Source organism: Nicotiana tabacum, chromosome 20 (assembly GCF_000715075.1).
Source record: "Nicotiana tabacum cultivar K326 chromosome 20, ASM71507v2, whole genome shotgun sequence".
Classification (NCBI taxonomy): domain Eukaryota; kingdom Viridiplantae; phylum Streptophyta; class Magnoliopsida; order Solanales; family Solanaceae; genus Nicotiana; species Nicotiana tabacum.
In genome coordinates, this window is record NC_134099.1 from 12513142 (window position 1) to 12585230 (window position 72089).

The 72089-nt window shown below is 39.9% G+C and overlaps 1 non-coding gene across 1 annotated transcript; it reads right to left on the minus strand.

Annotated features, from left to right (window-relative positions):
• Nucleotides 1–37276: 37276 nt before the first annotated feature.
• Nucleotides 37277–37383, minus strand: LOC142175009 (small nucleolar RNA R71). Its single transcript, XR_012704206.1, has one exon. It is a non-coding gene; the product is annotated as a small nucleolar RNA R71 (small nucleolar RNA).
• Nucleotides 37384–72089: the final 34706 nt, after the last annotated feature.

Consider the following 72089-nt stretch of genomic DNA (forward strand, 5'->3'; position numbering starts at 1 on the left):
GGAAGAAGGAGGAGTTAGCCTCCATGTGATATTTGAAATGTTGCAAGCCCAACAGGTCGCCATCGTTCAATTTCAAAATCATAATAGAACCCCCAACACAGCCGAACCAGTAAACACTCGGCATACAGAACCAACGAGGCCCGATAAAAATGGCTCGGGGACTGATCCCACTATTATGAAAATGCTCGAGAAGCTCTCCAAAAGGATAGAGACCGGAGAAAATAAGATTGAAGAAAATGACAAAAAGGTGGAAACATACAACTCGAGGATCGACCAGATACCGGGAGCACCTCCGATTTTAAAAGGACTAGACTCGAAGAAGTTCGTGCAAAAACCATTCCCTAGAGTGCGGCTGCAAAGCCCATCTTGAATAAGTTTTGGATACCAAATATCCCAAAATACAATGGAACCACTGATCCCAACGATCACATTACCACATATACTTGTGGCATAAAAGGGAATGATTTGGAAGACGATGAGATTGAATCAATTTTGCTAAAAAATTTAGGGAAAACTCTGTATAAAGATGCCATGATTTGGTACCATAACCTACCCCCGAACTCTATCGATTTGTTTTCCATGTTGGTAGATTCATTTGTGAAGGCACATGCTGGTGCCATAAAAGTTGCAACAAATAAGTCTAATGTATTCAAAATAAAGCAAAGGGAGAACGAGATGCTGAGGGAATTTGTATCCCATTTTTAATCAGAATGAATGGAGTTACCACCAGTCTCCGATGATTGGGTCGTACAAGCTTTCACTCAGGGGCTAAATGAATGAAGTTCGATATCTTCAAAGCAGTTGAAGCAGAACTTGGTCGTGTATCCCGCTATGACTTGGGCGGATGTACATAACAGGTACCAATCAAAAATTAGGGTCGAGGATGACCAGGTGGGTGCCCCCTGGGCTCAGTTTCTCTAAGTAGGTTACTAGCAAGGGAGTCAGGAAATGCAGACATGGGATCAAGATTCAACAAAGAACGGTATCTACCATATGATCGAAGGAACAAAGGCCTGAGTCACAACACCTCTCGGAGCGATCAAAGAAGTGACCGGGGACAAGGTTCATGAGGGCTCATAAGCATGAGTGGGTTCGATAAGCATGCCAACCCCGCCGAGGTCCCCCGATTATCAAATACAACTTTAACATAGATGCATCCAGGATCATCTCAGCTATTGGAAGAATCAAAGATGCTAAGTGGCACAGGAAAATACAGACTGACCCCTCCCAAAGGAACCTGTACTTGATGTGTAAGTATCATGGCACGCATGGTCATAGAACGAAGGATTGTAGGCACCTAAGGGAGGAAGTGGCTAGGTTATTCAATGAGGGCCACCTTCGAGAATTCCTGAGTGATTGGGATAAGAATCACTTTAGGGAAAGAGATGCAGGCGGAAAGAATGAACCGAAGAACCTCAATATTTCATTCACATGATCATCAGTGGAGTCGACGTCCCACAAGGACCTGTATTCAAACTTACCAAGGTATCCATCATAAGAGAGAAACAGACTCGGGATTACATGCCCGAGGACACCCTCACATTCAGCGAGGAAGACATCGAGGCTTTATCTCAACCTCACAACGATGCATTGGTAATTTCTATCCTTTTAAATAAAGTTCAAATTAAACGTGTTCTTGTGGATCCAGGCAGTTTGGAAAATATAATTAGGTCAAGGGTCTTGGAGCAGCTTGGACTGCTCGATCAAATCATACCGGCATCTCGGGTCTTGAATGGCTTTAACATGGCAAGCGAAACAATGAAGGGAGAAATCATCCTCCTAATCAACATGGCCGGAACCATACAAGACACCAAAATTTCATGTCATCGAAGGTGACATGAGGTATAATTCTTTGCTTGGAAGGCTGTGGATCCATAGTATGAGGGCGGTGCCATCGACCCTCCATCAGATGATGAAGTTCCCAACAAAGGATGGCGTGAAAACAGCATATGGAGAGCAGCATGCAGCTAAGGAGATGGTACTAGTGCACAACTTGGCACCAGTATTGACATCATCCACATTGGAAAAATCAAAGGACGAACATGTAGCCAAATAGCAATCACAGCTCGTGCCTTCAATTGAGTCCGAGGGACAAGTTCCCGATGAACAGGTGCTGAGGGTGAAGAAGAAGATGTTCTCACCTCTCGAGCCTTCATTGCTCCCGAAGAATTGGATGCGATGAAATCCATAGTCAAGGAACTCAAGCAGTCCATATTGATCGAGCATCTTCCAGAACAAACGGTATACCTGGGGATGAGGTTAATCCTCGAACTCACGAAAAAACTCATTCAATTTCTTATCAATAACATTGATTGTTTTGCCTGGTCTCATTTAGACTTGACAAGAATCCCACCGGAGATAACTACCCATCAACTAAGGGTCGATCCCAGATTTAAACCGGTGAACCAAAATAGGAGACCTTAGTTCGAGGTAAAGCATGCATTCATCAAAAAAGAGGTATCCAAACTTCTCAAAATAGGATCCATTAGAGAAGTAAAATATCCTGAATGGCTAGCTAATGTAGTGGTAGTCCTTAAAAGGGGGAATAAACTTAGAATGTGTGTAGACTAGAAGGATTTTAACAAAGCATGTCCTAAAGATTCTTTTCCATTGCCCAACATTGATCGATTGATCGATGCTACGGCTGGCCACGAGATCCTTACCTTTCTTGATGCCTACTCCGGGTACAATCAAATTCAAATGAACCCGGAGGACCGAGAAAAGACTTTGTTCATCATGAAGTATCGTACATATTGTTATGACGTAATGCCCTTCGGGCTAAAGAACGCAGGAGCCACCCATCAGCGCCTAGTTAATAAAATGTTCGAACACCAAATAGGCAAATATATGGAAGTTTATATTGATGACATGCTAGTCAAGTTCCTACACGCAGAGGACCATTTGACTCACTTGCAAGTGACGTTCAATATCCTAAGAAAGTAAAACATGAAGCTCAACCTTGAGAAGTGCGCTTTCGGAGTCCGATCGGGCAAGTTCTTAGGCTTCATAGTGTCGAATAGGGGGATAGAGATCAACCCCAATAAAATCAAAGCCAGCGAGAAGATTACCGTGGTGAACAATGTAAAAGACGTACAATGGCTGACTGGGAGGAAAGCTACCCTAGGTCGATTCATCTTGAGGTCATCAGATCGAAGCCATCATTTCTTTTCCCTACTCAAGAAGAAGAACAACTTAGTATGGACCACGGAATTCCAACAAGCCTCGAAAGAATTAAAATGGTACCTCTCAAGCCCACCCCTGCTCTATACTCCAAAAGAAGATAAAATGCTCTACTTGTATCTAGCCGTGTCCGAGGTGGAGGTAAGTGGCATGTTGGTTTGGGAAGAGCAAGGTACGCAACTCCCTATCTATTATGTGAGTCGGACTCTAAGAAATGCTGAAACCAAGTACCCCCATTTGGAAGAGTTAGCTCTTGCATTAATAAGCGCATCTAGAAAACTAAAACCTTATTTTGCAATGCCATCGTATATGTGTGTTGACCATGTACCCACTATGAAATGTCTTGCATAAACCTGAATTGTCGGGCAGGTTGGTCAAATGGGCCATCAAACTTGGTGTATATGATATCGAATATCAACCTCAAACGACTATCAAGTCCCAAATTTTGGCGGACTTCGTGGCCGATTTCGTGTCTACCCTCATGCCCAAGGTAGAAAAAGAACTCTTGTTAATAGGGGGTACGTCGTGAGGGGTATGGACCCTCTTCACAAATGGTGGCTCGAATGTGAAAGGGTCCGGACTCGGCATCGTTTTAAAACTGCCTACAGCAGTGTCATTGGGCAATCTATCAAAACTCTAAGTTAACTAACAATGAGGTCGAGTATGAGGCCATGATTGCATGTCTCGAACTGGCCAAGGGCCTTGGGGCAGAGGTAATCGAGGCAAAGTGTGACTCTCTTTTGGTAGTAAATCAAGTAAACAGGAGCTTCGAGGTTCGAGATGATTGAATACAGAGGTACTTGGACAAACTTCAAGTGACATTGCACTGCTTTAAGGAGTGGACGCTAGATCATGTACCTCGAGAGCTGAATAGCAAGGTTGATGCACTTGCAAACTTGGGGATATCGGTTCAAGATGATGATATCATCCCGGGGACTATCGTCCAACTATCGATGTCGGTGGTTGAAGAAGGCCATGCAGATATTAATTCAACAAGTTTAACGTGGGATTGAAGGAATAAGTACATCGACTACCTGAAGCATGGGAATCTCCCCGTGGACCTAAAGGAGTCGAGAACACTTCGAACCAAAGCCGCTCGATTCTCACTCGATAAAAATGGAATGTTGTACAGAAGAACCTTTGATAGACCACTGGCAGTGTGCTTCGGACCTGGGGATACTGATTACATACTACGAGAAATCCACAAGGGTACTTGTGGGAACCATTTCGGTGCGGACTCTCTAATTCGCAAGGTGATCAGAGCGGGGTACTATTGGGATACAATGGAAAAAGATGCTAAGGAGTTCGTTCTAAAGTGTGACAAATGCCAAAAATTTGCATCGATGATCCATCAACCCGATAAATAACTCCATTTGGTCCTATCCCCATGGTCATTCATGAAATGGGGGATGGACATCGCCAGCCCCTTACCAACAGTGCCAGGTAAACCAAGATTTATTTTATTTATGACTGACTATTTCTCAAAATGGGTAGAAGCACAGGCCTTCGAGAAAATAAGAGAAAATGAATTCATCGACTTCATATGGGACCACATTATATGTCGGTTCGGGATAGTCGCCGAGATAGCATGTGACAATCGAAAGATGTTCTTCGGCAGCAAGGTAACAAAATTCTTCGAGGACCATAAAATCAAAAGGATTCTATCAGCACCTTACCACCCAAGTGCAAATGGCCAGGCTGAGTCCACAAGCAAAACTATCATTCGAAACTTAAAGAAAAGGTTAGATGATGCTAAGAGAAAATGAAAAGAAGTGCTACCCGAGGTTCTATGGGCATATCGAATGACTTCAAAGTCGAGCACGGGGGAAGACCCTATTTTCTTTGGTATACATATCCAAAGCATTGATCCCAATCAAATTCGGAGAACCTAGCGTCAGGTTTCAGCATGCCATCGAGGACTCAAATCACGAAGCTATGAACACTTCTCTCAAACTACTTGATGAAGAACGTGAGGCTGCATTGATTCGAATGGCCATGCAAAAAAAAGGATTGAAAGGTATTACAACAGAAGGACGAACCTTCGATATTTTAGAGTCGTGGACTTGGTCCTAAGGAAAGTCACCCTCAACACTCGAGACCCAAATGAAGGGAAGTAGGTCCTAATTAGGAAGGACCGTACTGTGACCTTAGATTAGTAGGGAAAGGATCCTACAAACTTAGCACAATGAAAGGCGAGCAACTTCCAAACAATTGGAATGTATCGATGCTTAAGCGATATTACTGCTGAGATGTCACCTTCTCCCCTTTTCCATTTGCATTTTAAACTAACTCCTTGAAGATGTTCGATTGGAGATATCAAGGCATCTATCAGCTCGAAGGCCTTGGGTTTGAAAGCATGAGTTGCATTCTTTTCCCTTTGATCGGGTTTTATCCCAAATGGCTTTTACCGGTAAGGTTTTTAATGAGGCAACACTTATATATTGCCTTAGGAACATTCAACAAAGTATACAAGGCTTCTTTTCAATCAACCTCAAATATTGGGGGGCATCACCCTCGGAGGATGCATTTTCGAAGAAAGCATTTCATGCTAAGGAGGGCCTCAAATAGGGAATGTTATAATGAGTCGAACGGTCAAAAGAACTGTGTCCACATAGAATAGTCGAGGCCCCAATAGCAAAATGTGTCTACATTATTTGAAGAAGCATTTTATTATATCTAAACACTTTGTGCCTCAAAGTAGTCCACTATTTTCACACTTAACGGCTCGAGGGCCAAAACCAAGAATGCACCCGAACACTCGGGGACTGTTATCAAATATCGACATATCAAGTCATCGAATACTCAAACATATAAGACCTCAAAGAGGCACACTCGAACTTGTAAGACCTCAAAGAGGCACATTTGAGCTCACAAGACCTCGAAGAGGCATCCCCTCAATATTAAGGCCAAGGCCATCACACTCGGGGACTAAAGGCTACGGCCATATAAAAGCCTATAGTCATATGAAAAGGCTACGGTCGAAATAATGGGGCTCGGAGACTTCCGACTTCCACCATAAAGCTAAAGGCCTTCATATACTTCGAAAAAATTGATTAACTCAGGCTACCCTCGGCAAAAGCAAATTATAAGGGGCTTTGATAAAATCAGCCCTCGAATAATGTGAAGGCTTCGATAACATCAGCCTTCAAAAAACCCCCAAGAGGTGTTCGATTGATGTTGCATATCAAATTACAAATGAGGTTCCAATTAATTGAACCTTCAAAAAAATCGAACAAATATGAATACAAAAAATACATGCTAAGGCATACCAAACTTTTCACTAAGTCTTTAGCCAGAAAGAGGGAAAACTTTATAGCCATTTTAGAGGTCGAATTGGACCTACCTAAAGATCCTAAGGGCCAACCTAAAAGAGCCTAAGGGACAATCTAAAAGAGTGTAAGGGCCAACCTAAAAGACCTTAAGGGCCAATATTTAAAAAGCTTTAAGGCCTAAGCACACCATGCTCGGAGACCTTACCCCAGCTCGAACTCAAAAGTTTCGAGCTAAAACTTAGCTCAAAGATCGAACATTAAGTAGTGACCTATTACCGATCGTTGAACAAAATACAAAGATTTGAGGGTCTACTCTACCCCGAATTTGGATCACGCTTAGAGGTCAGAGCATCAAATATTTAAGAAACGCTGAAGAAAAATTGAAGGCAAACGACCAAGGAAACTTCTTTCTATATATATAAAAAGATATTACACGGGGTCCTACAAAGAAAAATATACAAAAAGATACAAGATATTCTACCTACTTCAGAGGGGCATTCCCCTTGGACCTGTCGTTTCCCCGGGACCAGCCTCTTCTGCGGGAGTAACTTCTTCGACAGCCCCCTCTTCTTTATCATCTTCGGCGTCATCGTCATCATTAGAGGAAAGGAAAAATTTGGCATTAGCCTCATCTACCTTAGCTTGCTTTATCTCCTCGGAAAGATCAAAGCCCTTAACATGAATCTCTTCGAGGGTCTCCGTTCGAGATCGGTGTCAGACATAATCATTGCCTTTTTTTCTCGATCAGAAGCCTCCCTCAACTCTATCTAAGCATCGGAAGCATCTTTCAAATAGATGGCCACCGTCCTGTTGGCCTTGGCCTGTATTACGATTGCTTCGGCCCTGACTTCCACTACTTCGGCCTTGGCTTTTGCAAGACCAGCCTCGAGCTTCACATTCTGCCAGCTTGAGCCGAGTTTTTCCCTTGAGCATTTTGAAGTTGGACCTCGAGGGTTGATACATTTTCTAATGCATCATTTTTAGCCACAACGAGGGCATCCATTTTCGCTTTCCATTCATTACACTTGGCTCGGATTTGATCGACCTCGCCCGAAGCTGCCCGATCATATCTAGCTTTTGTTGCATCTGAGACATTGGAGTATTAGCCTCCAAAGACGGTAGAGGTAGCCTGTATTTTTCTAGAACAGATGTTACTTGCTTTTCTATCTCACTCTCATATTCATGAGCTTTGGCCAGCTCTGATCGGAGATGTTTCCGTTCTTCCTCCTTTTTGTCAAGGAGAAGCCTAATTTTCTTCTCCTCACTCGAAGCCCTACACAATTTGGATTCACAATGGTGCAATTCGGTCTTCAATTTGTCAAAGATATCAAGTAATTATGAAGCTGAATAGCGTAGAGCTTCACGTGAGGAGAAAACACTTAGGCTTCTCCTTGACAAAAAGGAGGAAGAACTAAAACATCTCCGATCGGAGCTGGCCAAAGCTCGTGAATACGAGAGTGGGATAGAAAAGCAGGTAACCTCTATTTTGGAAAAATACGGGCTACCTCTCCCATCTTCGGAGGCTAATACTTCAATGTCTCATCTGTAGCAGAAGCTAGATATGATCGAGCATCTACGAGGTGAGGTCGATCAAATTCGAGCCGAGTGCAATGAATGGAAAGCGGAGATGGATACCCTCGTTGTGTCTAAAAATGATGCGTTGGCAAAGGTATAGGCCCTTGAGGTCCAACTTCGAAACGCTCAAGGGAGCAACTCGGTTCAAGCTGGCAGAATAGCTGAGCTTGAGGCTGGTCTTGCGAAGGCCAAGGTTGAAGTGGTGGAAATCAGGGCCGAAGCAAGCTTAATACAGGCCAAGGCCGACAAGACGGTGACCATCTATTTGAAAGATACTGCCGATGCTCAGATGGAGTTGAGGGAGGCTTCCGATCGAGAAAAAAGAAGTAATGATTATGTCCGACACTAATCTCGAAGGGAGACCCTCGAAGAGATTCATGCTAAGGGCTTTGATCTTTCCAAGGAGATAAAGTAAGCTAAGGTAGATGAGGCTGATGCAATTTTTTCCTTTCCTCCGATGACGGCGATGATGCCGAAGATGATGAAGAGGAGGGGGTTGCCGAAGAAGTTACCCCGGGGAAGAGGCTGGTCCTAGGGAAACGACAGGTCCGGGGGGAATGCCCCTCTAGAGTAGGTAGAATTTTTTCTATCTTTTTGTATCTTTTGCTTTGTAGGACCCCGTGTAATATCTTTTTGTATATATAAAAAGAAGTTTCCTTGGTCGTTTTCCTTCAATTTTTCTTCAGCGTTTGTTAATTTTTTTATGTTGTGACCTCTGAGCGTTGAGCCAAATTCGGGGTAGAGTAGACCCTTAAATCTTTGTATTTTGATCAATGATTGGTAATAGGTCACTACTTAATGTTCGACTTAGTGTGATTCTGCCTTAAAGCTCTTTAAATATTGGCCCTTAGGCTCTTTTAGGTTGGTCCTTAGGCTCTTTTAGGTTGGCCCTTAGGCTCTTTAGGTAGGGCCAATTCGGCCTCTAAAATCCCTCTTTCTGGCTAAAGACCTAGTGAAAAGTTTGGTACGCCTTAGCATGTATTTTTTGTATTCATATTCATTCCATTTTTTTGAAGGTTCGATTGATTGGAACCTCGTTTGTAATTTGATATGCAACGTCTATCGAATACCTCTTGAGGTTTTTTCGAAGGCTGATGTTATCGAAGCCTTCGCATTATTCGAGGGCTGATTTTATCGAAGCCCTTATAATTTGCATTTGCCGAGGGTAGCCTGAGTTAACCGGATTTTTGAAGTATATGAAGGCCTTTAAGTTTATGGCGGAAGTCAGACGTCTCCGAGCCGCATTATTTCGTCTGTAGCCTTTTCATATGACCGTATTCTTTTATATAGTCGTAGCCTTTAGTCCCTGAGTGTGATTGCCTTGGCCTTAATATCGAGGGGATGCCTCTTCAAGGTCTTGTGAGCCCGAATGTTCCTCTTTGATGTCTCAAAAGTTCGAGTGTGCCTCTTTAAGGTCTTACAAGTTCGAGTGTGCCTCTTTGAGGTCTTATAAGTTCGAGTGTTCAATGACTCGATATGTCGATATTTCGATAACAGTCCCCGAGTGTTCGGGTGCATTTGGGGTTTTGGCCCTCGAGCCATTAGATGTGAAAATAGTGGACTTCTTTGAGGCACAAAGTGTTTAGAAATAATAAAAATGCTTCTTCAAATAATGCATACATGTTTTGCTATTGGGGGCTCAAATATTCTATGTGGACACGGTTCTTTTGACCGTTTGGCCTATTACAACATTCCCTATTCGAGGCCCTCCTTGGCATGAATTGCTTTCTTCGAAGATGCGTCCTCCGAGGGTTATACCCCCATTATTCGAGGTTGATTGAAAAGAAGCCTTGAATACTTTGTTGAATGTTCCTTAGGTAGCATATAGGTGTTACCTCGTTAAAAACCTTGTCGATACAACCCATTTGGGATAAAGTCCGATCTATGGGAAAAGAGTACATCTCATGATTTCAAACCCAAGGCATTCGAGATGATAGATGCCTCAATATCTCCAATCGAACATCTACAAGGAGTTAGTTTTAAATACAAATGGAAAAAGGGGAGCAGGTCACACCTCAACAGTAATATCGCTTGAGAATTGATACATTCCAATTGTTTGGAAGTTGCTCGTCTTCCATTGTGCTAAGTTTGTAGGATCCTTTCCCTACTATTCCGAGGACACAATATGCTCCTTCCTAATTGGGACCTAACTTCCCTTCGTTTAGGTCTCAAGTGTTGAGGGTGACTTTCTTTAGAACCAAGTCCCCGACTTTGAAATATCGAAGGTTCGTCCTTCTGTTGTAATACCTTTTGATCCTTTGTTTCTGCGCGGCCATTCGAATCAATGCAGCCTCACATTTTTCATCTAGTAGTTTGAGAGAAGTGTTCATAGCTTCCTGATTTGAGTCCTCGATGGCATGCTAAAACTTGACGCTAGGTTCTCTGACTTTGACTGGGATCAATGCTTCGGATCTGTATACCAAAGAAAACAGGGTCTCCCCCGTGCTCGACTTTGAAGTTGTTCGATATGCCTATAGCACCTCGGGTAGCACTTCTCTCCATTTCCTCTTAGCATAATCTAACCTTTTCTTTAAGATTCGAATGATAGTTTTCTTTGTGGACTCAGCCTGGCCATTTGCACTTGGGTGGTAAGGTGCTGATAGAATCCTTTTGATTTTATGGACCTCGAGGAATTTTGTTACCTTGCTGCCGATGGACTGCTTTCCATTGTCATATTCTATCTCGGCGAGTATCCCAAATCGACATATGATATGGTCCCATATAAAGTCGATGACTTCGTTTTCTCTTATTTTCTCGAAGGCCTGTGCTTCTACCCATTTTGAGAAGTATTCAGTCATAAACAAAATTAATATAGCTTTACCTGGCGCCGTTGGTAGGGGGCCGACGATGTCTATCCCTCATTTCATGAATAGCCATGGGGATAGGACCGAATGGAGTTGTTTACCGGGTTGATAGATCATCGGTGCAAATTTTTGGCATTTGTCACACTTTCGAACGAACTCCTTGGTATCCTTTTCCATGGTATCCCAATAGTACCCCGCTCTGATCACCTTGCGAATCAGAGAGTCCACACCAGAATATTTCCGACAAGTACCCTCGTGGATTTTTCATAGTATGTAATTGGTATACTCGTGTCCCAAGCACACTGCCAGTGGTCCATCGAAGGTTCTTCTGTTCAACATTCCATTTTCCTGGAGTAAGAATCAACCTACTTTGGTTTGAAGTGTTCTCGACTCCTTTGGGTCCGCGGGGAGATTCTCGTTCTTCAGGTAATGGATGTACTTATTCCTCCATTCCCATGTTAAACTTGTTGAATTAATCTCTTCATGGCCTTCTTCGACCACCGACTTCGATAGTTGGACGATAGTCCCCGGATAATATCATATTCTTCAATCGATGACCCCAAGTTTGAAAGTGCATCGGCCTTGCTATTCTGCTCTCGAGGTACATGATCTAGCGTCCACTCCTTGAAGCGGTGCAATGTCACTTGAAGTTTGTCCAAGTACCTCTGCATTCAGTCGTATCGAACCTCGAAGCTCCCGTTTACTTGATTTACTACCAAAAGAGAGTCACATTTTGGCTCGATGACCTCTTCCCCAAAGCCCTTAGCTAGTTCGAGACCTGCAATCATGGCCTCATACTCGGCCTCATTGTTAGTCAACTTAGAAGTTATGATAGATTGCCTAATGACAGTGCCTGTAGGCAATTTTAAAACGATGTCGAGCCTCGACCATTTCACGTTCGAGGCACCGTTTGTGAAGAGGGTCCATACCCCTAACGATGTACCCATTTTTAACAAGAGTTCCTTTTCTACCTCGGGCACGAGGGAAAACGCAAAATTGTCCACGAAGTCCGCCAAAATTTGGGACTTGATAGCCGTTCGAGGCTGATATTCAATATCATATCCTCCAAGTTCGATGGCCCATTTGGCCAACCTACCCAATAATTCGAGTTTATGCAAGACATTTTGAAGTGGGTACGTGGTCAGTGCACATATACGATGGCATTGAACATAAGGTTTTAGTTTCCTAGATGTGCTTATTAATGCAAGAGCTAACTTTTCCAAATGGGGGTACCTGGTTTCAGCATCTCCAAGTGTCCGACTCATACAACAGATAGGGAATTGCGTACCTTGCTCTTCTCGAACAAACACGCCACTTATCGCCACCTCGGAAACGGCTAGATACAAGTAGAGTGTTTCATCTTCCTTTGGAGTATGGAGCAGGGGTAGGCTTAAGAGGTACCATTTTAATTCTTCCAAGGCTTGTTGGCATTCCGGGGTCCATACTAGGTTGTTCTTCTTCTTGAGTAGGGAAAAGAAATGATGCTTTGATCTGATCTCCTCGAGATGAATTAGCCTAGGGAAACTATCCTCCCTGTTAGCCATTGTACGACTTTTACATTGTTCACCACGGTATTCTCCTCGATGTCTTTGATTTTATCGGGGTTGATCTTTACCCCCCGTTCGACACCATGAAGCCCAAAAACTTGCCCGAGCCGACTCATAAAGTGCACTTCTCAAGGTTGAGATTCATGTTGTACTTTCTTAGGATATTGAATGTCACTTGCAAGTGAGTCAAATGGTCCTCTGCGCATAGGGACTTGACTAGTATGTCATCAATATAAACTTCCATAGATTGCCTATTTGGTGTTCGAACATTTTATTAACTAGGCACTGATAGGTGGCTCTTACATTCTTTAGCCCGAAGGGCATTACGTTGTAGCAATATGTACCAAACTTTGTGATGAACAAAGTCTTTTCCTAGTCTTCCGGGTTCATTTTAATTTGATTGTACCCGGAGTACGCATCGAGAAAGGTAAGGATCTTATGGCCAGAGTAGCATCGATCCATCGATCGATGTTGGGCAGTGGGAAAGAATCTTTAGGACATGTTTTGTTCAAATCCTTGTAGTCTACACACTTTCTAAGTTTATTCCCCTTTTTTGGGACTACCACTATGTTAGCTAGCCATTTGGATATTTTACTTCCCTAATAGATCCTATTTTGAGAAGTTTAGATACCTCTTTTTTGATGAATGCATGCTTTACCTCGGACTGAGGTCTCCTCTTTTGCTTCACCGGTTTAAATCTTGGATCGAGACTTAGTCGATGGGTAGTTTGCTCTGGTGAGATTCCTGTCATGTCTAAATGTGACCATGAAAAACAATCAATATTATTGATAAGAAGTTGAATGAGCTTTTTCCTGAGTTCAGCGGTTAACCCCGTCCCCAAGTATACCTTTAGTTCTGGAAGATGCTTGATCAATATGACCTGCTCAAGTTCCTCGACCTTGGACTTTGTCCCATGCGATTCTTCGGGAGAAATGAAGGCTCGAGGGGTGAGAAAATCTTCTTCTTCGCCCTCACCAGCCTGTTCGTCAGACACCTGTCCCTCGGGCTCAACCGAGGGCACAGGCTGTGATTGCTATTTGGCCACCTGTTTGTCCTTCGACTTTTCCGATATGGATGGTGTTGATACCGGTGCCAAGTCGTGTACTGCAAACATCTCCTTAGCTGTATGCTGCTCTTCATATGCTTTTTCACGCCATTCTTCATTGGGAACTTCATCATCTGATGGAGGGTCGATGGCATCGCCCTATACTGTGGATCCACGGCCTTCCAAGCAAAGCATTATACCTCATGTCACCTTCGATGACATGAAATTTGGTGTCTTTTATGGTTCCGGCCACGTTAACTGGGAGGATGATTTTTGCCTTCATTGTTTCGCTTGCCATGTTAAAGTCATTCAATACCCAAGATGCCGGTATGATTTGATCGAGCAGTCCGAGCTGCTCCACGACCCTTGGCTTGATTATATTTGCCGAACTACCTAGATCCACTAGAACACGTTTCACTTGAACTTTATTTAAAAAGATAAAAATTACCAGTGCATCATTGTGAGGTTGAGATAAAGTCTCGATGTCTTCCTTGCTGAATGTGAGGGTGTCCTTGGGCATGTAATCTCGAGTCCGTTTCTCCCTTGTGATGGATACTTTGGTACGTTTGAATACAGGTCCCTGTGGGATGTCGACTCCGCTGATGATCATATGAATGACATGTTGAGGTTCTTCAGGTTCATTCTTTCTGTCTGCATCTCTTTCCCTGAAGTGATTCTTATCCCGATCACACAGAAATTCTCGAAGGTGGACCTCATTGAATAACCTAGCCATTTCCTCCCTTAGTTGCCTGCAATCCTCCGTTCTATGACCATGCGTGCCATGATACTTGCACATCAAGTTCAGGTTCCTTTGGGAGGGATCGATCTGTATTGGCCTGGTCCACATAGCATCTTTGATTCTCCCAATAGCTGAGATGATTGTGGATGCATCTGTGCTGAAGTTGTATTATGATAATCGCGGGACATCGTCAGGGTCGGTGTGCTTATCGAACCCACTCTTGCTCATGAGCCCTCGCTAACCTTGTCCCCGGTCACTTATTCGATCGCTCCGAGAGGTATTGTGACTCAGGCTGTTATTCCTTCGATCATATGGTTGATACTGTTCTTTGTTTAATCTTGATCCCCTGTCTGTATTTCCTAACTCCCTTGCTAGTAACCTGCTTGGATAAACTGAGCCTGAGGGGGCTCCCAATACCCTTATTTTTGATTGGTACCTGTTATGTACATCCGCCCAAGTCACAGCGGGATACTTGACCAATCAACTGCTTCAAAGCTATCGAACTTCTTCATTTAGCCCCTGAGTGAAGGCTTGTACGGCCCAGTCATCGGAGACTGGTGGTAACTCCATTCGTTCTAGTTGAAAACGGGATACAGATTCCCTGAGCATCGCGTTCTCCCTTTGCTTTGTTTTGAATACATCAGACTTCCTTGTTGCAACTTTTATAGCACCGACATGTGCCTTCACAAATAAATATGCCAACATGGCAAACAAATAGATAGAGTTCGGGGGTAGGTTATGGTACCAAATCATGGCACCTTTAGACAGAGTTTCCCCAAACCTTTTTAGCAAAACTAATTCAATCTCATCATCATCCAAATCATTCCCTTTTATGCCCTAAGGGTATGTGGTAATGTGCTCGTTGGGATCAGTGGTTCCATTGTATTTTGGGATATCTGGCATCCAATTCAAAATGGGCTTTGGAGCTACACTCTAGGGGAATGGTTTTTTCACGAACTTTTTCGAGTCCAGTCCTTTTAAAATCGGAGGTGCTCCCGGCATCTGGTCAACCCTCGAGTTTTATGTTTCCACCTTTTTGTCATTTTCTTCAATCTTCTTTTCTCTAGTCTCTATCCTTTTGGCAAGCTCCTCGAGCATTTTCATAATAGCAGGGTCAGTCCCCGAGCCATTTTTATCGGCCTCGTTAGTTCTGTATGCCGAATGTTCACTGGTTCGGCTGTGTTGGGGTTTTTATTCTGACTCTGAAGTTGAGTGATGGCGACCTGCTGGGCTTGCAGCATTTCAAATATCACCAGGAGGCTGACTCCTCCTTCTTCCATTCCTTGTATTTCCTGGCCTCCGGCCTAGGCTTCTCTGTGTCACGGGGTCTGTGCCTGTGTCTGTGTTTAGGGCGTTGTGCAAACTGATATCAACTAGCTACACGTTTGGCACTCCCTCAGGGTTTATGGGTGGTACACCGACCCCTATACCGCTATTTTCTTCAAGTCCCTCACTATCATGAGCAGGTGTGTTTTGTGTGCTAGACATATCTTAGCCTAAAATCAAAGAATCTTTGACAAGAAAAAGTGTGAAGAATAGCGTGTGTTATCAGAAAACTAGCAGTAAAATAATCACTATTATCTTTAGCCCCACGGTGGGCGCCAAACTGTTTACCTCGATAAATGGGGGTAACAATTAAATGTAATTTGTGATTATAAAGATATGTGATTTATTCTAATACTAGTGAATATACAAGTAATATTAAGCATAAATAAGAAGAATTGATGAACCAAACCAATGTTGCTATAACAACTAGAACCTCAAGCTTGACTTTCCTGGGGGCCTCGAGGTCAGCTAAGAGCAATGAAGTATGAATAATAAAGTAAAAACAATAAGGCTGAAGAACACTTGTTTAGTAATAGACATGATGTGTTCGCCGGGGTTCGGCGCATGTACATACTAATTAACGAGTAAAAATCAAATACTAAACTTAGTTACCTAGACATGGTAGAAGAATATATCCTTATTACAGCGGAGAACATGCGATTATTTAGCGAATTAATCTATGGTTCATCTGAAACTAGTAGCTTTGATTAAGACATTGATACGACAATATAAGTACAAATAATAATTTTTGAATCCAGTATACTGGGAGTATAATACTTGCTTTATCAAACTTAGAAAAAGCAATATGTAGCGGAAGCCATGGCGGACACCAAGTAAGTGATAGAGCAGAATTTGCAGAACTTTGCTGCCTTTGGCCATTTGCTGCTCAAGTACAATGAACTGAACGAAGTCGCGAAAGATAACATAAGAAATACCACAAATGCATGGAAAATAGATTGCATTTCCTTAGAAATGAATACAAGGACACGATTTTGGCCTATATATTTGTAGGGAAGTAAAGGCAATAAAGTTGCTACCCCAGAAGTAACAGTCACAATCTTGGCTGCTGTTAGCTGATCTTCTTCAATTGATGTTAGCAGCATCAACTGACCTCTTTGCTTAAGGAGATTTTTGCCTTCCATCTCCCCTCTCTCTCTCTCTCTCAAATAAGATCAAGATCTCACATGCAAATATATGAATTATATGTCTTCAAATCTTCACATGCAAATATATGGGAAAAAATGAGGCTTATATATGTCTTTACATCGCTTTGTCATCTGATGATGTCAAGAAACATGATGTGAAACAAGATAATTTGACGTATGACCAAGCGGTATCCGCGTAATTAATAAGGAGAGGTTCTGAGCAATTGCATGGAAAATTAGAGGAAAGTCGTCCTAACAAGTAAGTAGGGTGTGTTTGGTACGATGAGAAATGTTTTCCTTTGTAAACAAGTTTATTTTTTGGTGCTTGGTTAGGTGATAGAAATTTTTTTTTTTAAAAAATATATAATTTAGGAAATACTATATAAGACGAAATGGGTAAGAACGAAGGAGGATGGAAGGTGTGGGTCTAGGGGCCGAGGTTGTAGTGCGAGGGTTGAAGGTGGTCGGGGGGACCCAAAGTGGGGTGTGGGGAGTGAGAGTAGGGTATGGAAGATTGAAAAAAAGTTTTAAAAAATATTTTTCCTATTTTTTGTATGAAAATCATTTTCCTCCAATTGAAAATAAAATAAAAAAAATATATTTCAAAATAATTAAATCAACCAAACATAATATTTTCTTTCGTACCACAAACACCCTTAAAGCTAGAAATTGTTGAGGAGTTTACAAGAAGAAAGAAAATACGTTCGCATTAATTGCGGAGGAAATTTGAGGAAACTAAGACCAACTATATGTGAACGTCTGGAAAATTGGAAAAGAAAGCGAAGGAAACGCCAAGAATTAATATCAGTAGTAGTGTAAATGGTACGGTTCAGCCGGTTAATTTTAAAAAATTATACCATATCAATTTTTTGATTATTTTACTGTATATAGCCAAAATTAAACTTTCTAAAGCCGTCCCTGTCATCTCGGTTTCTCTTCAAAAAAAAGTACGATTTGGTAATTTTCCGGTAATTTTTTTAAAGTGTCATTTAAGAATGCACTGTTATTGAAATGTCCCTATTCATTGGCTAAAATAGTAACAAGCTTTAATATAATGCATACAGTACACAATTCTTATAACCATATAAGATTGATATGGTTCTAGACTGCTCATAGCCATGAGAACTGGTGCAAAATTTACCATGCTATTTTACATAACTTATGATCAACAAAAATTAATTTTATCCGTAAAAACTGCACATTACGTAATCTAAAGTATGTATAAAAATGGTGCTCTAAAAAATGTGACAAATTCCATATAAGCCACAAAACTCAAAGTAAAACTTATATGAACAACAACTGCAAAGGTTTCTTTTTTAAAATTTAATAAAGTTTTTGCATAGTCATATCAACAAAAGTATCCTTGAAAAAAGTTGCACATGAGTATGTGATCAGGCTAATTTCCATGTGAAATGGAACTTACTTGACCATCAAAGTTTCTATGGTGTCATTCACCTTAAGAGACTTCATAATACCTACGACATATATAAATATAATAGAAAAAGTTGTCTGCACCATGAAACAAAGCATCTATTTGTTTCTTCTATAAAATACTTTAGCATTAGACTTATCAAGAAAACTATATAAATTAATGGACTAAAAACTAAGAAGTGATTTAGAAAGAATCAAGACAGTAAACACCTTTCACTGTGATTTTGAAAACATCGTCTTCCTTCTATGTCTGTAAATAGCAAGAAAATCAAGTTAAACTATATTAATTCATGAAGAAGGAATATTTTATGAAAAACTAACAAAATAATTGTTTTACCAATGAATCTTGGACCTAAATTATTCTTCAATATTAGTAGTGTTGGTTGCTGCAGAATTTAGACTTGGATTAATAAACATCAATATTTCACATAAAAATAAAAAATTTAAATTAATAAAAGATTCTATTACCTTACTCAATCTTCTCAATATTATCTAGTGATTCACGTAAATCAATAGGAGTAGACCGTAACCAATTTTGTGCACAGATAAGAGCTTTCACTGTTTTAGGAGTTAGAGAACTCCTAAATGAATCAATTACACGATCACCTGTGCTAAAGGCATGTTCACTAGATACAGTAGACACTGGAACAGCTAAAACATCCTTGGCAAACTTTGAGAGAATAGGGTATTTAGTTCTATTTCCTTTCCGCCAAGCCCGGAGATCAAATTCAGGTTTCTTTTCTATCAGCTCATCATTCAAGTATTTGCTTATCTCTGATGCATTCTCTGTTTTCTTTAATGATTCCATGCGTTTTGAGAATTGTGAATCAAGAAAGTCTAAACTTTTATCACATTCATCAATATCCATGCCATGAGAAATTTCTTTAGATGTTGCATCTCCAACTTTTTCTTGTTCATCTGTATATAATCTCTTATACTCATGATACAACTCATCCAAAGATTCGGCCACACTAGTAGTCCTCAATTTTGTTATGACATTATCATGGCCATACATCTCATCAAAACAAAATTCTACATAATCTAACTTATAACGTGGATCTAAAACAATAGCAACAAACAACAGGTAATTAGTCTTATTATTAAAAGACCAATATTTATCAAAGTTCTCCATCATTTTCAATGCCATGCTTCTGATGTCATCATCCTCATGAACAGAAAGAGACCCAATTGCAGAATGAATACAAGCAATTCACGAAAAAAATGTATTAGAAGTAGGATACAATGAACCAGAACACGTTAATGTCACACTATAAAAGAATTTTAGAAACTTCGCAAAGCATCTTGCAACTTGAAAATCTTCATGCCTAGGAGGACCAATGGTTTTTTGATCTCTTTTTTTTTCTTATTCACGTACTTCTTTTTCCCATTTTTCGCTTCTTCACAAGAATTACCAACATCATTGATCTTTAAAATTCCAATAGTTTTTTTATCCTTTTCCTTGTTATATTTTGCATCTTTCTTTTCATCTGCAATCCATTATAACCTCCATCAAAGTACTTTTTTGTGACGATCCGGTCAGTCGTCTCATAAGTAACTGCTCTGTTTTCCCTTATTTTAGTTTTTTACGCTTCATTATCCCTGTTTTATGTGATCGAGTTGATTAGTTTGAGTTCGGAGAGGATTTTGGTAAGAAATGAGACACTTACTCTCTTTTAAGAATGCTTAAGTTGGAAAAGTCAACCTGATGTTGACTTATGTGTTAAAGGGCTTGGATGTGAGTTCTGATGGTTCGGTTAGCTTCGAGAGGTGATTTGTGACTTAGGAGCACGATCGAAATGGGTTTTGGAGTTGTAAAAAAGATTTAGGCTTGAATTGGCGAAGTTGATAGTTTGACGATTTCCGGTTGATAGGCGATATTTTGATATAGAGGTCGGAAAGGAATTCTGAGAGTTGCAGTAGCTTCGTTGTGTCATTTGGGATGTGTGTACAAAATTTCAGGTCATTCGGGTGAGATTTGATAGACTTTTGATCGAACGCATAATTTAAGAGTTCTTGGAGTTCTTAGGCGTGAATCCCATGTTAAATAGGTGATTTGATGTTGTTGTGAGCATCTTGAGGTTTTGAACAAGTTTGAACGATGTCATGGGATATGTTGGTACAATTGGTTTGAAGTCCCAGGGATTCGGGCAAGTTCCTGGTAGGTTCTGGGATGTTTTAGGCCAAAACTCATAGCTGCAGCAGGTCCAGAAGGGTTGCAGGCCTCGGAACTCACCAGCGCGGTCTGCACAAAATGAAGTGCGTCTGCAGTGAGTGCTGTGCAGACCACACAAAATGGTGTGCAGCCGTGGTAGGTGTTGTGCGGACCGCACAAAATGGTGTGTGTCCGCGGTAAAGAACATTCCGCTGGTCCTACTTCGGAAGCTAATTTCTTTTGATCTACAAGGAATTGTGCGATGAATCAAAAACGAAAGTTGTAACCCTTCGTGTCTAGTTGTAGCCCTTAGTGTCTATTTGTAGCTAACGTTATGGCCAAAATATTAAAGTCTATCACTGCAGAGGAAAGCATGTGCTGCCGCGGTCGTTTTTGTGTGGACCGCACTGGTTTTGTGCGGACCGCGGTCAATTTTGTGCGGTCCACGAAGGTGGAATCTGTCGGGTAGTCTATAAATATGAGGTTTTGGGTTTTATTTGATATTTTGACATAGAAAGCTCGGGTTTTGGCGATTTTTTGAAGGTTTTTCAAGAAATACATCGGGGTAAATGATTCTAACTCAGATTTGGCTAGAGTTCATGAATCCATCATTGAATTCATCATCTAATTCGTGATTTGGGATGGAATTTGGGAAGAAAATTGTGGAATCTTTCAAAAATATAAAATGATAATTTTAAGGACCAAATGGTATCAGAATTGGATAATTTTTGTATGGTTAGACTCGTGAGAGTATAAGGATTCTAGTTTTGTGAATTTTTGTCAAATTCCGAGATGTGCGCCCGGGGGTCGGGTTTGACCAATTTATGAAATTTCGTGGTAATTCGATTATTTTCACTTGGGCTTTGTTCCCTTAACATATTGTGACGTATTCGTTCTGATTTTTGACAGATTCGGTGCACGTTGAGGCCAATTCGAGGGGCAAAGGCATCACGAACTGGAGAATTAGACGGTTCGAGGTGAGTAATGATTATAAATGATGTCCCGAGGGTTTGAAACCCCGGATTGCACATCGTAGTGCTATATTGAGGTAAGGCACACGCTTGATGACGAGCGTGGGGTCGTGTACTATTGGGGATTGTGACTTGGTCCGTCCCGACTGATGATTTTACTGTGTATTTGACTAAAACTTTTTTGTTATCATAATAGTTTGGGCTGATTTCCATATTTGGGCTTTGTGCCAACTATTTGAACCCTCTGGGAATTTTTATCACTATTTCCTCACTGTTTTGATTTATTACTTGAACTCAGTCCTGTGGTTTCCTACTGTTTTACAACTCAGCCATTTTTACTCAGTTTTGAGACTTAAATGATATTTCTAAATGATGTTTTGGGCTGAGAACTATTGTTTTACTAATGCCCGAGGGGCTTGTGATGATTTTCGGAGTGAGTGCAACCGAGGGCCAGATGTGAGGATACATTGAGTGATATGAGGTCGAGGGCCTACGCCACGAGGTGGCTTGAGTGATGTGAGTCTGAGAGCCGAGAGTTGATGCCACGAGATGGCTTGATATTGTGCTTGGGTCGTAAGGGGCCTCTCTGGAGTCTGCACACCCCCATTGAGCGTGGGTACCCATTGTGTTCTAAGAGTGAGCCCGAGGGGCTGATACTATTCGGAGAGAGAGCCCGAGGGGCTGATACTGTTTTGAGAGTGAGCCCGAGGGGCTGATATTGTTTTGAGAATGAGCCCGAGGGCTTGGTACTGTTCTGAGTCGTTGCCCGAGGGGCGGATTTCTATTTATTAATTACCTGCCATATTACTTGTTTTACTGCTTGAAAAAGGAAGTTTACTTGATATTTCACTGATTTACTGTTTTAAGTGATTTTACTGTTTCGGTATACATTGCTTTGTGTTTTCACGTATTTTTTTTGCTTTCAGCCATTATTTATATTGATTACTCACTGAGTTGGAGTACTCACTTTACTCTATGCACCCCTGTGTGCAGATTCAAGCACAGCAGGTCCCGCTCATCAGTGCTGATCCTTCTAGTCCAGGCGGTGTTTCAGGGACTACGAGGTAGTTGTTGGCGTCCACAGCCCCCGTGTCTCCCTTATCTTATTATTTTATGTTTTTCAAACAGTTGTACCAGATATTGTATTTAGTAGACTCGTATCAGGATCCCTAGTTGCTCATGACTTGTGACACCCCGGGTTAGGGTTGTGTCGGGTTGGATTTCCGCTTTGTTATCTCTATTTTCGCTAATTGTTCTATTAAATCATGTTTGAATCATTCTTATGCTATTTAACTGTTTAAAAGGACGAATTGGGTTAGACTGGCTGGCCTTGTCTTCACGAGAGGTGCCATCACAACCGGGTTCGGGGTTAGGGTCGTGATATTTTTATAACTTGGATCATCTAATTCCATCCTTAGAAAAGCTTTCTCAAATTTCTCAACATGTTCCAACATCTTATATGTAGAATTTCATCTCGTATCAAAATCAAGACAAACAAGATGTTTATAAGAAATCTTCTCTTTTTCTACACATTTCTTGAATAAACTATACTTAGCAGGAGAAGACCGTACATATCTAATTGCATTTCGAATTCAAATTATGGACTTATCTTGCTCAACTAAGCCTTCTTTCACAATTAAATTAACAATGTGGGCAGTACATCTAACATGCATGTATTTATTTTCTAAAATTGAATCTTTTCACTTTACACACTTCATCAAGTAATCAAGACAAGTATCGTTTGAGCTTGCATTATCTACTGTCACTGTGAAAAAACTTTCAATTCCCCAATTAATTAGACATTCCTCAATAGAACTGCCAATAATCCGTCCAGCATGGCTCTCAATGAGCTGAAAGTTTAAAATTCTCTTTTGGTACAACCAATCATTGTCAATCCACATATAATTAATATTTTGAATTGATGTCCAAGTGTCTGTGGTAAGGCACAAACGTTGCTTTTCAATTAAATTTTTCAATTCGACTTTCTCTTTTACGTATAGCTCCAAACAATCTCTTACAACTGTATTTCTCGAAGGGATTATAAATCTAGGTTCAAGTGCTTTATTGTATCTTTGAGAACCTTCCCCTTCTACAATCTTAAAGGGCAACTCATCAATAATAATCATCGCAGCCAATGCGTTTCTAACTTCTTCTATGTAAGTGGTTTTGATTTGCTAGTTTCTTTACCATCACCCTTTTCACCTTTGGTGGTGAAATCAGTTAGAGATTTTTTATTTTTCTCTCTTTTATAAGGATATAATTTGCACCGATCCATATGGCTCCACATGCCTGAAGTGCCATAACTCCCTGAAAAGATTTAACAGGTTCACTTTCTTCTATCTTAGTAAGGTGATGCCAAACCTCTGACCCTTAATCACTATTTTTCTTTTGAGGGGCTTTTCGGTTAGTTCTTTTTCATTTTTGAAGTGGTCGAGGAGGTATACCTGTCTTTGGTTCTGTTCTAATATCCTCTGTTCTTCCCTGATTATGTCCATTAGCTTGAAAATTTTGACTCTTGCCCATAGCATTTGATTGATCCATGGATATAACCTGTTAAAACAAATAAAAATGAAAATCATTAGTGATTAAAGAAAGACAAAAATATTTGATAATTCTCGAAGAATAGTTTAAATAAGAAAAATTTTAAAAATTGTTTACTTATGAAGAATGTATTAAATGAATACTGAAAATATGAATGTTAAACTTAATGTTTATGAATTATGTGATATCACATTCTTGCTTAGTTATTTGGCACAAACATCTCTCTAGGTATTATATGAACTTAGTGAACTGTCACAGCATACAAATACTATGATTCAATGTATTAATATTTGCTGGAAACAATATGATATATGCCTTTTCAAATTTGGCTTTATTTATCAATTGTAGTTCTTCTAAGTTGTAGTTTATCATCATATATAAATAAAACAAAGAGAATAGTTTACTATCATGTATGCTTCAAAAAAAAACTACGAGAATAGCTTCAATATCAAATTGGGAAAAGAAGAATAGAAAACATACCTAGTGTGTGGAACGTGGGGGTTGAGGTTATTTTGTTTCAATAGCAGCAGCCAATGGAGAAACTCAAATACTGAAAATATGAATGTTAAACTTAATGTTTATGAATTATGTGATATCACATTCTTGCTTAGTTATTTGGCACAAACATCTCTCTAGGTATTATATGAACCTAGTGAACTGTCATAGCATATAAATACTATGATTCAATGTAATAATATTTGCTGGAAACAAGATGTTATATGCCTTTTCAATTTTGGCTTTATTTATCAATTGTAGTTCTTCTAAGTTGTAGTTTACCATCATATATAAACAAAACTAAGAGAATAGTTTACTATCATGTATGCTTCCAAAAAGAAAACTACGAGAATATCTTCAATATCAAATTGGGAAAAGAAGAATAGAAAACATACCTTAGTGTGTGGAACGTGGGGGTTGAGGTTATTTTGTTTCAATAACAGCAGCCAATGGAGAAACTCAAATAATAGGGCAGCAATCAATGTATAAAATATATTTATTATTTCAATAGTAATAGGGTTAAAGGTAGATTTGACGTATGGGTATCTTAGTTAATTATTTTCATCAAAATCCACCCAAAGTCCAAGGCCCAAGGTAAATATTTAATTTCTTCAATTTTAGACTTAACATATAAATATACTTTATACATATAATAAAATAATGGTTCGGTTCGGTATTTTTTCGGTATTTTTTGTAAAATAAAAAAACCTACCCTAATATTCGGTACGGTTATAATTTTTTATTGAAACCTACGGTTTTACTTAAAAACACCTAATAATCGCTTCGGTTCGGTCGGTTTTTAGAATTATTTTGACACCCCTAAATATCAGCATAAGTCTTAGCTAGCCTTGGCTAGACTAATCATCACCTATTATGGAACTAGTATTGCTAAAAACAAAAACTCATTCATTTGAAAAAGTATTCAAAAGGGATGGAAATTATGCTCAAAGGTTATTACATGGTCACCCCACTATCATACCTATATGAACATATGGGAGGCCAATTAGATTCCTAATCTAGGAAATCTTAGAAATGTTGTGGAAGGTCCCCTCTCGATTATTGATTATTCCCTAAAAATAAAGGACACCTTTGATGGAAAAAATGGAACTTCAATGAGTTATAGCTAAATATCCCTAATGACATTAAAAGAAAACATCTCTAAAGTAAGAATTCGATTAAAGGGATCAACTAGTGATATTCCGACATGGTCACTAACTACAAAAGGTTTTTTCATGACCAAGTCTTGCTATAATATTATAGAACCCCCTCCGGACAATCAATTAGACTTCAAATGAATTTGGGATCTAAGTTGTCCTAATAGGATTAAATTCTTTTTGTGGCAATGTCTTCACAATAGGTTACCATGAATAAAATATCCTGGCATGAATTGGTTTTAAACATTGATCCCAAGTGCCTATTTACAAATGCAAAGAAGAAGAATCCATAACCCATATTTTCTTTAATTGTAAAACCATCAAACACTTTTGGAATAGTCTTGGGTGGCAAAACTTCTATAAAGCACAAGGTGAAACTGGCTTCTTCAATTAAAACCTTTGACTACCCACTAAAGAACAATTTTATAAATTGGAATTCTTTCTTTCCATTTACCATCTGGTACATATGGTTAAATAGGAATAACAACAACCAAAGCAATACTGACAATCCTATAAATGGTGATCAAATTATTCAAAGGGCAACATAAATTAATCTCCTCACTGAACAAAGCCTCAACCCTCCACAAAAAATCCCCATCGGTAAGATGGCACAACCCACTAAGAGAATGGTTTAAATTAAATATAGATGCTAGTTTTACTAATAACAACCAAAAATGTGGCATGAGAGGTGTATTTAGGAATGCCAATGGAAAATAGGTGATTGGCTTTGCAAAATCTACCTATGCTAGCGGATCATTACAAGAAGAAATTAAAGCTCTCCTAGAGGGACTCCAAACAATACACGAATGGGGAATGTTCCTTCTAGAAATAGAGATAGACTCCATGGAGGTAATTCACTCTACACAACAAACCAACAAATTATATGATGATATTGTTAAAGAATGCAGGTTGTTAATGTACCAACAAAAGTAAGCTACCCTCAAGCACGTATTCCGGCAAGGGAATAATGTAGCTCATCAATTGGCAAAGAAGACAAAAGCTCAAACAAAGGGGAAAAGACATTTTGTTCAACCGCCTTCTTATGTAGAATCGTTTGTGGAAAATAAACTATAAGAACATTATGTTTTTGTTAAATTTCTATCTTGTGATTGTCACGACCCGAAAACCATTAGTCGTGGTGGCACCTAACCCAATCCATTAGGTAAGGCTAATAACTATCAAATTTCCAATAATGTTAATTAAACAAATAGATTATCGGGTTCTATTACATTCATAAGGACTGGTAGTGCAAATCATGAGCTTCTAAGAATAGAGTTTACAAAGCTGATATGAAAAAAGTATATCATCTGTTTGACAGATACATAAACAGAGTTTAAAAATTCTAAGGCTACCATGAACAAGAGGCAGCTACAGCAAGGACGCAGGTACATCTTCCAATTCAGCTCCCAGGAACACAGCAACATCGACATCCGAAGTCTGCACGCAATGTGCAAGAAGTGTAGTATAAGTATAACCGATCCCATGTACTCAATAAGTAATAACCCTAAACTTAGGCTGAAAGCAGTGATGAGCTGGAACATAGGCCAGGTCCAACACAAATATCAACAAGCAATTCATATAACATAGAGCATATAAATAGGGAAATAATTTCAGAGATAAAAATGTTCAGCTTTTGCACAGTTTTCTGAAAACAGTTTCGGTTTTAAAAAATATCAATGAAAATCCAATCCTTTATCGAAATCATCGAAAATTCACGAGATAGTTTGAAAACTATAATTTTTCCTGAAAGATCCTTTCCACAATAGTTAAACATGTTTCATTTAATTTCCAAATAAAAAGTGTGCAATACCACTCTATTCCCACATATCAATGTATGTAAAAAAATCACGAATGATGTGATACAACACAACATGAGAAAAATGCGTCTCTATGCATGTATGCCATATATGCAAGCCAATGTCATGTATCTGATCGATGAATCATGTACTTACACTCTCAGAGAACTCAACCTCACTGTATCATACCTTACACTCATCATACTCAACCACTCGGTACTGTATAAGGTCCATACGGCCCAGGAAAAATCCATCCCGGAATATATATGCATCACTAACTTTAAGTCACCCAGTACCGAGAAAAACATTGCCAATCCAACCTCATGGAGAAGATCCATCCCCAGGTATCAAGGGAAGATCCATCCCTGAATATTATATCAATGCTCAACCACTCGGTTCTGTATATAGCCCATACGGCCCAAGAAAGATCCATCATGGAATATATATATATATATATATATATATATATATATATATATATCACTAATCACTATTCTCCAGTACCGAGAAAACAGGCCAATCCAGCCTCATGGAGAAGATCCATCTCCATACCAAGGAAAAATCCATCCCTGAATCTAATCAACCGCGCTCACTGGGAGAGTGTTACAAACTCCGAAGGGGCTCGTACAGCCCAAGCGCTATCATAATCCAATGAAGGCATATATCAATAAACCGCTGCGGCATGCAGCCCGATCCCGTAACTGTCATTCATAATCAGGCTCTAGGCCTCACTCAGTTATCACTCTCCAGTCTCACACACACGAGCTCACAATGCCATGAACTAGCCCAAAACAATGATATGATATGCTAAATAATAATAACTGAGACAGAGACATGATATCATATGCATGAACAAGACTGAGTACAGAATATAAATTAAGGAAATGAGATGACAGCAAGAAATGGCCCCTCGGGTCTCAATAGTATCAGTATAAAGCCTAAACAGGATATCTAGCATGATGCACAACTCAATTAACTTATCATATGGTGAAAACACAGATATCAACAAAGCAGGTCCACTGTACAGTGTCCTAGAACAACAGAGTCGCCATTCACAGGGTGCATGCCCACATGCCTGTCACCTCAACAAAGATCACATAGCACGTAATTCAGGGTTTCATACCCTTAACACTAAGTTTAAAAGAGTTACTTATTTGAAATAAGCCGATTCCGACACTGAACAAGCCAAATAATGCTCCAAGAATGCCATCACGTGATTTCTGACCTCTGAATGGCTCGAAACTAATCAAAACAACTCAAATACATCAAACAATGCTAAAGGAACTAATCCCAGTCAAAAAGGGTCGAATCTTTAATCAAAAACCCAAAATCGGCCAAAAAGCCCAGCCTAGGCCCGCACCTCGGAACCTGCCAAAACTTATAAAATCCGTCAACCCATTCAATTACGAGTACAACCATACTAGTTTCACTAAAATCCGACTCCGATTCGGTGTACAAAACTCAAAAATTCATATTTGAAACTTTAGGCAAAAAACCCCAATTCCTCTTTCAATTCACCAACCAATTGCTAAAAATAAAGATAGATTCATGAAATATAACCAAAACTGAGTGTAGAACACTTGCCCTAATCGTTGTGATGAAAATTGCTCCAAAAATCGCCTCAATCCGAGTCTCATATATCAAAATATGAAGAAATAACCAAAACCTCGATTTTTTATAGATTCTGCCCAGCCGATTCCGCATTTGCGATCAAATTGTCGCATCTGCGACCACTGCATCTGTGGTAAAACTCCGCTCCTGCGAAAACAACTTGCCTAGAAATCCCCCCCCCCCCACCTGCGGTCTTAAGCTGCTTTTGCGCCCGCGCTTCTACGCTCATGAACTGCATCTGCGGTTGCGTAGGTGCGTCCAAGCACCTGCACCTGTGACCCTCATGCCCAGCTTCATTTCTCGGTCCTACAATAACACTGCCAGTTTTGCGGCTCTGCACCTTCGCCCAACACTCCGCAGGTGCGGTCACACCAGAACCAAAAAATCTTCAGCTATGCAACATGGAGTGAAAATGATCTGAAACTTACCCGAGCCCCTCGGGACCCCGTCCGAACATACTAACAAGTCTCAAAACATAACACAAACATACTCGAGGCTCAAAACACACATAACAACATTGAAACGATGAATCACACCTCAATTCGAAATCATTGAACTTTGAAACTTCAACTTTCATAATCGATGTCGAAATCTATCAAATCACGTTCGATTGACCTCAAATTTTGCACACAAGTCACATTTGACATTACAGACCTGCTCTAACTTTCGGAATCCAAATTCGACCCAGATATCAAAAAGTCCACTCTCGATCAAACTTTCCAAAATCTAACTTTTGCCATTTCAAGCCAAATTCCACTACGGACCTCCAAATCACGATCCTCCTATGATACACATATATTAAGTTATTGTGTAATTATCATAGTTACTATATCATTCGTGTCGTAGTGTGTTTGTATTTTCTAACACTTGTCCAGAGGTATTTAAAGTGGCGGGTCGAGGATCTTACTGGGTTTTATTTACATAAAACTCACTCTTTACCTGCATGTCTATGTAGATACTATCGGTGAAGATAGAGTTAATAGCTGACGAGTTCGCTAGAATTGATTCGGTTATTGAGGTGAGCCGCTGCATTGTTCGTGAAGGCTGCCAAGAGAGTCTTTATCATTTATTTCTTGATGTCATTTGTAATTCTCTTAGATGCTCCATGGTCTAGTGTAAAATTTGGACTAGAGTTTTAATTTAATATTTTGAGATACTAGTTGTTCATAATTAATTATCAAAATATTTGGATACTCATAATTAATCAAATATTGCAAATTAATGGTTAAAGCAAGAAAGTATGGTTCGCCTGGCAGGTGGTGTTATTTGGGCGCCACTCACGTCTAGGAGGTAATTTGGGATGTGACATGTATAGCCGCTGTAAAAATAATAGCCGGAAAAATATATAGAATTTGTATATTTTTTTATAAATATACATTTTGTATGTTATATACAAAAGTTATAGTACTAATTTTATTCACTTTTTCGACTACCAAATATAAATAGTTTCTGGCGCGGCTAAAAGTAATAATACCCATATTTTCTATGATGCTATTAGAGCAATGAATAGGGGTGAATTAGTCATGACGTCCCAATAAGAAACCTCCATAATGATTTCATTAAAATTTGAAGCATCATTATAAAGATCAGATCATTAGCTATACAAACTTCCTGAGGTCCGATATTTGTTTTCAGATGAATATGATGATGTCACAAGGCTAAACCAACCAATCAATTAACGAAAACAAATCGTTAATTACCCCTGATGTGTATTGATTAAGATTAATTCCCATGAACATTATCAATGGGAAAACGATAGTTTAGTCGTTGAAGTGACAATACAATACTCAAGAAATTACAAGTCAAACTATAGCTAATCCGATCTCTCAATACACCCCATGTTAATTATGCGAAACATATGGTAAATAATAACTCCAACATTAATTAATTAATTAACCACTTTCAATCGGAGTGGATTAAGACCTTAATTCATGGTACGTAAGCAAAAGCATAACATGCGTGCAAGTTAAAGTGAATTATTACTATAGACGCACAAACCACCACTATATGTAATCAGATAAAGTCTACAATAATTAAACAATTAACGTGATAACAACTCTACTAGTAATAATATACTACATTATTGTGATGGAGTAATAAGCACTCTTATATACTTAATTAAAGACTCCGAATTCGAATCTTAAATATGAAATTTCATTTGTTAGAAAACGCTTTACATACCAACGTTGATATCAAACACGAGCCGAAAAACTAAAAAAAAAAAAAACCTTAAATACTGCTGTTGGCGAAAAGCTATAGTACAAAGGCAATAGTGACTATAAGGACATGATTAATTATTAAAAATTCAAACTACAAAATAATGACGAGCTTATCCAATCAGAGCTCGATGATATCATGGTAAAAAATTGGAAGGAAAAAAAAAACAGATTTAAAAAAAAAAAAAAACTATATTTTGGGTTTGTTTTAGTGCGATGAGAAAGTGGTGACAAAGCACACAATGTGGTCCAACTGATTGTACCAAAAACTTGTCAAGTTCTTGATAGGACCTTGAAGCCTTTTAAAACAAAGAAAATTAGAAAGGGATGATTCCACTATTAGCAAGCTTCTATTTTGGTTATTCTAATATTTAATTAACCACATTTAATCTTCAATTTATTAAAATATATACTTTTACTTTAAAGAAGTTTGTAAGATGAAACAAGAATCCTCTCATTGTTTTCTCATACATATTGTGAAATCATATGTGAATTCAAAATTTTAATTGGATAGATTCAACGTTCGACATTCTTATTTGTATTAAACTAGCAGTAGTTTTAATCATAAATTTGGATTTAATATTGGGGTTTGAATGAACTGGTTATCAAAAAATTGCATCCCCTACTATACGAATCTCAATACTAGATATCGTACAATTTGCATCAACCACAATGTTGTGTCCCAAATAATGCTGTATTTTGTCCCGGGCCCGGGCCTTAGTGGGCCTAACGGGCCGGGCCTCGCGGCCCCGGGCTTCGTGGTCCCGGGCTCTGGCGGTCCCGGTCTTCGTGGGCCTAATGGGTGGAACTGGCCCGTGACGGGCCTAAGCCCACATGGTCCTGTGCTTAACGGGCCGGGCTTGTGGGCTTCGCGGGCCTAGCGGGGTTTTTTTTTTTTTTAAGACAATTTCTTGTAGTATCATGGCTATATTAAAAATATATATGTAGTATATATGTATATCTAATTATTAAAGTGCTTGACGAAAAAGAAAATAACAAAACAATAGTAAAACACTAAATTGTCATGCATAAATATCACTTCTTGAAGTATATTATATTGTATCTTATGTATATATATTCTCTTATATATTTTCTTGTAGTATATATATTGTATCTTATGTATATATATTCGCATAATATATTTTCTTTTAGTATATATATTGTATATTATGTATATATATTCGCATAATATATTGTCTTGTAGTATATATATTGTATATTATGTATATATTTTCGCATAATATATTTTCTTGTAGTATATTATATTGTATCTTATGTATATATATTCTCTTATATATTTTCTTGTAGTATATATATTGTATATTATGTATATATTGTAGCTTATAAATAATTCTAAGTATAGACAAAGAAATATTGCGAAAAGAAGCTCATGGGTAGAAGCAATAAATTTTATTACCAAAAAATGACATATCTTTCTTAGTCATCCTTCCCCCAATGGAATGAGCACAACAAGGTACTAATACCACCATTAGAAGGAAAAAACTAAGGAAGATGTGCCAAAATACAAGTTACATATTATTCTATGTATTATCTCTAACAAATCTCATAAATCCTTCAAGGTTCGGAGGAGGTTGCGTTGGTGGTGGTGGAAAAGAAGCTTGTTCATCACCACTTCCGGGCGAAGCCGAATCCTCCGCAAGTTCCGCTATCATTTCTTCATAAGCTTCATCTATCGCCGGTTGTGCTTCTGCAATTCCAAAGTTTCTTCTTTCCGAGCGGATCCAATCTCTAAACAATACTGATTTTTCCAAGCTATCCCTCATAGACGCTCTATGATCACCTATTTGCAGTCTTGCTTGACTGAAAGCGATCTCTAATGCAACAGTTGAAGCTTGAATTGATAAAATATCCCGAGCCATCCTTGCAAGAACAGGAAAATGTTTTTCCCTTGCCTTCCACCATTCCAAAAGATCAAAAGAGCCGTCTGGATTCTCCTTTTCAAGTCCCTGAGATAAATAAACTTGAAGCTCATTTAGATGTGAAGTTTCATCATAATTTTCACCTTGAGACCCCCTGAACTCCGTCCAAGATTTAAGAGCTTTTAAGCACGCAACTCTTTTAGAGGATTGTGAGCTAGACGAAGTAGGGGTTGGAATAGTTGGCCTAGCATGCTCTAAGGCAAGTTGATAAGCATTATAAATTGTTTGAGCGTTAATCTTAATTGAAGCTTTTGCATCTGCAAGTGTCGCAATTTCCTCATTTGAAAGATCTAAAGCCTTATAAATATTTGAATACCAAAAATGAGGACCTCCCAATTTCATTGTAGGATTTAGCATTGCAGCAAGACCATAAATAGGAGGGATAGGAAAAAAATATTTTTTAAACTTTTGTTTCATTTCATTTATAGCAAGTTCATAAATATCCCCACCCTCACTAAATTCAACAAACAAATCAGATAGTGCTGCAATATAAACTAAACAGTTTGAAATAGTAGGATAATATTGCCCAGAAAATGCATTTGTTGCAATTTGAAAATGTTCTAAAAAATCTAAAAGAATTTTAACATTAGTCCAATCTTGAGTGGTAAGCATTTCATCATCATCTTCACCACCTACCCGAGAATTAAACGTTGCATTAATTGGGTTTCTATATTCATATGCTACTACTAAACTTTCGTACATACAATTCCATCTAGTCGGGCAAGGTTTAGGAACCTTTCTTTCTCTAAGGCCATATTCATCACATTTTTTAAAATACTCTCTAAGTCTACTTCTACGGTTTGAATAAAAAAGCCAATTAAGAGCCATTCTAACCTTTTCAATTTCTATGTTTAATATTTGCATACCATCACCGACAATTAAATGATAAATATGACAAATACATCTAACATGGAAAATATTAGTAAATGCAGGATTTAGTGTTGTTGTAAGCATGCCTATAGCACTGGTGTTACTAGAAGCATTATCCATTGAAATTGCCATTATTTTATCGCTAAAGCAAAAATATCTACAAATATCTGCAACAGTGTTAGCTATAAACTTACCTGTGTGACGCGAATTAATTATTCTATATGCAATTATGCGTTTTTGCATTATCCATTCCTCATCTATCCAATGACTTGTAACAGTTAGGTAATCACAATCATTACCACTTCTACCAATATCAGTAGTAATAGAAATCCGATTAGGTATATGAGTAAATAAATATCGCAAATATTGTTCATATTCATGTTTGAATTTATAAATATCACCCTTAACTGTTGCGCGAGGCCACCCTTTATAAGTAGGATTAAACACTCTTCTAATATAATGAACCCAATTAGGATTAGAAGCAAAAGTATAAGGTAAGCACATAACAGTAATCATCTTTGCTAATTCTTCACGATCTCTATTTGGATCGTAATATAAAATACCTCCAGTGACATTGTTAATTCCTGGTTGAACTAGATTTGAACCTGTACTAGGGTTAACCGCAGAATCTACACTTGTCCCCTCTAGCTGCGCTTTCATTTGAAAAAATCTAGCCTTATCTCTAGGGTGTGTTTTTATGTGCCTAGTCAAACTACCTGTGCCGCTACGGTCTCCTACATATTTATGCGACATTAATTTCCCACAAGTTTTACACTTAGCCTTATTTTTTTCTCTTACTTGAGTAAAAAATTCCAAACTAATGATGTTTCTAGGCGTTTAGCAGGTTCTCTATTAAAAGTAGGAGTTTCTACAGGTGGGTCGACCGGTGCATCACTTGGGTTATTAAGAGGACTAGTAGGTGTATCATCTAAATCCGGTGCTTGAGTTTCATCATCATCCTCATTTTCCTCATTATTTTCTAAGATGGTTTCATTAGGATAAAGAGCATTCATAATTTTATCATCTAATCTATCACCTGGTGCAACATTATGATAAAATTCACTATCGGTAAATTGAAAACAAGGGTGATCACTATCAAGAATTACGGAAGGAGGAGGACGTCTAGGTTGGCGACTACTTTCAACTTGCTTATCTTTTCTAGGTCGGGGAGCCGGGGGAAGGGTAGTTGGTTGGCCACTACTTTCACCGATTTTATCTTTTCCTTTACCAAACATTTTTTTCAAAGTAAATGCCATATTAATTATAATTATGCAAATTAAACCACACAAAAATATATTCTAAAAAATGTAAGAGTTGAAACGAGTTTACCGGATTGCCGAACAACTTATTGAAAATTGAAAATCGTTGAACACTTGAAAACTTCAATTCAACAACTTCACAATTTTTCACGAAATTTCAACAATAAATTAAGTAATTGTAGTAGAGAGATTGAGAGAGATTGAGAGATATTGATGAATTGGTGAATAAAAATGAAAGAATGAGGGGGTATTTATAGTTGAGAAATGGGGAAAAGTGTAATTATATAAAGTTTGGGGGCCAAATGACCATTTTTTAAACTTAAAAACGGTCATATTTTCAGCCCAAACGGCTAGATTTTAAATATGGCAGTTGGAGAATTTTAATTTGTTTTTTTTTAAAAAAATAGCCGTTGGGCCCGCCAGGCCCGCCAGGACCGGCCCAGGCCCGCCTGACGGTCCCGGGCTAAACGGTCAACCATGAAGACCAGCCCGTGACGGGCTCAGGAGGCCCACCAAGACCGGCCCACCCAGGACCGGCCCACCAGGCCCACCAGGCCCGTTAGGACCGCGGGCTCGGTCCGGTCCGGTTCAGGTCAGGCCCACCGAGCAGCCCTAGACCCAAACAATGTGCTTAGGAATAGTGAAAATATCATTAAAGAGGATATTCTAATATATGATACTTCTATGCAAATTCTGAGAGAGTAGAGTCATATCTGTGTTATTTTTTGTGTGAATTGCGGGAGTTCACCCCGCTTTTGTAGTGAAAATATGCTCATTACGTGTTTCTTATGTGTAGGAACAAACTTGCGCGCAAAAGGATCAAATGGGAGAAAAAATGGTGAAAAAAGAGCTGAAGAGAAAAATCTCGGACAGCGAAGCGAGGTTCACTTTGCCAGACCGGGACCGGAGCAGAAGAAACAAAAAAAGTCAGGATAGCGAAGCGAGGTGCACTTCGCCAGACCGGGACTGGAGCAGAAAAAATCAGCTTTTCCAATCCAAATTAGGAGAAGCCTAATTCGCCTCAACTAAACTCTAAACCATATAAATATGAGAGTTAGCCACTTTTTGAAAGGAGAGAAGACTTTGGAGAGGAAAGAACACGCTTGGAGCAAGGAGAAGGATTCAACTTCATGTTTTTTCCTCTTTCTTCCTATTTTCCATTGCTATGAATTCTAGTCTTGTATTTGTGCAAACAACTATAAGTAGCTAAATTCTCATCTGGAGTTTGATGGAACCTATTGAAGGATGATTTTTTCACTGCGTTTATAAATTTGCCATTTACTTTTCTCTATTTGTTCAACTATATTATTATTATTGTTGGTTGAAGCATCCTCAATTGACTGTACCTATTTAGTATGTACTGCTCGAGAGAGAGTATGCATTTAGGTAGTTGTTGAACAACACCACTCCTAACGTATTTGAGAGATAAATACGGAGGATTTAAAGGCGGTATTAGAGATAACAAAACCTTGGTGCGATCGTAATGAGTGGTGAATTAGTACCAGCTAGCATAGTTCGAGAGAATACGTCTAGTGTTTTGGTGCCGTTGCCGTAGAATTAATGGTATTATTAATTACAGCAAGAAGAATTGAAAGGATTCTTAGTTTGGTCAACTTTCTTGACTTTAGTTTCATTACATTGAAACTCTAACGTTTGTAGTGTTCTGTGTTACATGTGTATGCCTTGAAACTCCTCAAGAACTGGTGAATTGTACGAAGCATTACCGGACCCTGAGAAAGCTTTCAAGGCACTAAATCGAGCAAACAAGAAAGACAAATGATAACAGAACTCAACAGAATGAATCAAACAAGATTTGGGGGACGTCATAGACAATCAAAACAAGAGAAACAATGCGAATGACCCGAACAATCAGGGTGTGGCATCTCTTGTGCCAGAAGCAGCTTTGTATGATTGGGCATAACCCACCGCTGAAAATCTGGCAACTGCAATTGCAATCCCTCAGATACAAGCGGAATCATTTCAAATAACAAACAACATGCTACATTTGTTGCGAACAAGGGACTGTTCTCGGGGTCTTACATTGAATATCCACAGTAGCATCTAAAAAAATTCCTGTCAATTTGTGTCATGCAAAGGCAACTGAACGTGACACCGGATATAATAAGGTTGTTGTTGTTTTCATTCTCAGTGACGGGAGAATTAGTCAAGCACTTTTTGAACAAATTCTACCCACCAATAAGACTGCCAAGCAAGTTGATGAGATATTAAGCTTCAGACAGAAACCAGCTGAAACATTGCAAGAGACGTGGGAGAGATTCAAAAGTATACTATTTAAGTGTTCACACCATGGCATTCCGGATCAGATGTTGGGACAGAGGTTTTTACATAGGATTGGCAGACAACTTGAAAGCCAATGTTGATGCTTCAGTAGGTGGAGCATTTATGAATCAGTTTGATTATATTATCATGGGACTTTGTTGACTGTTATTTTAAATCAAATGTCCTATACCCTTAAGCTATTTTATATTCCTTGATAGTTTCCTCTGTTTGTTCTCCCTTCAGATTCCTCTAGTGTTCTATTGTGACCTTTATGCCTACCACACTAATCCTGTTTTAGTGAAATCTATTATCATATTCTTGAAGCTTGTTGTCTTATGATTTAACTAAGATGGATGTAAATGCTCTAGGCCTAATAATATATTACTCATTTGAAGCATGATAAAGTTTAATAAGATACTTTCTTTCTTCCCATAAATGTATAGTGATATGATATAGTCCTTGAGTTATTACTGTGAAAATCTTGTGGTTGTATTCACTGTTAAGCATATCTGTGAGTCTCGTTTATGTGACATAGTTTCATTAGGGTAACTAGGTTAATTGTCTAATAACTTCAACTATTATCTTTGTGTGTATTTCATTATTGTCAAGACATCTACCATGAATTAAGTTATGTCCATATTTATTGTTGGATTTAAATTTTTAATATGGAGTATCTCATGTCCGAGCATCATTCATAATTGATTGATTTAATTTAATGGAGTGAAATTCTATTCCAAATGAAGATCAAATTACTATGGGACCAATGTATTAGTTATGATGTCTGAGTCCACCCTCATCTCTTTGTGCACTTCTATAGTTTTGTTGATTGCTTGACTAAGTTAATGACTTATATGTAAGTATATATTGATATTAGTTAGACTTCTCTAAGGTTGTCTTTTACTGAGTTTAAGTCAAGGAAAATATTGAACTGCCCTTAAATTGTGATAATGCATTTGCCCATCTAAAATACTGAAGTTGAGTTTCTCCTCACACCTAGAGTCTAATTCTGAGTACATCTAGCATACCCCATTCTATCTGATGATATTTATATCTATTGGGCCTCACATAATGGCTCTAACAGTAACTTATCATGACTTAATCTTTGTTCAGCCTTTTTTATGTATGTTAGTGATCCTAAGTTATCCAATGATTCTGTTTGATTAACTACATGTATGCTTACCTTGTTTTGTTAAACTCCAATCCTAGTTGTGATGAGGATACCTGTAAGAGTTCTGAATGTGATCTCTATCCTTAACTTTCGTCAATACTCATTAGTGCTCTGATCAATTGATAGTTTGTGCTTTATAACTAAGATTAATAATCTGGTATCATTTTGAAGCTGCTTAGACTGAATCTGTGCCTACACTCTTTGAAAAGCATTAACCATAGTGATAAACCTGCAATGAGTTGTAATTGTTAACCTGTGTACATTTAAGGGCTAAGGCTTAGTCAACTTGTTGTTTAATGTGATTGGGTGCTATTGAGATGCATGCATGTATTCGTAAGTGATCACACACTAGAACATGTTCTTATGTCAGTAGGACGTTTGGTACTAGATGTACGATCCCTTAGCAGTAACATGATCATGTGTTTGAAACTTTTTAGGAACTGTCTAGCATGCTAATTACCTACTTAGTTCTAAATGTAGTTGTAATGACATAGATAAACTGTTTTATGCCTCTATGAAACTCAATTAAGGCGAGTATGTACTTCTATGTTATGGTGTTGTTATGGTGATTGGTTCGCATTGAAAGTGCCTCATTGGCACTTAAACCTCTAGGGAAGAATGGGTCATTAGTGGTCAGGGGTATTTGGGAGTAGAGTTTAACTCTCGGTTGGGCTCGAGACTCTTGGGAACTTTTAAGTATTGGGAGATTCAAAGAGGGCTTTGACCTGGAGTGGAACTCTAACTTAGCCCTTAATTCATTGATATTCATTACTCTCTTTGGGTTTAGTGTGTAATGAGAGCGAAAGGTTTTTAATGTTTATTCTTTACTATACATAGTCACCACATTAGTATGACCTCCCTAATGTTTAAATACTGTTAGTCACCTTATTTTATTTTTGCTCATAAGTTTCATGCATGGATGTGTATAGAGTATTGTTTTCTAATGACCTTCTTGTTTTTCTTCCGAACATGTACAATGGTTGGGCCTTTTGAGTTCTCAAGGAACTCGGGCCCAAGCCCAGCGTCACTGCATTTTGGGATGTCTGAAGTCAGCTGCAGCCCATTTTGATATCTATTGGGCCTACCTCTTTGAGGCCCAAAACCAGAGTCCTTCCTCTTCTTTTGCTCATTTACTATTTACTGCGTCACTGCCTTAACAACCTTATTACTTCACTACCTTTGTTGTGCCCTTGTTGTTTTTCTTATCTCTCGCTTGTATACAACAATTGCTATATTGGACCGAATGCTTTATTTTACCTTTTGAATCATGTAGACAACTTAGGCAAGCTCTAAAAGAACATAGGATTAAAAAAACATTAGGCTTAATAATAATTAGTTTTCATTCGTTAGTAACATATTGCTCATGCTATTAATCTCTTTCGCTAAAATTTTATGGAGATTTTGAAGCCCAAGAATAGCTTAGCAAGGAAGGCAGCCCCTTCTTTTCAAAAACCAGAAATGGAATCTAAAATCAGCCTTCTAAGCAACACGTTGTTTAACGCTTTCCTCAAAAAATTGAGATTTGAAAGCTAAGGTACATCTTAGACTTATTTTCTTACAACGCCCTTATTTTACTATAGTTACACAAATAGTCACTTCCTTTAAATACAAAGTATTTTATAACTTGGCCATTTCCCACATGTTTTCATAAATGCAAATATCATACACTTATTTCAAAACTCTTTCAATTATCTATGTGCCACCATTATTTTCCGAGGCTCCTCTATATAAATTTGTATCCTTTTAAAACTACGCATTTTCCTTGTAAATATCATGTTCTAATATATAGTAAGTCGTACTCATTTAACACTAGTTAAGCATAATACAAACAACTAATCCTTTAATACTAGTCTAAGTCCTATGGAGCTACATCAGGTAGATTTTAAGGGGTGCATAACACCTTCTCCTTAAAATAACAAGAAGAGTTTACAAAGCTGATATGAAGTAAATCTTCTGTTTGAAATGTACATAAATAGAGTTTTATAATCTAAAGCTACCATAAACAAGAGGCAGCTACAACAAACACACAGGTACACCTTTGAATCCAGCTCCCACAATGCACAGTAACATTAACATCTGAAATTTGCACGTAATGTGCAGGAAGTGTAGTATGAGTACAACCAATCACATATACTCAATAAGTAATAAACCTAACATTAGGTTGAAAGCAGTGACGAGCTGGAACATAAGTCGGGTCCAACACCAATAACCAATAGCAGTTCATAATAGTATAAAGCAAGTAAATAAAGAAGTAGCTCAGAGATAAAATGCTCAGCCTTTTCATAGTTTTTCGAAATAGTTCTGTTTTTCAAGTATATCAGTGAAAATCCAAATCCTTTACCAAAATCGTCAAAAATATGAGTAAGTTTAAAAACTATAACATTTTCCCAAAAACTTTTCATCAAGTAAATGTTTCATTTTCGGATACCATGAGGAAACTACATCTCTATGCCTACATGTCAAGATACAGGTAAAATCATGAATGTCGCCAAAATAGGGCAGCAAAAGGACATACATCTCTATGCATGTATCTCAAGTACACATGTCAAATGCAATGACTCTCAGTGATGAACGCATGTACTCACACTCTCATAGTACTCAATCTCACTGTCTCGCATTTCTCTCTTACCGTGCTCAATACTCAGCACTCTACAATACTCGTTGCGACGTGCAACCCGATCCACATATATATAGCCATAAAACTTGTTGCGTCATGCAACTCGATCCATATACATATATCCATAAGGCTCATTGCGGCGTGCAACCCGATCCATATATATATATATATATATATATATATATATATATATATATATATATATATATATAGTTGACTGCGCTCACTGTGGGTGTGCAGACTCCGGAAGGGCTCCTTTAGCCCAAGCGCTATATCGCTGCGGCACGCAGCCCGATCCCATAATATCACTCTCACTCAGGCCCTTAGCGTCACTCAGTCATCAATCTCTCTAGTCTCACTCACGGGCTCACAATGTCATGAAACTAGCCCGACAACAATGATATGATGTATCAATAAATAACAACTGAGATTGATATATGATATGAATGCATGAATATGACTGAGTATGAATATCAATAAAATCAGTAAGATGACAGCAAGAAACAACCACTATGGGTCCTAACAATATCAGCATAAAGCCTAAACATAATATCTAACATGATTGAAAGCTCAGTTACTTAATCGCATGGTGAAAACACAAATATCAACAAAATAGGGTCACTATTCAGTGCCCTGGAAACAATAGAGTCATAATTTATAGGGTGCATGCCCACACGCCCGTCACCTAGCATGTGCTTCACCTCAACATCAATCACATAACACATAATTCGGGGTTTATACCCTCGGTGCTAAGTTTAGAAGTGTTACTTATCTCAAACAAGCCCATTCAAAATACCGACAAGCTAAGCAATGCTCCAAGAATGCAATCTTACGCATAGCAGCCTCCGAACGGCTCAATTTATTACATTTATTGATTTTATTTATGGATCGGGTTGCACGCCACAACAGGTGAAATAAGGGAGGATTGATATGGTTAAATAAGGGAGGATTATGATATTGATTTTGATTATATTATGGGATCGGGCTGCGCGCCCCAACAGATATTACTTGTTATTATTGATATGGTAAAATAAGGGAGGATCGTGTTTGTCACACCTCCTTTTTGCGCGCCCGTCCCCGAAGGGTTAAATGCGCGGGTGGGAGTTTTTCCAATTTAAGTGACAATATTCGAAATGGGATTATTTATTTAATTCAGAGTCGCCACTTGGGAAAGGTTTGGCTTTTGGTGTCCCAAGTCACCGGTTTATCTTGAATCCCAAATCGAGGAAATTTTTGACTTTTCCAAATGAAGTCTGCGAACCAGAAATTCTAAGTAAGGAATTCTGTTGACCCGAGGGAAGGTGTTAGGCACCCTCGAATCCCGTGGTTCTGGCACGGTCGCTTAAATTGCTATAATGGCTAAATATCTGATTTAAATACATGTTGTGGCTTATGTGCTTTTATTAAGATTTAAACCGCTTTTATTATTATCATTTATTTTTATGGAATTGCAACGTCATGAAAATGCATCTCGAACCACGTCACAATCAATGCACCCGTAGTTGTTAACACATTTCGACTCCGTTGAGACTTGGATTTGGGCCACATCAATGTGCATCCGAATTTAGGAATATAATTTACTTAAACCGTGTCTAAAGAGTCTAACGCGTTATTATTTTGTAGAAAAGCCATGAAATTTATTAAATGGCCTATCTTGAGTTCTAAATAATTATCATGGTTATTTATGGAGGGCCCCGCAATTTTTGCATTTTTATTTGGCGAGGCTCATCTCTATTTTAGAAAGGATATCCTCAAATGGCTACATTTCTAATGCGTTTGTCTCTAAAACTAGAAGAAAAGGTACGTGCTAATTCAACTATAGGCTTTTGCCTAATTCGTATTCTTACCAATTTCTGATTGATTATTTACAAAATGGGGGGATGTCATAACTTATGAAACATACTTTAATTGGACAAAGAAATTACACTCGAGATTGACCCAACATTATACTTGTGTCCAAACATTTCTTGACTTGAAATTTACTAGACTGATTGGGGCTGAATTAAAGGAATTAACTACTAGGCATTGTCACTAATGGGATTTGAATATAATATTATGTACTGCCTAACGAGTTATGATAAAAGAAAACTAAAATGAACAAAAAAACATTTGTGTAAGGTAGAAATATTCTATTCTATGCATGTCGTTCAGTTGAACGGGAATCCAGTCAAAATCTATACTAATTCTCCATGCCCTCTTTGTATTGTATCGTTACATTTTGTACCAGCAAACAACTACAAACTAAGAAGCTAGAGGCTAAACTTGATTGAGTATTATCTAACTAATCTTCATTACTGAATCACACTAATCAATGTACACAATCTGAAGTCAGTATATCACAAGCATTACAAAACAGATATCTAAATCTTCTTCAGGAAACTCCTTTCATTTCATGCTTTTGAATTGTTACAGTTAACACCAAAGTTGGGTTTGAAATGTGTACCTGGAAACACTGAAAATGCAAAGGAGAAGAAGAAAAAGATGGGGAAATCAGCAGCAGCGAGAGACAAAATAGCAGCAGCACCAGGGCAAGATAGAAGCAGACAAAGCAATACAGCAAGAAACAAGCTCGAGTGCAGAAATGCAACTATGGCCAATAGAAAGCAGTAGCCAAATGACAGCAACACCCAGTGGAGTAGACTCAGGACTCCAGACAGACCAAGCCAGTAGTGAACCAAAAACACTCGACTAGTAGACACAACTGGAAATTCAAAGAATCAGAATTGATTTTGAACCAATTGAACAGCTGAACCCCGAACAATAATAGGAGGAAACAGTTTCTGATTGTTGATTATACAGCTTCTATCCCTTCACCTCTCTCTATCTGTGTTTTGTGTTTTTCTTTTTTTTCAGCTCCTAAGGTTCAATCTGTATCCCTCCCTTTCAGCTCTCCCTTTTCTGTATCTCCTCTTTTCTAATTCTCTCAATGACCCCCTCTTATAAGCCTAAACACCATCTCTTTTAACAACCTGTTTTTCAGAATATCCCAGTACCCCTCCCATGTGCCTTCCATTTTTAATTCCAACTTTAGCTAATTAAGTATTAAACCCCATCAACATTCCCTGGCAGACTTACTTTTAAAAGGTTTAACACTTTTTAAACTTAAAGCAAGGTATGGGCAGTAGAATATATCTGACAGCATATGCTGTCAAATTGTTTAAAACTTAAAAGCCTTCTTAATGCAGAAAAACAGGCTGTGCACAAGGCACATGAGGTGCACCAATGCACATGCTGTGCACGAGTGCACATGCCTTCCAAATCAGAATTTAAACACAAACAATCCTTTTTACATTAACTGATCAATTCAAACAATTATAAGTAAACAAAAACTGGTTCTTAATTGACTCAACAAATGCTTAGCCGAAGTAAATCGATTTGTTATTGTTCAGACAGTTGAAATTAATTGACGACACATGTCGACTCGACTATATTAGCATTAACATACACAATCGTAGCCAAAAATCAGACATTCAGAAGTATGGGACACATGACTCGACTTATACTGATTAAAACAGAATTGTACTTCGAGGAATCAGTTAGTCAGTACAAATTTGGAATACAACCAATACACATGCCTTATCAGAATAGGAGGGGAGGGATTCGGACAAACACAGAGGTTCAAACAAAGTGGACAAACAAAAGTTGATAAAATTAAAACAAATATGAACAGTCTTTTAAAACAAATCACACGGACTAAAAACAAATAAAGGGAAGAAAGCAGACTCACCTTAAACTTGAAGAGTTTAAAAAGTTTGAACCCGGATTTGGACAGACCTTTCTTAAGGCTGAACGGACCTTAATCGAAGTGTTTCTCAGATGAGAAACACTTCGATTAAGGTCCATTAGACCTTAATCTTTTTGGCTCGGACTGGCATGGGCCAGTGATGAAGGAACACAAAACTTTCAAAACTTAGATCTGGGATTCAGGCTTCCCTGATCAGATTCGGACCAAACCAAGTATGGTTTGGTCACGAGGAGGGTCTGGGGAGTGTCTGGTGTGAAGCTTGGGTTGGTTGGTGTAGATTAGGTTCCGACTCGAATCTTCAAATGAAGATTCGAGAAGGTGGGGTAGGATTCGAAGTGTGTGGTTGGTAGATTTAGGTTCAGGATGGCATGGGGGTTCTATGGTGTTCAGGTGGAGGTCACCGGCGTTCAGGCCGCCGGGTTTCTGGTGAAGGTGTGCAGGGGCGGCTAGGGTTTGAAGGGGATGGGTTTGGTGAAGACGAAGGTAGGGGTGTTGGCTAGGGGGGCAGGGTATGGTGAAAGGTTTATATAGTTAGTGGGTGGGTGAACATCGACCGTTAGATCAATCTAGATCTACGGTCTGGATCTGAAGGCTTAAATGGAACGGTGTCGTTTTGAGGGTTTGGGTTCGGTCCGGGTGAGACGGGTCGGGTTTATTGGTGGGTTATGGGGAATTGATCTTGGCCGTTGATCAATTTGAGATCAACGGCCCAGATCAACCTGTACCAAAACGACATCGTTTGGATTATCTGGGCATCAGGTGGTCTGGACCGGGCAGGCCTGGGTTTTGGGCTGTTCGTTTGGGCCAATTTTGTTAAAATTGGCCCAAGTCCGGAAGAATAAAGGGACCCTTTCTTTTTCTTTTTTTTTAATTATTTTTTATTTCTTTTCCTTATTTATTTAAAAACAAAACTAAACAAAAAATCAAAAATTAAATACACACTCAATACAATTATTCGCACACACACTAAAATATTTCAAAACAAGTAAAATCAAACAAAACAAAATCACGGACAAAGGTGCCTGTTTATGCCTTTCTATTTAAACCATGTTACGGTTCAAATTATGCATGACACGTACACATTTTTCAATTTTGTTTTAATAAAGTAAATAAATAAAATGGGCCAAAGTCACAAATAAATCAACAAAGTGCCGCACAGAAATCCAAAAATTGTACAGCAGGGCCAATTATTATTTTTTTATTTCTTTTTGGAGCGATTGTCGTGCGAAACAAAAATCACGTGCTCACAGCTGCCCCTCTTTGTTCGGAAACACGAAGAGTTTTCGTGCAAAGATAAAGTGAGCGTGTATGAGCGATTTTTGCCTATGGACTACTCCGTATGAAGCATGTTTTTGAAAGATTTGACCGAATCTTGCTTTAAAGATTTCCTACATATCCTGGGCTAAACAGGAATCAGGTCAATATAGTTCGGGAAGTTTTGGTAGCTGGGACTACCATGGGATTGCAATGCTTGCTGATACTGCTGCTGCTGTTGTCACTGCTACGTTACTGACCGCCTTATTACAACCAAACGAAAATTGGAAACTGAACTAGACTACTTATATGCACGTCAATTGCTAGTTACAAGATTCCTATCTATGATTCTTTTACGACTTGATCTTGGGTCTTAGCTGATTCTGCTTGTAGACTCCGATCTGAATCTTGATGCTTTCGAGTTGCGGCGACTTGTTTAACTTCTGGGATACTGAGTGAGACGCGATTGGCAAGGTTCAGGCCCTCAATTAAACGTTGGAGTCAATCCTCTTTGCATCTACTCCGATATCTCGGGACATCTTCTTTTTTTTTTCTTTTTTCTTCTTTGATTCCGAACTGGGATTCATCTCGTGGGTCATTTCGATCCATGTGGCTCGAGGTCAGACCTGCGGGAGAAAACAAACGAACGAAATTTTCTGCCCCAGTTTCACTAGGAAAATTTCGTTAATTATTCAATAGGAAGTTCATAAAATTGATGAAAGAGGATATGCATGCTCAGTTCAGGGTTGGAGCCCTAATACCGACTAGATGGGGAAAGGCTCAGTTTAGGGTTTAAAACCCTAATGCTGACTAAAAGGAAAAAGTTCAGTTTAGGGTTTTAAAACCCTAATGCTGACCAAAAGAAAAATTCAGTTTAGGGTTTAAAACCCTAATGCTGACTAACAGGAAAATTCAGTTTAGGGTTTAAAACCCTAATGCTGATTGCATGAAAAAGCTCAGTTTAGAGTTTAAAACTCTAATGCTGGCTAACAGGAAAAAGTTCAGTTTAGGGTTTAAAACCCTAATGCTGACTAAAAGGAAAATTCAGTTTAGGGTTTAAAACCCTAATGCTGATTGCATGAAAAAGCTCAGTTTAGAGTTTAAAACTCTAATGCTGGCTAAAAGGAAAAAGTTCAGTTTAGGGTTTAAAACCCTAATGCTGACTAAAAGGAAAATTCAGTTTAGGGTTTAAAACCCTAATGCTGATTGCATGAAAAAGCTCAGTTTAGAGTTTAAAACTCTAATGCTGGCTGAAAGGAAAAAGTTCAGTTTAGGGTTTAAAACCCTAATGCTGATTGCATGAAAAAAGCTCAGTTTAGAGTTTAAAACTCTAATGCTGGCTGAAAGGGAAAAGTTCAGTTTAGGGTTTAAAACCCTAATGCTGACTAAAAGGAAAATTCAGTTTAGGGTTTAAAACCCTAATGCTGATTGCATGAACAAGCTCAGTTTAGAGTTTAGAAACTCTAATGTTGGCTAAAAGGAAAAAGTTCAGTTTAGGGTTTAAAACCCTAATGCTGACTAAAAGGAAAATTCAGTTTAGGGTTTAAAACCCTAATGCTGATTGCATGAAAAAGCTCAGTTTAGAGTTTAAAACTCTAATGCTGGCTGAAAGGAAAAAGTTCAGTTTAGGGTTTAAAACCCTAATGCTGATTGCATGAAAAAGCTCAGTTTAGAGTTTAAAACTCTAATGCTGGCTGAAAGGGAAAAGTTCAGTTTAGGGTTTAAAACCCTAATGCTGACTAAAAGGAAAATTCAGTTTAGGGTTTAAAACCTTAATGCTGATTGCATGAAAAAGCTCAGTTTAGAGTTTAAAACTCTAATGCTGGCTGAAAGGGAAAAGTTCAGTTTAGGGTTTAAAACCCTAATGCTGACTAAAAGGAAAATTCAGTTTAGGGTTTAAAACCCTAATGCTGATTGCATGGAAAAGCTCAGTTTAGGGTTTAAAACCCTAATGCTGATTAGCATGAAAAAAAACTCAGTTTAGAGTTTAAAACTCTAATGTTGGCTGAAAGGGAAAAGTTCAGTTTAGGGTAAAACCCTAATGCTGTCTAAAAGGAAAATTCAGTTTAGGGTTTAAAACCCTAATGCTGATTGGCTGGGGATAAAGCTCGAGAATACTACACGATCTATTTTTAAGTTTTCTTGTTTTAATAGAAGATAAAAGGGAGTTTTGCGGGAACTTACCTTTTGAGTGAGTTCCTTATTGCCAAAATATTTCTTGTACCCGTGCACCTTCCTCTTTGGGCGACACCCTCTTCTTGCATGGTTGTCTTGGATCATTCCTGTTTCAACTTTTCAGACAAAGAAAAATTGTTAGTTCGGAAACGACGGTTGGTTCGGTGACCTTGATCGTTCCCAATTGCTTTGTCGCGTCTCTATTTCTGTTGCGAAGTCCCGCCATTGATTTGATTCGAATGGCGAAACCTTTAGACTGCTCAGGCTTGTATTTCCGGATTCTGTGATGATTGGCCTCGTGAGGCCTCTTTTTCTTTCGTCCCATTTTGATTGAAGGTTCTCAACGGGGGTTTCATTGGAGGTGTTCTGTGGGAACTTGTACAAATGGAAGCTATGTGGGGGGAATATTTACAAAGTGGATTCTTTGTGCAGATAAAATGGGGTATGTTGGGTTTTTGTTTCAAAACGGGTTTCCCAGGGTTTGTTGGGGTAAGCTTGTTGGAGAATATTTACACAAGGACTTGCTGGGGATGTGTGATGAAATTCCAACGGGGATTTTTCTTTTCTTTTTTTTTCTTTCTTCTTCTTTTTTTTTATATTGGGAAGACTTCGTGGGAGATTGTACAGAAGGAGAAACTCTGTGGGGTTTTGTACAGGGGGAGACTCTGTGGGGATTTGTCCGAAGGTGGACTTGCTGGGGAAGATTTCGAGAATTCTCTCTTTCCTCTTCACTCTGAAACACCATCAAACGTCATGATTCATCATGCTTGGGTGATCATACCAACCAGATGAGGCGCTTTCCTTCATGAGACGAGATTCCGTGCAAACAAACCTGCCACCTGTCCTTTCCGGTGTGTCCTGAACTCGGGGTTAAAATGCAAAAGAGATTCGAAAAGAAACAAATAAAGGGGAAAACAAAATCAGAAAAGGAATACCCTTTTCGGGACGAGAAAGACTTATCTGAGGAAGATAACGCTGGCTTTAAATGATATGACATGCTCTTTGGACTGGACGTCCGACCTTCCATGAACTTGCATTTTCCTGAACCAGAACAGATCTGTGATTCCAAAACCGGTGGAACTTTGCCGAGACCTTCTTGGGGTGGCGTTATTCCTTTTCGGCCAACAGCGCCCTTTGCGGGTTTTCGCTGGTTGACCTCTCTCATTTCTCTTCCTGTCATCGCTTGATAGCACTCTTTGCGAGTTTTTACTAAACAAGCTCTCTCATTTTGGTTTCTCTACTCCCGTCGCCTCGTGGTGCCCGAAGGTTTTCACCGCCGAAACTCTCTCATTTTATCTCTCTCAATTCAGAGTGTGCTGTTTCCATTTGTGACGCTTATTGGTTCCCCACCATATTCGGTAATTGATTTGAAGGCTTGTGCTTGGTAAAGAGAGGTAGATGATATTAACTTCTAAACTGCTCGACGTGCCCCGGTTTCAATTTTAGGGTGAATGGGATTTTATTGTTGGTGTGACTGAACCTCAGGGAGAGGCTGCCTACGTATCCTTTCGGAATCAAGTCAAACGTAGTTCAGGCCTCAATCAAATTTTGTTTTTTTTTTCTCTCTTTTTTTTTGTTTGTTTTTTTTTTGTTTTGTAAGCGGCTCAAAAGTTGGTAGAGAGAATTGGGTAGTGTTTGGGAGTAGTGGGGGATAAAACCTTCGCCATTCTCAAATGTGTCAGGATCGCTTGGAGTATGATCTAGACGTAGTATCTCTTGACTGCATCTGCATTCACTGCTGTGTCAGGATCATTTCCTTCGATATCACCTAAATACAGTGCTCCTCTCAGCAATATCTTCCTTACGATGTATGGGCCTTTCCAATTCGGAGCAAACTTCCCTTTTGCTTCCTCATGATGCGGCAGAATACGCCTCAGTACCAATTGTCCTACTTCAAAATTCCGGGGTCGGACTTTCTTGTTGTAAGCACGGGTCATCCTTCGTTGGTATAACTGTCCGTGACAAACTGCGGCCATCCGCTTTTCATCAATCAATGTCAATTGCTCTAACCGAGTCTTAACCCACTCGCTGTCCTCGATTTCTGCTTCGACAATGATTCGAAGTGAAAGAATCTCTACCTCTGCCGGTATTACGGCCTCGGTCCCATAAACCAAAAGATAAGGAGTTGCTCCTACTGACGTGCGTACCGTAGTGCGGTACCCCAATAATGCAAAAGGTAACTGCTCATGCCACTGTCGGGAACTTTGGATCGTTTTCCTCAGAATCTTCTTGATGTTTTTGTTTGCCGCTTCCACGGCACCATTGGCTTTTGGCCGATAAGGAGTGGAATTCCTGTGTGTTATCTTGAATTGCTCGCACACATCTCCCATCAAGTGACTGTTCAAGTTTGCTGCGTTATCTGTAATGATAGTCGCAGGAATACCGAAGCGACAGATAAGATTTGAGTGTACAAAATCTACCACAGCTTTCTTAGTGACCGACTTGAGAGTGACAGCCTCTACCCATTTCGTAAAGTAGTCTATGGAAACCAGTATAAACCTGTGTCCGTTCGAGGCCTTTGGTTCAATTGGTCCAATGACGTCCATGCCCCAGGCAACAAATGGCCACGGTGCGGACATGGGATGCAGTTCCGTGGGAGGTGCATGAATCAAATCACCGTGCACCTGACATTGATGACACTTCCGGACGAAGCTAAAGCAATCCTTTTTCCATGGTCATCCAATAATAACCTGCTCGAAGGATTTTCTTCGCTAAGACATACCCGTTCATGTGAGGTCCGCACACACCTGCGTGTACTTCGTGCATGATCTTTCTTGCCTCCTCGTTATCGACACATCTTAGGAGATTGAGGTCCGGGGTCCTCTTATATAACAATTCACCGCTCAAAAGAAACCACTTGCATGTCGCCTAATGGTCCTCTTTCGATCTCCAGTAGCGTGCTCGGGGTATTCTTGCGTCTTTAAGAGCCTCTTGATGTCGTGGTACCAAGGCTGCGTATTTGACCCCGCCTCGATTACACTGCAGTAACCGTGTCTTTCCTTGATTTGGATTTCCAAAGGATCGACGTGGGCATTGCCCGGGTAGGGTAGCATTGAAGCCAAAGTAGCAAGTGCATCTGCCAGTTCATTGTGACACCTCGGAATGTACCTGAATTCTACTGATGTAAAGCGCTTGCTGAGGTCCTCCACATGTTGTTGGTACGGGATAAGTTTGACATCCCGAGTTTCCCATTCGCCTTGAGCCTGCCGGATGATCAGGTCAGAATCTCCCATAATCAGTAAGTCTTCGACATCCTGATCGATTGCCATATGCATGCCCATAATGCAGGCTTCATATTCAGCTGTATTATTTGTGCTAAAGAAACGAAGTCTAGCTGTGGCGGGATAATGCTGACCGGAAGGCAAGATCAATATTGCCCCAATCCCTACACCTTTGGCGTTCACGGCTCCATCAAAGAACATCTTCCAAACATGTGCTTCCTCCGAGATCACTTCTACGGTCTTTACTTCTCCGTCTGGAAAGTAGGTATCCAATGGCTGGTATTCCTCATCAACCGGATTTTCGGCCAGATGATCTGCTAACACCTGGGCTTTCATCGCCGTGCGGGTGACATAAACTATGTCAAATTCCGTAAGCAAGATTTGCCATTTAGCCAGTCTCCCAGTAGGCATTGGTTTCTGAAATATATACTTCAAAGGATCCAACCTGCTTATGAGGAATGTAGTGTGGGCTTGGAGATAATGTCTCAGCTTTTGAGCAACCCATGTGAGAGCGCAGCATGTCCTTTCCAGCAGAGTGTATTTGGCCTCGTAGCCGGTGAATTTCTTGCTCAAGTAGTAGATTGCTTGTTCCTTCTTTCCGGTTACGTCGTGTTGCCCGAGGACGCAGCCGAAAGAGTTCTCTAAAACTGTCAGATACAAGAAAAGTGGCCTTCCCGATTCTGGAGGGACCAAGACCGGGGGATTCGAAAGGTATTATTTGACTTTATCAAAGGTTTCTTGACACTTAGTTGTCCACTTAATCGCCGCTTCTTTCCTTAACAACTTAAATATGGGCTCACACGTGCTTGTCAGCTGGGCAATAAACCGACTGATGTAGTTCAACCTGCCCAACAGACTCATCACGTCTTTCTTCGTTCTCGGGGGAGGTAGATCTCTGATAGATTTTATCTTAGTTGGATCTAGCTCGATCCCTCTCCTGCTTACGATGAAACCCAAAAGTTTGCCTGACGGAACTCCGAAAGCGCATTTGGCTGGATTTAGCTTCAAGTCATACTTCCTTAATCTCTCGAAAAACTTCCTCAAGTCTTGGATGTGATTATCCTGCGTCCTGGACTTGACTATCACATCATCCACGTACACCTCTATTTCCTGATGCATCATGTCATGGAAAATGGCAGTCATGGCCCTCATGTAAGTAGCCCCAGCATTCTTCAGACCAAATGGCATGACCCGGTAACAGTAGGTGCCCCAAGGCGTGGTGAAGGCAGTTTTCTCGGCGTCCTCTTCATCCATCAGTACCTGATGATACCCAGCATAACAATCTACGAAAGACTGTATCTCGTGTTTGGCGCAATTATCAACAAGGATGTGGATGTTAGGCAGCGGGAAATTATCTTTAGGACTTGCTCTGTTCAGATCTCGGTAATCTACACATACCCGAGTTTTCCCGTCCTTTTTCGGTACTGGAACCACATTCGCCAGCCATGTTGTATATTGGACTACCCGGATCACTCCCGTTTTCAGCTGCTTGGTGATCTCCTCTTTAATCTTGTCACTGACCTCAGTTTTGAATTTTCGTTGCTTTTGTTGAATTGGAGGACAATCAGGATGAATCGGCAATTTGTGAACCACTAGATCAACACCTAGTCTTGGCATGTCATCATATGACCAAGCAAACACGTCTTTGAATTCAAGAAGAAGTTGAATTATTGCCTCTCGCGTTTTCTTGTCCGTGTGAATGCTTATCTTGGTCTCCCGGGCTTCTTCCGGGGTTCCTAAGTTTACCGGTTCAGTGTCATTCAGATTTGGCTTAGGTTTATTCTCGAAATATTCCAACTCTCGGTTTATCTCCCTAAAAGCCTCTTCCGCATCATATTCTGGTTCTGGGTTCATTAATTCGCAGTTAAATAGCTCATTGTGATCTGGGCGCGAAGTCCGCAAGCATGTCATATTTAAAGCCGCATTATTAGGACTGAAAAGGAAGATAAAAGGAAAACTAATAAAAATCAGAACAACAGAAAGAAATAGGAAAGTAATGATGATTTTTTTTTGTATATTTTCTTTGGAAAATTGGAAGACAACAATGTTTACAACTAGGAATTCGAAACAACAATTAAAAAGAAGAAAACGTTCAAGTTATGTCCCGGAGATAACTTGTGATACAGGAAAGGTGGCAGGACAGGTCTACCCGGACTTCCGTCTAGTCGGGAATGGCGTGGCCTCCCAGTTTTGGAGTTTGGCGTTTGGCCCCATGTACATCATCTCAGCAGTGCTTGTGCCTTCGCCTGGTTGAACCATGTGGACCTCGTAAAGCATTTCCCTCATTGCCCCACATATTTCCTCGATTTCCTCAATCTGTGAAGACCTCATCATCTTCTTCTTCAGCGTACCTTGGCCTGATGAAAGTCGCATATAAATCCGGCAGTGGTTGAGGCAACTTCCAGCCCTCATTTCTCCTTTTCTTTGCCCATTTTTCGTCTGCTGGAGTAGGTTTGAAACCTAGTCCAAAAGGTTTCTTGATGACTGGTAAAGTAACGGGTTCTGTTATTCCCTGAAGGGTTCATCCAAGTCCCTTCCCTGGCCTAAATCCGTGTCGGATCATCTCTTTGGCCACCATAACCGAAGCATTAGACAAGAAAGGCTGGGGGCAGGGTATTCCCTCTTCGTGCTGCTCTGCCAGTACAACCTCGAAAGCTTGATAGACCGTATGTTCGCTCCCTTCTCTCGGTTCAAGATACGGGATGGATGGGTCCCGATAAATGGCATGTTCGTCTTCCCCATAGACCACGATCTCTTGGTTTTCGTACTCGAACTTCACCATCTGGTGAAGAGTGGAAGGCACGGCTCCTGCCGCATGGATCCAAGGTCTGCCAAGGAGAAAATTGTAGGACGTGTCCATGTCGATCACCTAGAAGGTTACTCGAAATTCGACTGGTCCTATGACCAACAATAGGTCTATTTCTCCCATGGTATATCTCTTGATGCCGTCGAAAGCTCTTACGCAGACATTGTTGGGTCGGATTCTTCCGGTCCCAATTTCCATTCTCTGTAGCGTGGAGAACGGGCAAATGTCAACGCCTGAACCTCCATCCAACATTACCCGCTTGACATAGTAGTCCTCGCATTTGACTGTTAAATGCAAAGCCTTGTTGTGTGCTGCTCCTTCCGGGGGTAGATCGTTCTTGCTGAAGGAGATTTGGTTGACGGTGAAGAATCTTTCTGTCATCCGCTCTAATTGCTCAACCGAGGTTTCAACTGGCACATATGCCTCATTCAGGGTCTTCAGTAAGATCTTTTGATGCTCGGCCGACCTTATCAATAATGATAGCATGGACACCTGCTCAGGGTGCTTGCGCAGCTGATCTATCACTTCGTAATCCCGCATCTTCATTTGTTGGAAGAACACTTCCGCCTCTTCAACACTCACAGGCTTCTTTGGAGGAAAGCGTCTTTGTGTGGCGTTGTTCAGTTCTTGGGTATTTTCTGGAAGTTCTCCTATGACCTCTTTAACTTTGTACATGACCAAAGTCTCTTGATAATTCCACGGTACTGTGGACGGGTTGGTCATTGGCTTTTGTGGCACGCGTCCGATAACCACTGGCTCATTCAGCCCAGGTGGTTGAATCGTCCCCCGGACCACATAGGCCCCTTTTGGCACGTACATAGGTTTTGTCTTTTTGATCCTGGATTTCTGCGTCTTCTCAGCTTGACCTCGCGGTACGTAAAGAACTCCGCCCTTTGCTGGTACCACTTTCTTCTCCACCTTCGTTTCAGGCTTGCTCTCTGCAACCTTGGCCTCTTCCCCCTTTTCTGATTTTTGGTCTACTTCAGGCCTCTTACCCGTGTCGACAATGGCAATTATGGCTTTCAAAGTAGGGTCGAACTCTTTGTCTTCACAAATCATGCCGATCAGCGGCCCATTATTGTGAGCGGGCAATGGATTGTTTGTTACATTCGGGATCTCCTCGTCCCTTAGCACTATTTTCCCCTGCTCTATCAAATTTTCGACCACTCTTTTCAATGACCAGCAGTCGTTTGTATCATGTCCCTCGGCCCCTGAATGATAGGCGCATCTGACTCCGGCTTTGTAAGAAGGCGATGTTGGGTTTTGTCTCGTTTGGGGAATTGGTTGCAAGAAACCCAACTGGACTAGCTTAGGGAACAATGTAGAGTATTGTTCACCGATGGGTGTGAAAGTCCGCCGTCGAGGTGGCTCCTGGGGGCGGTAGTTATTCTGCGGGGGTTGTGGGTTATAATGGTTGCGGTAAGGAGGCTGATTTCTGGGAGGTGGAGCTGGGCCTCGGTTGGCTTGTTGTGGTGGATGGTTATAAGGTTGGGCATTCATGACCATATAAGGTTGATGAGCATATGCCAAATTTGAGTGGGGGTAGTAATGTTGTGGGGCTCTTTCCGGGAAATGGGGCCTAGGATGACGATACTCCCTTGCTTCAGAGGCTGCCATAGTCGTTTCTTCTTTCTTCTTTCCCCTTGTTATTCCTCCAGACCCGCTTTGGACGGCCTGAGAGGTTGCCCTTATGGCTGCTTGACTCAGAATCCTTCCCGTTTTCAACCCATTTTCCACCATCTCTCCAATCTTGATCGCTTCCGCGAATAGCATACCCATGGCTGACATCATGTTTTGGAAATAGTCAGACTCTTGAGCCTGGAGAAAGGTAGTGACCATTTCCACTTCATCCATGGGAGGCTTCACTCTCAACGCCTGTTCACGCCACTTAATAGCATACTCTCTAAAGCTTTCCGAAGGCTTCTTCTTCAAATTCGACAGAGAGTTTCGGTCTGGCGCAATGTCGATGTTATATTGGAATTGTTTTACAAAATCTCTGGCGAGATCATCCCATATATGCCATCGGGACATTTCCTGATCCATATACCATTCCGAAGCTATCCCTACTAGACTTTCCCCAAAGTATGCCATTAGCAGTTCTTCTTTTCCGCCGGCTCCCCGCAATTGGTTGCAGTATTTCTTAAGATGTGCAATGGGGTCACCGTGCCCATCGTATTTCTCAAACTTTGGGGTCTTGAAACCCGTCGGCAGGTGCACGTGAGGAAACATGCACAGGTCAGCATAAGAGACGCTCTTTTGTCCGCTCAATCCTTGCATATTCTTCAAACTTTGTTCAAGGCTTCTCATCCTTTTGGCAATCTCATTTTGTTCTGCAAATCTGGGGTTCTGATCCTGCCTGGGTGCAAGCTCGCACTGAGGCGGTAGAGGATTAGTATTAGTAGCGAACCTAGTTGGTTCCATTGAGAACGATGGGGCTTGGAATGTAAAATATGATGAGTCAAAGCTTGGTTTGTATGTGGTAGGTTGTGCCGTAATCGGGCAAGGCGATGCAGTAAAGATGTTCATGCTTGCATCAGTGGCCGACATTCGGGGATGAGGCTCAGAAGGTGATCCAGCAGAGAAGGCGGAGGTGGCTGGGTACCCAAATGGAGTAGCAGGATAATTTATGGGGACATTGGACGTTCCAGATGACCTGGAGAATAATTCAGGGAATCCGGGGACGACACTTGGCGGCTCTTTCCCGTTGTTCCAGTCGTCCAGCATTTCCAACATGCGGAGCCGTAGGATTCTATTTTCCTCCGCAGTTGCGGATTCAGGTGTGAGGACGGCTGAGATTGAGCTCTCCTCAGAAACAGGGGTCGTTTGCAATGGAATTTCTGAAGACATTTCCACACTTCCTTTTGACCTGGTGAAGTAAGTGTGAGTACTGCTTCTGGCCCTAATAACAGGTAGTTGAACACTTCTTCTTGACCTCGTGAAATATGAGTGCGAGGCCAGACTTCCACCAAACCAACCGTCTTTTCAAAAACCCTGGGAAAATGCTCAATGACAAACGCACGGTTAATTTGTAGCAAATAACAGATAGTTAATCTCACGTTGGGCATGATGCACCTATACAGTTAAGTGGATTACTATATGTTTGCTACGGGAGCATGCGTCATTCCGGCGTTTTTGTTATTTATTTTTTTTTATTTATTTATTTTGCAGTAAAAGAAATGCGACCGGATCCGATGAGGATTGCCTACGTGAATCAGATCATTACGTAGTTCGAATAACACAAATGAACGTGAAAGAAGCAAACTCTTATTATTGAAGCAGTCTAATACAAACTACATTCTGCCAAAATCAAACTTTGAAAAACAAACCTAGACTCAAAAATAGACTAAAAATCACCCTGACGGAAAAACAAACAGAAGACGCTAAGATACAGGCTTGACTTGTGAGGGCATTATGGTTTTGAAAATTGGTGTCCGCGGGGCATTGTTCGGCCTCGCCGCGGTCCTAGGCGTGAGATCCCTCTCAAGTTGCTCCAGCTCGTGCATAGTCTGCTTGACATAAACCATTACTGCTGAGGGGAAGGTAACACTGGACATGTTCTCACATCGTAGACATCGTCTGGTGATGGCATGAGCAATGGCTTTGATCCTATCTCTGGTTTGCTTCTTCCCTACAAGCAGGCGCTTTATCTGATCGCTGCATATCTTGAAGACTTGAGTATCTTGTACATGCTGATGCTTCAGTCACCGTACCTCCAACTTCATCTGGGCTATAGAGTCGCACCAGTATCTGCTCTCAATTTGGAAATCCTTGGCCTGACTAGCTGCTTTGATCTCAAGTGTTGCCATCTCTCTCTTTATTTTAGCAACAGTCTTCTTGTGGTCACCTTCCAATTGATTCAGGTATCTGCGATGCTTATCTGCTCTTGTATCCCACTGTGCCCTGAGCTCTGCTATGATGTTTTCAGATTTCTCCAAACCATCTCGCCATTCCCTGATTTCACCTTTTAGCCCTTTTATCAGCTGCTCGTCCGATCGACGCCTTGGTTGTCTATCTGCATCCAATCTTATTTGTTTGATCTGGGCTCTGAGCATTTCATTTTCTTGAATTAACCTGTTCCGCTCCCCCAGATCGGTGGCAATTTGCACGTTGTGCTCGTATCTCATGCCTTCTACTTGTTGCTTTAATCTGCTGATTTCGGCACAATAACCTTTTTCCTTTGCTAACCAATCCCAATGCCTTTGTGATGACTCGGTGAAATCCTGGATGTGGGGTCTCTTAGCTGGCCTTTCATGCTCGAGTTCCCTTCTATACCATGCAAGGTAACCTGGCGCCGTTTCTCCTTTGGCTCGATCCCGCACGCAAGTATCTGATTTCAGATATTGGCCCTCATTCCAGATTTGGCGAATCTTTGCTTCTGGGAACTGTCCGTTAGGGCTTATCTCGACTGCTTGAGTGCTAAGATCTTCCTCATGAGGTACTGTCTGGCATCTTCCTAACTGTCTCAAAACTCGGCCGGGTGCGTAAGGTTGAATGCTCTTAAACCCCATCAGCAAGAAATGAGTTTTAGCTGCTGACATATATAAGATCTCATCAACAGGCAACCATCCCAACGTCCATTGTATTTGGCTGGCGGTAAGAGCTTGAAGGAACGAGGTCCATGCCAGGACTCCTTTGGGCAAACTGATCTCTTTGGTTCTTGTGTAAGATTCTTCTATGCGGGTCTTTTCCGGGGAACCATGGCTCAAAATCTCGGAATGATGGCAGAGGTGCTCGGTTATCCATAGTTGTAGGAGCAAGTTACAACCTTCGAAGAAATTTCCCCGGCTTTACAAACTGTAAGAGCTCGAAAGATGTCAGATACCACCATCGGCGCGAGAGTACTGTCGCTTTGCGTGAGTAAAGTGCTGACGACCCCGGATATCTTCAAATCAATGTTTCCATCTTTCCTTAGAAATACCAGAAGGCCCAGGAACATCATCATGAATGCTACCCGTCTGTGCTCGTCCCACTTCTGACGAACCCCTTTGCTGCACAGTTTGTTGATTGGATTATTGAATCCCCCCTCATGACCGTACCTATCATATATGAAGCATGGAGTACAGAATCCGGCCGCTAGATCCGGGTTGTGGACTGTTCTAGGTATTTTCAATGAGTCTAGGAATCGATGTACCGTGACAACTCTCGGGGCGACCAAGTATTTTTCCCTCAACGGAAGTTCAGTATTCCCGATGTATCCGGCCATTTCTTCCAAAGTCGGGGTGAGCTCAAAATCAGAGAAATGGAAAACATTGTGCGCCGGGTCCCAATAGGTAATCAAAGCTCTTATGATATCTCCCCGGGGCTGGACTTCCAACAGACCTACAAGACCTTTCAGAAATTTCTTAACCTCATTTTGTCCTTCAACACCTAGATCATTCCACCATAGCCGTAACTTGACAGGGATTTTGGTCATTATTGAAAAATGTTCATTTTGCACCGTGCTCATCCTGCACATTTATTAAGGTGATTTTAAAAATGACTGACTCAACATATTTTACAGAGGGGACCAAGTTTTGAACACGGCCTTTAAGCACCTCGGGGACGAAGATTTTAAGGCTGTGTGGGTCTAAAAGTGCTAAACAAAACCCAAGAGTGGCTATTTATGCAAAGTCAGCCTTCCGGCGTCCCTTTCGGGAACATTCGGCTATTCATGACAAAACAGCGTCACCCTATTTATTTACGACTCTTTTTATCATTTTTTTTTCAAATTAGAAAACTCAATATTGTCAACACGACCTTTCAACGTCTCGGGACGAAGATTTTAAGGTTGTGTGGGTCAACTGGACTAAACCTTAAAAATGGCCCAAAGGTGGCTGTTTATGCAAAGTTAGCCTTCCGGCATTCCTTTCGGGAACATTCGGCTATTTATGACAAAACAGCAGCACCTGACTTATTTATGACTCTTAAAAAATTTGAAACATATTTTTTTTTTTGATTTTGGCTATTTTAGCAAAATGGGGGTTGAACCCCACGAGGGTTGCCTACGTATCTCACACCCGGTGAGAATCAAACCGGCGTAGTTCGGGCATATCGTAAAAATAGGAAAAATCGAATAAACCTAGAAATCAGGAATACGTATTTTTATTTATTTTATTTTTTTTGAAAAGAGATAAAGATTAAAGGAACTATTTTTTTTTTTATATATTTTTTATTTTATTTTTTTTAGAAAAAATTTGGACTATTAGTCTGCATTCGTAAAAGGGGTACTACAAAAGAAACAACACATTTTTAAATTATGAATTTTCGATTTTTTTTTTTAAATAAATACCTTTTCTTTTTTTTTTTTTTTTGAAAGTGATAAAAGAAATTTTTTTTATATATATATATTTTTTTAATAACTCTCAATAAACAAAACAGTTTTTTTTTAGAAAAATTCCGGCGAGGTTTTGACACTACTTGGACATTGGTTTTATTTTCCAAGAATAAGTAATTATCTCCCCTACGCTGCTATTTCCTTTTTTTTTAGAACCGGTTGACATGCGGAACCGAAGCAAATAAATGCGCAACACAGATAGGAATGCAGCATGATGGTCTTTTCCATTTCAGGTTGCCTGTCCTAGACGGACCCAACCCCTGTGTTGAGTCTCCTAAGTCAAATGCAATATGATGCAAATAAGCATTCCTACTAGGGATCCGGCATGAAGTTTCGTTATACTAGGTTTAAACCTTGGTATTTGTTCTAGACTGTGTACCCGAGCGGACAACTCGAGTCGAGGAGGGGGCTACGTACCGGGGACCCGCGAGATCGTCCGGCTTTGTAACTTGTCCGACCTCTTTCTTATTTCAGGTATTGACACTAACAGAATAGGGAGTCTCGACCAGCGAGCTTCTCCCCGGAGGTAAGAAAAGAAGGGTTTCGGCACAGTTTATATACAGTTCAGATAATATCAAAAGCGGTAAAAGACAACATTTAGCACTTTTATGCAAAACATGTAATAAAGATCAGATAATAAGCCAGATATAACAATTATTCTAAGCTCGAATTCTTGGACCCTGAACCAGTGGTTCTGGGTCACTTCCCCAGCGGAGTCGCCAGAGCTGTCACACCTCCTTTTTGCGCGCCCGTCCCCGAAGGGTTAAATGCGCGGGTGGGAGTTTTTCCAATTTAAGTGACAATATTCGAAATGGGATTATTTATTTAATTCAGAGTCGCCACTTGGGAAAGGTTTGGCTTTTGGTGTCCCAAGTCACCGGTTTATCTTGAATCCCAAATCGAGGAAATTTTCGACTTTTCCAAATGAAGTCTGCGAACCAGAAATTCTAAGTAAGGAATTCTGTTGACCCGAGGGAAGGTGTTAGGCACCCTCGAATCCCGTGGTTCTAGCACGGTCGCTTAAATTGCTATAATGGCTAAATATCTGATTTAAATACATGTTGTGGCTTATGTGCTTTTATTAAGATTTAAACCGCTTTTATTATTATCATTTATTTTTATGGAATTGCAACGTCATGAAAATGCATCTCGAACCACATCACAATCAATGCACCCGTAGTTGTTAACACATTTCGACTCCGTTGAGACTTGGATTTGGGCCACATCAATGTGCATCCGAATTTAGGAATATAATTTACTTAAACCGTGTCTAAAGAGTCTAACGCGTTATTATTTTGTAGAAAAGCCATGAAATTTATTAAATGGCCTATCTTGAGTTCTAAATAATTATCATGGTTATTTATGGAGGGCCCCGCAATTTTTGCATTTTTTATTTGGCGAGGCTCATCTCTATTTTAGAAAGGATATCCTCAAATGGCTACATTTCTAATGCGTTTGTCTCTAAAACTAGAAGAAAAGGTACGTGCTAATTCAACTATAGGCTTTTGCCTAATTCGTATTCTTACCAATTTCTGATTGATTATTTACAAAATGGGGGGATGTCATAACTTATGAAACATACTTTAATTGGACAAAGAAATTACACTCGAGATTGACCCAACATTATACTTGTGTCCAAACATTTCTTGACTTGAAATTTACTAGACTGATTGGGGCTGAATTAAAGGAATTAACTACTAGGCATTGTCACTAATGGGATTTGAATATAATATTATGTACTGCCTAACGAGTTATGATAAAAGAAAACTAAAATGAACAAAAAAACATTTGTGTAAGGTAGAAATATTCTATTCTATGCATGTCGTTCAGTTGAACGGGAATCCAGTCAAAATCTATACTAATTCTCCATGCCCTCTTTGTATTGTATCGTTACATTTTGTACCAGCAAACAACTACAAACTAAGAAGCTAGAGGCTAAACTTGATTGAGTATTATCTAACTAATCTTCATTACTGAATCACACTAATCAATGTACACAATCTGAAGTCAGTATATCACAAGCATTACAAAACAGATATCTAAATCTTCTTCAGGAAACTCCTTTCATTTCATGCTTTTGAATTGTTACAGTTAACACCAAAGTTGGGTTTGAAATGTGTACCTGGAAACACTGAAAATGCAAAGGAGAAGAAGAAAAAGATGGGGAAATCAGCAGCAGCGAGAGACAAAATAGCAGCAGCACCAGGGCAAGATAGAAGCAGACAAAGCAATACAGCAAGAAACAAGCTCGAGTGCAGAAATGCAACTATGGCCAATAGAAAGCAGTAGCCAAATGACAGCAACACCCAGTGGAGTAGACTCAGGACTCCAGACAGACCAAGCCAGTAGTGAACCAAAAACACTCGACTAGTAGACACAACTGGAAATTCAAAGAATCAGAATTGATTTTGAACCAATTGAACAGCTGAACCCCGAACAATAATAGGAGGAAACAGTTTCTGATTGTTGATTATACAGCTTCTATCCCTTCACCTCTCTCTATCTGTGTTTTGTGTTTTTCTTTTTTTTCAGCTCCTAAGGTTCAATCTGTATCCCTCCCTTTCAGCTCTCCCTTTTCTGTATCTCCTCTTTTCTAATTCTCTCAATGACCCCCTCTTATAAGCCTAAACACCATCTCTTTTAACAACCTGTTTTTCAGAATATCCCAGTACCCCTCCCATGTGCCTTCCATTTTTAATTCCAACTTTAGCTAATTAAGTATTAAACCCCATCAACATTCCCTGGCAGACTTACTTTTAAAAGGTTTAACACTTTTTAAACTTAAAGCAAGGTATGGGCAGTAGAATATATCTGACAGCATATGCTGTCAAATTGTTTAAAACTTAAAAGCCTTCTTAATGCAGAAAAACAGGCTGTGCACAAGGCACATGAGGTGCACCAATGCACATGCTGTGCACGAGTGCACATGCCTTCCAAATCAGAATTTAAACACAAACAATCCTTTTTACATTAACTGATCAATTCAAACAATTATAAGTAAACAAAAACTGGTTCTTAATTGACTCAACAAATGCTTAGCCGAAGTAAATCGATTTGTTATTGTTCAGACAGTTGAAATTAATTGACGACACATGTCGACTCGACTATATTAGCATTAACATACACAATCGTAGCCAAAAATCAGACATTCAGAAGTATGGGACACATGACTCGACTTATACTGATTAAAACAGAATTGTACTTCGAGGAATCAGTTAGTCAGTACAAATTTGGAATACAACCAATACACATGCCTTATCAGAATAGGAGGGGAGGGATTCGGACAAACACAGAGGTTCAAACAAAGTGGACAAACAAAAGTTGATAAAATTAAAACAAATATGAACAGTCTTTTAAAACAAATCACACGGACTAAAAACAAATAAAGGGAAGAAAGCAGACTCACCTTAAACTTGAAGAGTTTAAAAAGTTTGAACCCGGATTTGGACAGACCTTTCTTAAGGCTGAACGGACTTTAATCGAAGTGTTTCTCAGATGAGAAACACTTCGATTAAGGTCCATTAGACCTTAATCTTTTTGGCTCGGACTGGCATGGGCCAGTGATGAAGGAACACAAAACTTTCAAAACTTAGATCTGGGATTCAGGCTTCCCTGATCAGATTCGGACCAAACCAAGTATGGTTTGGTCACGAGGAGGGTCTGGGGAGTGTCCGGTGTGAAGCTTGGGTTGGTTGGTGTAGATTAGGTTCCGACTCGAATCTTCAAATGAAGATTCGAGAAGGTGGGGTAGGATTCGAAGTGTGTGGTTGGTAGATTTAGGTTCAGGATGGCATGGGGGTTCTATGGTGTTCAGGTGGAGGTCACCGGCGTTCAGGCCGCCGGGTTTCTGGTGAAGATGTGCAGGGGCGGCTAGGGTTTGAAGGGGATGGGTTTGGTGAAGACGAAGGTAGGGGTGTTGGCTGGGGGGCAGGGTATGGTGAATGGTTTATATAGTTAGTGGGTGGGTGAACCTCGACCGTTAGATCAATCTAGATCTACGGTCTGGATCTGAAGGCTTAAATGGAACGGTGTCGTTTTGAGGGTTGAGGGTTGGGGTCAGTCCGGGTGAGACGGGTCGGGTTTATTGGTGGGTTATGGGGAATTGATCTTGGCCGTTGATCAATTTGAGATCAACGGCCCAGATCAACCTGTACCAAAACGACGTCGTTTGGATTCTCTGGGCATCAGGTGGTCTGGACCGGGCAGGCCTGGGTTTTGGGCTGTTCGTTTGGGCCAATTTTGTTAAAATTGGCCCAAGTCCGGAAGAATAAAGGGACCCTTTCTTTTTCTTTTCTTTTTTTTTATTTCTTTTCCTTGTTTATTTAAAAACAAAACTAAACAAAAAATCAAAAATTAAATACACACTCAATACAATTATTCGCACACACACTAAAATATTTCAAAACAAGTAAAATCAAACAAAACAAAATCACGGACAAAGGTGCCTGTTTATGCCTTTCTATTTAAACCATGTTACGGTTCAAATTATGCATGACACGTACACATTTTTCAATTTTGTTTTAATAAAGTAAATAAATAAAATGGGCCAAAGTCACAAATAAATCAACAAAGTGCCGCACAGAAATCCAAAAATTGTACAGCAGGGCCAATTATTATTTTTTTATTTCTTTTTGGAGCGATTGTCGTGCGAAACAAAAATCACGTGCTCACAGTGTTTGTACGGTGGGATCGGGTTGCATGCCGTAATGGATTGGGTATTTGTATTCCTTGTTGTGTTGTGATGGCTTCGGTATTTTCATACGAGATTCTGAGGATTCAGTGCTCCTTGTTTACTCATTTTGAGGATTGAGTTTAATTTCATAAATTAACTGCCTTATTTTCTGTATTTCTTTCATGTTATTGGTACTACTCTGCGTACAAGTTATTATAAGTGACCCGCCTTAGCCTCGTCACTACTTCATCGAGGTTAGGCTCGGTACTTACAGAGTACATGGGGTCAGTTGTACTCATGCTACATTCTGCATTTCTTGTGCAAATTCTGGAGTCGGTCTCAGCGGCGGTCAGTAGATTGCTTGGATTCACCATCGGACGGAGACTTAAGGTACAGTTGTCCGGCGTTCATAGTCTTGAAGTCCCCTTCTACCTTATCCTGGTTGTTTATTTCTTTTCAGACAGTTTTATTTTCATTCAAATCATTATCTGTATTATTCTAGTCGCTCGTGCACTTGTGACACCAGATCTGGGGTTGTATATAGATATTACGGTTATTATGACTTTCCACACTTTACTTCAGTTCTATTTTAGTTATCTCAATTTAACTGGTATCAATTAACTTGTTTTGTTAAAAATGGGTAAACATTATTCTAACATTGACTTGCATATCAAGTGAATGTTAGGCGCCATCACAATCCCGAGAGTGGGGATTCCGGATCATAACAATTTCACACTTAGGTTCTGACCTTACCCATACTTAGACTGAATTTGGAACTTAGATTTGTTTGTGTATTGCTTTAACTGTATTTAATTTGCAATTATGTGTTTACCTGTTTTACTTGCTCCTTATGCCTGCTTATTATCATAATTGTTATTGTTACACCCTTATCTGTTATCGCTTTATATATATTGTCATCACACTTTTTCCTATTGAATCTTGGCCATACACTATCACACCAATGGCACGCGAGGGTTGTCTTTTACACTCTTTCGAACCTTCTCTTCAAAACTCTTTAGTTTCAGAGAAAGGCTTTGTCAGGTCAACTAACATAACTTCTCGCAGTCTTCAGTCCAATTCAAAAGTAGGAAATACTATACTCTAGCAAACATAGGTCATACAGCATAAACCTTAGGTGAGTCGGTCATTGGCATCGATACATAAATAGGAAAGACACTCTAATGTCAACAGGTCATGCACCCAACGACATGAGGTGGAAAGAAAAACGAACCTGACGAGACACCTAAAGATCCGAAGCAAACACTCACCAAAACCTTTCTTTACCCGCTTCAGAAATAGAAATCAACCAAAACATCCCCAAGATCAGTATGGTGAAGGGAGCACCACACAAGCTGAAGAAGTGGTGGAAGAATATCCGCCGAGGGCACGGAGATGAAATTCGACATACCTAGGGGAACTGACCACTTTGCTAAACATCCAAGAAGACAAGGTGCTTACTCACATGCTAATAGAGTTTTGGGACCCGGCTAAGGTGGTGTTCAAGATTGCTGATTGTAAGTTAGTGCCGACATTGGAAGAAGTAACCAGTTTCACGGAGCTGTCATTTACAGGGAGGAAACCAATACTACCAGTCACCATGCCCAGTCACAAGTTTCTATATGCTCTAGGTCTAGCAAATAGTCGAAGTTTGAGAAACATCAAGAATGGATGAGCGAGTCTGGATCAAATGTTCGATAGGTTCAGACATCATGAAAGATATGAAAAGTACTTGGGAGAATTTCAGTATGATCAAGCAATGTGAGAGAGTCTCGGGCCCATAACTTTCTCTTTGGCGCTGTTAGGATTGTTGCTCTTTGATAGTAGGCTATAAATACGCTATTTACACTCTAAATGTACCATACTTTATTGTTGTTTTAATGGATAAATGATAACAAAATACTCTAATTGGTGTTCTTTTGCTTTGCAGGGACTAATCCAAGTTAGGAAGAGAGTATGGAGTGTTTTGGAGTCAATAATATGGATATAAGGCCAATCAAGAAGAACCCAAATGAAAATAAGCAAGAAAGAGGCAAAGGAGGACCGGGAAAGATGCCACCGCGACCGCGGTCGACCGTGGCTGGACCGCGGTCGACCGTGGCTGGACCGCGGTCGACCGTGGCTGGACCGCAGTAGGCCAAGCAAATGAGGTAGAATAGTTGTGTTTCACCGCGGTCGCGTCGCGTTCTGCCGCGGTCGACTGTGTAACTGCCCAGAAATTTTGGGACTAAAGTGTAAATCGAGGGAAACTTATCCTAAGCCTTTATAAACTCAACAAACTCGCCCAAGCAAAGGTTAAGCTTGTTTTTAGACTAAATTGGAGGCAAGAAGAAGTGTGAGAAGAGCAATCAACCATTAGAGTTTTTCAATCTTCTCTTTGTTATTTCAATTGCACATTATGAATACTTTTGTAGTTTTATCTTGCTTTACTATGAGTAGCTAATTCCTTAGTATAGGGTTTTGATAGAACCTATTGAAGGATGAACTTCGTGTTATGTTAATATAGTTTACCCGGTTTAATCTTTATTTGTTCAACTACGTTCTTGTTGTAGTTAATTGATAGGATCCTCAATTAGTTGTGCCTATTTAGTATGTATTACTCGGGAGAGAGTGCATATTTAGGTAGTTGTTAAACATCACCACTCCCAAAGTATATGAGGGATCAATAACCAAGGGTTTAAAGGCAGGATTAGGGATAACGAAGCCTTGGGTGTGATCTAAAGTGAGCTGTAATCAAGGCCAGCTAGCGTAACTTGGGAGAGTCCGTCTAGTAAATTATCGTAATTACTCAAGAGATATTTACGGTAGTAAGAGTGCTCATGATCGATAGAGATGATTATGCATATCTATCCAACATAACAGGAAGGGATTCCATCAATAGGGGAAATCACAACCTTAGATCCTCCTCTTAATTGTTTACAACTTAATCATAGTTAGTCTTTAGTTATTGCAGTAAGTTATAGTTAGTAAAAATATCCTCAATTGTTATTCAAAACATTTGGTTAGTTGATTACGTAAAATTTAGTGAGTCTAACAAGAGTAATTAATAAGTTAATTCCTTGTGGGTTCGACTCTGGGCTAAATACTCAGATTACATTTGCAACGTCCGCTTAGTCCTTTTTATAAGGCATAGTTGGGAGTGATCAAATTTTGGCGCTGTTGCTGGGGAATTAACGGTGTTATCAATTACAACTGAAAGAAATACAAAATTTCTTAGTGTAGTCAGTTTTCCTTATTTCCAATCTATTCATTGAAATTTTAACGTTTGTTGACTTGATTGTACAGGTGCATGCCTAGAAACTCATCGAGAACTGGTGAAGTATTTGAAGCATTATCAGATCCCGAGAAAGTTTTCAAGGCCTTGAATCGGGCTGTAACGACACCGATTCGCCCTCTGTGAACCATCGTGACGGCACCTAGTCTCTACAACTAGGTAAGCTTAAAACGCAGAAGATAAACCAATTTGCGGAAGAATACAATTTAAAAAAGAAATAATGTAATAAAACAACGTTTTAAAAGTGTCGCTCGGTATACAAAATATAACTCTCAAATCCCATATGTATATCTCTCCCAAAACCCGAAAACCCATGAATTACAAGCTAAAAAATACATAAGAAACTCTAACTCCATAAATGTCTAACCAAAAGGGGAATACTGAAGGGCTATACTATTACAAAAAGATAGAAAGGGACTCCTCGGTCTGCGAACGCGGCAGATATACCTCAAAGTCTCTACAGAAGTGTCTCGCCTCAAGGAGGATAAAACAGAGTGAAAGTACCTGGATCTGCACATGAAAAACATGCGCAGAAGGGGCATGAGTATACCACAACGGTACTCAATAAGTGTCAAGCCTAACCTCGGTCGGGTAGTGACGAGGAAGGTCAGGGCCCTACTGAGGTTAAATAAAATGCAAAGTATAACAGTGTAGAACAAGACAGTATAATTAAGTGCAACAGTAAGAAATAACATAGAATAGAAAGAGCAACAACAATTAGAACAGAGGAAAAAATACTCACCGAGGTAACACAGCTCAACACAGAGATAGCAATCGGGGATCTACGAGGATACCGTCTTGTAGCCCCCAAATGTAAATGTCCAGTGAATATCCCGAGTGGCGCCCCGTAGTCTAACTCATAATGCATTGGGGATCTACTGAAATCCCGTTCCGTAGTACCCAAATATAAATACCCAGTACTGGGGGAATCTACCGGGTGCAGTCCCACAGTTCCATATAACTGTGTAGGGGGATCTACCAGAATCCCACATCCATAGTCCCAAATAAACAGACAAGGGGGATCTACCGGAATCCCACATCCGTAGTCCCAAATAAACAGGCAAGGGGGATCTACCGGAATCCCACATCTATAGCCCCAAATGTAAATACACAGCAGCAATATGGAAATATATTCAGCAAATGTTAGTTGCATATTAAGGCAAACAGGTAATTCTAGTCTAGCATGCTGCACAGAATTCAGGTAATACAGTTTGAGCAAATAAAGCAATTAAATCACTTAGACATGCTTTCCTAAGCTAACAACAGTGCAAGTAATATAAACAGGAAAGGAAACATTCAAGTAATTACTTAATGAAAATCAAATTTTCAACAATTAGCACAAGTACGCATTTATCACCTCACGTACAAGGCATTTCAATTAACAATAATACCAAATCCTAAGGGCAAGGTCCCCCACACAAGGTTAGACAAGCCACTTACCTCGAACCGGCTCAAAATCAACCTAAAACCACGCTCTTGCCATGAGTACTCGACTCCAAATGGCTCAAATCTATTCAATTCAATTGCATAATATAAATAACACTTCAAGTAACTGATTCTACAAATAAATTCTAAGCTAATATACGAAATTAGGTAAAATGACCAAAATGCCCCTCGGGCCCACATCTCGGAATCGGGTAAAATATATATTTTCAGAATCCCCATACCCTCATGAGTCTAACCATACCAAAATTATCCAATTCTGATACCATTTGGTCCTTCAAATCATCATTTTACATTTTTGAAAGATTTCACAATTTTCTTCCCAAATCACAATTCATGTACTCTAGCCAAATCCGAGTTAGAATCACATACCCTGATGAATTTCTTAAAAAATCTTCGAAAAATCGCCAAAATCTGAGCTTTCTAGGTCAAAATATGAAATAAAATCCTAAACCTCGTATTTATAGTGCACCTCCCGGATTTCCACCACTGCTGACCACACAAAAACCACCGCTGGCCGCGGTTGAGCACCGCTGACCGCACAAAAAACCAGTGTCCGCGGTGGATTTGACTACAGTGATAGGCTTTAGTATTTTGGCCATAGCTTTCTCTACAGATGTCCAAATTGTGATTTCTTTACCTTTCTGGAAACTAGACACGACGGGCTACAATTTTCATTTTTGAATCATCTCGAAATTCCTTGTACATCAAAAGATAAAAGCTTTCGAATTCAGATCAGTGAAACTTTCCTCACTGCGGACCGCATAGGATTTTATATGGCTGCAAAGCCCCCACCCGACATCACAAAATCCTGTGCGGACCGCACTGGTGGGTTCAGAGGTCTGCAACTCCTCTGGACCTGCAACAGCTATGATTTTAGGCCTAAAACATCCCGGAACCTACCTGGAACTCACCCGAGCCCCCGGGACTTCAAATCGAATGTATCAACACATCCCATGACATCATTCAAACTTGTTCAAAACTTTACAACGCTCACAACAACATCAAATCGCCAATTTAACATAGGATTCAAGTCTAACAACTCCAAGAACTCTTAAGTTATGCTTTCGATCAAAAAGTCTATCAAACCTCGTCCGAATGACCTGAAATTTTGCAAGCACGTCACATTCAACACTACGGAGCTACTCCAACTTTCAGAATTCCATTCCGACCCTTAGATCAAAATCTCACTATTGGACCGGAAACTTCAAAAATTCGACTTTCGGCATTTCAAGGCTAAATTAGCTACGGACCTCCAAAACACAATCTGATCATGCCCCTAAGCCCAAAATCACCCAACGGAGCTAACGGAACCATCAAATTCCATTCTGAGGTCGTATTCACATTGTTCCGACTACGGTCAACTTTCCAACACTTAAGCTCTCATTTAGGGACTAAGTTTCCCAAAACTCTCCGAAACTCAAAACCGAACATCCCGGAAAATCAAAATAGCAGAAATAAACTTAGGAAAAGCAGTTAATAGGGGATCGGGGCGTTAATTCTTAAGACGACCGGCCGGGTCGTCACATCCTCCTACACTTAAACATTTGTTCGTCCTTGAACGAGCATAGAGACATACCTGAAGTTATGAAAAGATGAGGGTAACTGCAGCGCATATCCTACTCGGTTTCCCTGGTCGTCTCCTCGGCCGAATGGCCCCGCTACTGAATCTTTACCGAAGCAATGTTCTTTGACCTCAGCTTTCTAACCTGCCTATCCAATATTGCCACTGGCTCTTCAACACTAGATAGATCCTTGTCCAACTGGACTAGACTGAAATCCAACACGTGGGACGGATCACCGTGATACCTCCGGAGCATCGAAACATGAAATACCAGATGAACTCCTGCCAAGCTGGGAGGTAAGGCAAGCTCATAAGCAACCTCCCCAACACGCCTCAATATCTCAAAAGGGCCAATAAATCTCGGACTCAACTTCCCTTTCTTCCCAAATCTCATAACGCCCTTCATAAGCAAAACTCAAAGCAGAACCCGCTCTCTAACCATATAGGAAACATCACGAACCTTCCGGTCCACGTAACTCTTTTGTCTGCAC